The 51,513-nt window shown below is 40.9% G+C and overlaps 1 protein-coding gene across 2 annotated transcripts; it reads right to left on the bottom strand.

The window, feature by feature from the left end:
- Positions 1 to 10,207: 10,207 nt before the first annotated feature.
- RHOH (ras homolog family member H) lies at positions 10,208 to 48,057 on the bottom strand. Of its 2 annotated transcripts, none has more exons than XM_072973868.1 (3): positions 47,823 to 48,057; positions 44,626 to 44,685; positions 10,208 to 14,142 (listed from the first exon to the last, which is right to left on the bottom strand). In XM_072973868.1, the coding sequence occupies exon 3, from the start codon at positions 13,923 to 13,925 to the stop codon at positions 13,350 to 13,352; it is 576 nt and encodes a 191-aa protein (XP_072829969.1). In that variant the 5' UTR covers positions 13,926 to 14,142; positions 44,626 to 44,685; positions 47,823 to 48,057; the 3' UTR covers positions 10,208 to 13,349. The 2 variants fall into 2 exon arrangements, with proteins under 2 accessions (XP_072829969.1, XP_072829968.1); XM_072973867.1 differs by having other exon boundaries at positions 44,626 to 44,707.
- Between the last annotated feature and the right edge of the window lie 3,456 nt (positions 48,058 to 51,513).

The following is a 51,513-nucleotide window of genomic DNA, read 5'->3' on the forward strand; positions in this document are numbered from 1 at the left end:
CATGAGGCTTCCTCTCCAGAGATGGACTGCATCTTATACCCACCAGACATGGTAGCCATAACCAAGGGCAGGTTTATCTCTTCACTAATCTCAGTTTCTTGTCAGTCCTCATCTTCCACAGCGTTTGGGGCCAGTCTTCCCCCAGTCAGGACTGCTGGTCCCCATCGTGCAGGCTGTTCACTGAACAAAACTCTAGGTAGAAGGGACAGTGGAGACTGAAACCGAGCCTGTGCCGGGCTTGCCGAGCTCTGTGGGCTGCAGAGGGGCCATGTGCACCCAGAGCAGGCACATTTTCTAATCCTTACAAAGGTGCCCTGCAGGCTAGTGGCGCTGGACCAGCTGCCTCACCCTCAGCTCCTCCTGCCTCCTCCTCTTCCCTTTACCACAGGGGCCATGGCAGAGAACGGTCGGTGTGTAAGTCTCCACCGTATAATGTGGGCTGGGGACATGGGCCAGACTCCCATCTCCCCTCCTCCCTCTCCCTTGACCGCTCCTCCATTTCTCCCTCACGCCTCTTCCAGAGCCTCTTACACACAGATCTCACTTTTTCAGCAGAAGGAGATGGAGGTTGAAGGAGAAAAATTATTCACTACATAACAAGTGATCATCTACAGAGGGCAGAAAGAAGGACACAGACCCCGCAGAATACTGCAGCCTCGCTGGGCCCCTAGGCCCGAGCCTCGAGCTAAGAGGAAGGCTGTGGAAGAGGACAGCCCAGAAACGAAGCCGGGGTAACAGCGTCAGAACTGCGACCACAGGAGGCCGCTGCCTCCTCCCGCAGCTGTGCGGTGAGTCGACTTGGCCGGCTTCCAGCTCAAACACCTGCTGTGGCCCAAGTCTTTCAGCCAAAGTCAGCCCCAAGCTGATTCTAGCTTAGTTCCCTCCCCTCTACCTTTGGGGGAGTTTTGAAAGTGTGGGAAATGTGAGTGTCACCCCATACACAAGTCTGGCTGACTTACCCACTTCAGGCTGGCCCCGCCTCCCCCGAGGGACTGGGCTTTTGCTGCTCTAGACAGTCGCTTTTCTGAGCCCCATGGTGAGATCTGTTCCTTCTGGTTTCATTCCTATGAGAGCAGGCTAAGACCCAGAGCTTCATCTGGAGCTAAGGAGTAACCTGGTACCACAGGGCTTCTGACTTCAAGGAGACCAGGTGTCCACCGTCATCACCGTAACAAGGTGAACACTTGGTACACTCTCATTACATACCAAGCTTCTTCCATTCAGTGCCTCACCTGATCCTCACAACCTGAGGTATTACTCTCTTCATTTCATAGATGAAAAAACTGAGACTCAGAAATATTATAAAGCTTGCTCCCACCAACTCCACCAACCCATCAAAATTGTCTCCTCCTATCTCTTTAGATATGATCATGTGTCAAACTGTATTTATTGCAGCCCTTCTTCAAGGGAAAGGGTCCCTAGGAATCCATTTCAAAGATTCACACTTGACAGGAATGGCCAGAGAATCAGACTAGACACGGAAAGAAAAGAATGTATAGCTAAAGGTCAAGTAGACTGTTGTCTGATGGTCAACTGGAAATGGGGGAAGGAGGTGCGAGGGTGACTAATTTCCCAGAGCAAGTCTTCATCTCATTACAGTCTGTCAGAAAATTGCGTAGGTGTTTTATTGAAAACACTGATTTTCTTCCCAGAAGGAGGTTTTGAATTACATCATACATGGAAAGGGTCTTAATCTGGGACAATTTTTCTTTTTAATGCTATTACAGTCAACATCACATTATAATGATGTATTACATGACTGTTGCAATTTAAGTATGTAGTAATAACACAAAATCATGTGTCAGAGTAATCCCAAGAAAGCAGGATCAACCTACATACCCCGCCTATAATAGCTGCTTAGTAAATGTTTATTCGGAGAAGAAATGAGTGAATGAACTTTCCCAAACAGAGAAGGAATGAGTGAACTAGATCAAAGCTGCTCAAAGTGTGGTCCAAAAACCAGGCAAGGCAGGTCTGCAAACTATTACTGGACCACAGCAAGAGAAGCACAGAAATCAAGAGTATGTATTTAGAAAACTTTTTAGCAGTTGGGTAATGTCTGTTGAATCTAATATTAAAAAATAGGACTTGTGTATTTTGGCCTTTTTTTACTTCATTTTTTTCCTTTTAATTCTTTGTCTTTTTTCCTTCTAGGAATTTATTGTGCTTTTAAGCACTTTTGGTCTGCAATGATTGGAAATTTTAAAAAAAAGAAAAGGTCTTTTACCGCAGTGGTTTAATCAGATCACAGACCCATCAGAAAGGCCAGATGACTCTGTCACGTGAAAAGTTCCATTCTGAAAACACCCTGGCAGAGAAGAGACCCTGAGTCTGTTCTGCACAAACCTCCAGCCAGTCAGCTCTAACAACAGCCTCACCCAAGATGACTGTCATTTTTTGGAGGGGAGGGAAATAGTGTGTCCATTCAAGAGTCCTCATCGAACAGCTTCTTAGAGCCATGCCATAGCTTAGAGGCTCTGCCACTTTCATGCCCTCCTCCCTTCCCCACCCCCAAACTTCAGAACGAACCAGGGAGAATCAGAGATGTTGGCATCAAAGCAGAGCAAAATCCGAGGCTCTGTGTTGTGGCAGGATGAGGGTTTTCTTCCCCCCTCACCCCTCTTCCTTCCTCCCCAGAGCCCCCTCCCAGCCCTTCCTGGGAGGAAGTCTGGTAAAATGGAGGAAAGTGACTGTGAGAGCCTAACATCGAATAGTTCTGTCTGACACGTGTCAATAGTAATCAAGAGGAGGTGTGTTTGTGTCATAGCTGTTTCGCTCTGAAGGACATAAGCCTCCACCAGGGACCTTCTACATGGAGTCCAAGCCTACAGGAGGGGCAGAGAAGACACAAAAAGATGGGAGGATGGCAGAAGGGAAAAGATGGACAAAGAAGACCAGAGAAAGAAGAGCTAGATGGATGGTCGTCAAACTCTGTAATGAACTCACAGGTGACTTGATAGGAAAGTAAAGACATCTCTGGACTTCACATCTGTCATACTAAGACTTTTCTTTCTGGGACTGGGTGTTCCTACAGGCCCTCCCAGTTATGTAACCAAGGAGCTGGAGTGTGGAACCACTATTGGGAGTGTGGTGTCAGGAGCACAGACTTGAGACAGATTGCCTGGACGGAATCTTGACTCTGACACATGCTAGGTGTCTGACCTTGGGTAAGTTTCCTTATCTGTGAAATCGGGATGAAAATAGTACCTTCCTCTTGGGTGCTCACAAGAAAACAATTTAACATACATAAAGTACATAGTGCCAGATATATCTGTGGTTTTTACTATGGCTTTAAGCAAGGCCACACACACACACACACACACACACACACTTCCAGTACAAAGTTCAATAGATGCCCACAGATGCAATTAACAAGCATGTCATTACAGGTTCCTTGGAAAAATCTGGAATAGTTACCATACTGCCTGTACAGACAACAGCGTAGGAGTATGTATACTCATTAACAAGCTGACATTAAAAGCTGTTCACAAGACAGTAAATGAAAAAAAAAACAGATTGGAAATTAGGTTGTACCATACAATCCTATTTTTGTAAAAATACACGTGTATGCATATAAGAAAAAATTCTGGAGAGGTAAATACAAAAATTGACGGAACAGGGATTATTGGAGTCATTTTAATTGTCTTTTGCTTTCTAATTTTTTCAACAATGAGTATGCAATATTTGTATAATCTGGGAGAGACAGATGTAGAAATATATACCTGTGCAAAGAATCTTTCCTTTATAATTCCTTTAACCTGTTCCAACCAGGCTGGCTTGCAGATTTCCCTTCTGAGCATTTGGGTGGAGGAAGGAAGAACATCCTTCAGGTTCCCCCGGAGCCCATGAAGCCCCAGCCCTGAGTGATTCAAGGCTCATAGATCTGACTGTTGAGCTTAGAGTAACAGACACGGCGGCGCTGCTGGCTGGCTGCCGTGTTCTGGGTCTTTCTGTGCCTCTACTGTTGCTGGTTTCATGGGCTGGTCTTTCCCACTGACATTTTCTTCTTTTTTTTTTAATCACCTGCCATTGCCTCTGACATTTTAAGAGAAGGGTAAACCTTTAGACTTCTATCATTAGAAAAGACCATGAAAAGGAATATATATATATGTATATATACAAATATATATAGCCGATTCATTATGCTGTACACCAGAGATTAACACAACATTGTAAACTGACTATACTTCAATTTAAAAAAACAAAATAAAAATGAGTGATAAAAGGGAAAAAAAAATAAATTTCCATCATTGAAACCTGAAACAAATGGACAAGGAGTCTAGAGCTCAAAGGTAGAGGCTGGGAGACAAAATCTGGGCCTCAAGTCCCAGTTTTTCCTGAAGCCACGTGTATGTCCCTGGGCAGCTAGAGAGTCAGTTTCTTCATCTGCAAAGTGATGAGGTTGAGCTAAATCCTCCCTGAGGTCTCTTTCAATTCCAAAAATGTGAGCTAGTAATAGCATATTAATATAATATAATAATAGTAATAATATACAATATAATATACTATATTATATTATATAAATTAATACTATATAGTATAATAATTGTAATAATATGACAAAATAATAGAGAAGCAGAAGAAAATGTTCCAGCCATATTGACTTAGATCTTAGACCCTGAATGGAAGTATATACACTAACAGAGGGAGAGAAAAAAAACTCAGTGTGCATTTTCATGCAGTATCCAGAGAAGTATTACAAACATGGTTTGGGTACTGGATTAACAGATAACTTCCTTCTTTCATGCTTTTCCATTTGTCAAGCAGAGATACAATCTATGTCTGTTAACTCATCTAATGAGTGCTTAGTAGACAATCACACAGGAGCGGGTTCAATTCTTTTGCTAAATGTGTTCTGATAATAAGGATGATAATAGTGACTGCCAGGGCTTAGACACAGAGACCTCGCTTCTGGTCAGCAGCTGCGTGCATGGCCAGGACATGTCACATCGCCTCCCTGGGTCACATCTCTCTCTCTCCTCCTTCACAGGGTCATCTGGAGCCTCAGAAGAAAGCCTAGCAGAGCAGAAGAAGGGGAGTTCGGAGCCAAGAGTTCCAAGTACGATCCTGATGCTGCCAAGCATGAGTTAGGTGCACAGAGATGAGTCACGTAGCCCTCCTGAGCCTTAGCTTTCTTGCCTATAAAACGGGCCAAATAATAATAACCCACAGCATTGTTGTGAGTTCATCTGAGACACCATATAGGAAGTACTTGATCGTTTATGGAGTGCTAAGCAAATACTGGCTAATTCCATAAGACATGGAAAAGCACTTTGGGCACTTTCAAAGTGCTACATGAATGAATGTGTGAGATGATGGTAATGAGGGTTGATTCACTCAAGAAGTAAGAGTTCTGCATGTACTGTGGGCACAGCACCATTTTCGATGCTGGAGATACCAAAGATGGGTGGCACAGTTACCTGGCTGCAGAGAGAAATGATGAGAAGGAGAAAGGGAGAGGGAGAGATGTACCTGAGAAGTTCATGTACACAGTGGAGGGCTTTCTGAAAATTTTTTAAAAAATATCTTCAATCAAAATACTCAGTATATCTTTAGTTCCCTGAGATTACAGCTTTACAATCCAACAACTGCCCTTTGGTTAATTCCGATGACTCACTTGTCAATTGCACCTCTGCCTTTTCCATCAGTGTGAAAGTTCCACAGACAGAAGACAGATTGGGGCACCTTACCATGTTCTATTTAAACCATAAAGGGAGAGCTCTCCAACTGCATCAGCAGATGGGCTCTAGCTTGCTGTAACATGGCTGCTTCTCAAGCCTGTGCTACCATGTACATGGACAGATTCTTGGAATTGCTCTACAGGGCTCAGCAGGCAAGCTCTTGCTTTACTTTGAGTCCTGTCTAGACCCTGAGTTCTAGCCATTTCTTTCCTTGTTTTCAGAATCCATTGGAAACTTTTCTATGTAAGCCCCCAGCACCACCCTGCTTCTGCAAATCCTGTCACTTTTCTATGCCAGTCTATTTGCTAATTCATCCCTTGGAACAGCCCTAACCCAACAGTCAGATGGGTTGGAATCCCCAGTGAAGTCAGTCACTTCTGGAGGGAACTGGGTATTGAACACTGATTATTGTGAAAAGCATATGTGTCCCTTTTTTGAGGCGAGCAGAGAAAAAGTTAAGCCTGCTTTCTTTTTCAGAGGGATGGTTTATTTTAAAATGATGTAGTTTGTCTACATCATCCAGGCTTCTCAGTTAGAAGAATAAACTATCCAGTGTTCCCTCTCCCTTTTCCTAATTCATTTCTTTATAGCACTGACCACCCATCCACATTTATCTGATTTGTTTGCATAATTATCTGCACATACACAGCTATCCCCACCTAACTAGATCCTAAACTCCATAAAAGCAGCAGCTTTGGCAGTTTGCAGTCTTGGTGCTAAAAATGTCCTGGTCCCATGGGGGAATGGAAACAGAAACACATAGTTATGAAACAACATGGTAAATCAGTGATGGAGAGATGCTCGGATTGTTATCTCATTTAGCAACTGAATCCTCTACTTTGAATCGCCCCCACAGCCAACATAAGGATCCCAGTAAATGCTGAATGAATAAATCGGTGAACAGAGCCTCTGCTGATCCCTTCTATAAAATGCTGAAATGTACCTGCTTCGTGCTAAGAAAAAATCTTGCAAATTATAAAGTACAGGAAACCTGGATTGAAAAGTGAACTTGTGAAAAGTGAACGAGTAAAACAAAACCTCTCTCTTCGTGAAGCTTAGAGAAAAAGCACCCAATGGGTGGTAGGGAGAGTGAGATGGGCTGAGTCTGCCACCAGCTCACAGAGCTTCGGAAAGATTTTAAAGTCTTCATCCACCACAGAGCAGGATCCTCCCAGCTCTGCCGTGTATAATATGACAACTGAATGGTATAGCTGCCATTTATTGCAAACTTTGTATGTGCCAGACATAGTGCAGCCTTTACCTATATTCATTCCTTTAATCCTCACCACCCTATCATATTATTTTCTCCACTTTACGGATGAGGAAACCAATGTGCAGAGGCTAGTTAACTTGCACAAGGCTGCAAAGCTAGGGAGTGTCAGAGCTGGAATTCAAGTTCTGGCAATTTGACTGTAGAATCTGAACTTTTTAAAAACTTTCAAAATTATAAATTATATTAGGCACACACAAGAGTTGTAAAAAAACACATAAGAAGTTTTTGAAGAATAAATAACAGAAAAAATTAAATGATCATTCATGTACCCACTTCCCAAACTTAAGAAATAGAACATTACCAATACCTGTGACACCTCTGGGTGACCCTGCTCAATCGTATTCCCTTCCCTCCCCAGAAGAGGTAACCACTTATTTAAATGCTGTGTTAATCATTTCCATGCTTAAATGTTTTTGACCCTAACTATTATATTAAGTTTTGCTTGAATTTTAACTTCATATAAATGGAATCATACCATATATATATATATATATATATATATTTTGCTACTAGTTTTTTAATCTTTTATTTTTCTTTCTTTTTTTTAAATGGAGGTACTGGGGATTAAACCCAGGACTTCATGCTGCTAAGCATGCAATCTACCACTGAGCTACACCCATCCCCCACTACTTGCTTTATTTTCAACTTTGTCTACATTTATTTATATTGATATGTATAGCTATAGTTCATTTTCATTGTTGCATAGTATTCTATGTGTGAACATACCAACATTTAGACATTCTCTTTGGATGACAGTGGGTTCTTTCTAGTTTTTGCTATCCCCTACAATGCTACTAAGAACATTCTCATACAGGCTTGCCAGGAAATCTATGCAAGTATATCTCCAGGGCATGAAATGTCTAGGTCAAGGGTGTAAAATATTCAACACTACTTAGTAATGCCAAAATGTTATATTAATTTACATCCCCACAAGATGAATATAAGTTTATTGCTTCATATCCTTGCCGATACTTCATAGTCATACTTTTTCTCTGCTAATGTGGTGGCATGACAATGATATCTCATTATGGATTTAGTTTGCATTCCCCTGACTCCTGGTGAGACTGAACACCTTTTCTCTTGTTTATTGGTCATGCATATTTCCCCTTCTGAGAAATGGCCATTTTAAAACTGAGCTGTTTTTATTGTTGATTCATAGTGGTTCTTTATATATTTATAGCAGAGCTTCTTAAATAAAAATATGCCATTAGAAGACCCACAATTCTTGAACCCTGCTATTCCAGAATTACTCTTTTGCTTATTCAGATTAAAATTAATCAACACACTCCGTTCTCTCCCAAGCAAATAGAGATCAAGAGTGGCACTTCCTCGGTTTTGAGGCTCAGGACAGGGCAGTTAGCCAGGCTGTCAAACCCATATCCTTCAGAAGCAAGAAGCCATTACTTACCATGAGGGGCATGGTGAGGAAATGCCATCCTGGGGCCCCGTGGAAGTTGGAGGCATAGAGGAGAAGCTGCTCAGCAGGTGTGAGGGAGTCACAGCTATTGACAGATAAGCATCACCAAAGCCGGAAAAAACACCCAACTGTTCTTTCCTCCCACCCTCTGACTTCTAGCCAGAGTCTCCCAAGAGCTACATCCAAGTGGAAGCCAGCCAGGGAGAGATCCTGGGTGACGCATTCCCAGGGTTAGCTCCCCAGGCACGGGGAGGGCAGCCAAGCATGGAAAATGGAAATGGCGGGGGCGGGGGGGGGGGAACAGCCAGCAGGGACCACCAGGACAGTGGGGTAAGAACCACCTGAGATTTTTTAATAGGGAAAAGGATAAAAGGAAGCTCTCACAGGAAGGCTGCCAAGCCTTAATCATCAACGTGTGACAGGGATCATTCTCAGCATCTTAGCTAAATTAGCACGCACAGTGAACTTTAAATATAATTCACCATATAATAAATAAACTGGTCAAGTTTAATTACACCAAAATTACATGGGAAAACTGAGACATTTTGAAAAGTAACAGCATGAAGGAAATATCTCCATATATCTGCCTGAGCCTCAGTTTCTTATAACAGAAAGAGAATATTATCCACCTTATGAGCATGTTCTGAGGATTTAATGAGAGGAGGACTATAAAGTGCCCAGCACAAACCCAGAACCAGGAGGCATTCAAATGTAGTTTGTCACTATTGCCACCACATGTCATTTTACTCACTGTACCCTGTTGAGCGTTGCTACCAATGGCACCTACATCTGTGTAGGTTTCCCATCTCGTGGCCCACTGCTGACAAGTTCTGGAATATTCTGATCTTATCCAGAATGTTCAGCCTATGTATCTGCATAGGCACATAAAAAAACCATACTGGCACACCAGCATTTGAACAATAGTTCATAGACACAGAGCACTTCCACAATCATTATTGTGCTAATTCTTAGAGTAACCCAGGAGTTAGTATCTGTTTTAAGTTAGGGAAACTGAAGCTGAAAGACACATGACCCAGACTTTGTGACTCCAAAACAGATCACAGCTGTCTAGACTCTTACTGCCTCATCATGTCTGTCCATTAAGTGTTAAGTTCCATGTCAGGATGTATTTTAGAATCGACCACAAAAATTAATGTGGACTTTAGGGTGACTCGAGTGCTCTTTAGGAACTTTACATCACAAGTAATTTCTGTGGTTTATTTTATCTTTTCTGTTGAAAAACTGCTGAAGATCTTGGAGAGTGTGTATGCATCTTTCTTTTATCAGAAGAGATACAGACTGAGGAGAAATAGGGCCCTACCTACCCTCGAGTTGTTCTGATCTGACTCAATCCATAGGAGAGCCTTCTCAGCTTCGGGGATGAACACTCACAGATGCCCAGTCCCCTCTGTGGTATCACAACCCAACAGGCATGGCAAGCGGGACTCCTTCCATCCCATCCCATGATGGGTGAAGTGCCCTTCCCTAGTACCAGATCTTTAAACAGAAAGAACCAGGCTCTCCTCTCCCAGTCACTCCCTCATTCAAAGGAAATACCTGAGACCTGAGGGATGGAAAAGTAGTGAGATAAGAAAAAGAGACTATTTTCCAAGCTTTTCGAAGCATCACAGCATGATGTATTGCATCTCTGCCAATTCATATGTAATCAACCTATGAAATTATACCGAAAAGCCAAGGGTTAGAGCAAACACCTTTGCAAACGATGGTGCTCTGTAACTTAGGTCCCCTTCTCATTGCTAGGAAGAAAAATAAAAGGGGGGAAGGACAAAGAATTGAAATATTTTATTAAAAGCAATTTTTAAAATACAGGCCACTTGACTGGTAGGGTTGGGACCTATAAGGTTACATGAGATCGGATGTGGCAAAACCACATGGTCGGGCTGCTCTGGGAGGAAGTGGGGCACAGTGGTTTTGAGCAGAGCTTTGGAGTCCAACAGACCCGCTCAAGACTCCTGGTGCAGCCACTCACCTACTGTCTGGCCTTGGACTTGCCGGTCAACGTTCAGTTTCCTGTGCAATATGGTACTCACAGTGTGGCTACCTACACACCACGTGGTGAGATCACACACACACTCAAGTGCTTAGCACAGGGCCTGGCACATCCAAGCTCTCAACAAACTATAACCATTGCGATGCTCTCTGCTTTCTTGTCAGCCTAATTTCATCACACTAGCTTGTGCCACTGTATTTAGATAGTCAGTATAAAGTAGAACAGAATAGGATGAATTACTCAACCACTCAACCAACTCCTTAATGTAAACAAGAGCATATTTAATGTTGCTACGCGAGATGGTTAAGAATCAACATACAATAGTCCACAAAAAAGGTACTGCAAGTTTTGAAGTGTAAGAAGCATATGCCTGCATCTAAGCAGGAGAAAGAAATACACAGTCATGTAGAGCATAAACTGCATGGATTCCAAGAAAATGGCCTATTTTCACTTCTTACCCCTGCACAGCTGGTGAGGGTCTGCTTCCTTCCTGTAACCGCTTTGCAGCACATCCGTCCAATTCTTGACTTTCTCTCCAATTCAATTCAACACGACTTTGTTTAGCTACCTTTCTTTCCCTGAGCTGGGCCCTGGGGACACTGAAATGAACAGGAGGTGGCTCTGCCTTCAAGAACTGTAGTCTAATAAGGGAGAGGGATGCTGACTGGCTTCAATTTATGCCAGTTCCTATCACTGGGGAGAGTTTACATGTGGATTCCTATTCTTAGGTGTAAGGGTTCTCAGAGGGGGCCTTTAAGCTTGGCTCCAGCCAACAGGCAGATGGCTCACCTGTGTGTCTGCCCAGGTGAAGGCAAAGTCACCTGGCCTCGCCCTCTCTGGCCTTCCCTGGTAATACCACTTCTGCCATGGAATCACCTCCTCTCCCCTCTCTTAGAATCAGGTAACCAGGCCTTCCCATTTTCAGATCCTGGCCCCCTATCCCCCAACACCCGCCAACCAATCTCCCTTCAACAAGAAAGAAAGAAAAGCTTGGGGAAAGCCAGTTGTAATGATTAGAAATTGATTCCTGCTATTGTGTTAAATACCCTCCACCCTAAAGACTGACCCTGAAGGAAAACCTGCACATGTTCCTTAAGACCGCTGGCGATTGATGGAGAAGAGGAGGAGGGTCAACAGGGACACTGCGGAGATGAACTCCCATCGCCTCACCTTCCTGGCCAGCTTAGAAGCCCTCCAACCCTCTGGCTGCCCGGCATGGAGAGCTGGATATGGTAGCTCGCAAATTAAGGCACACAGGTGATACTGAGGAGAGGATGAGCTGTGGGCCTGGAGAGCTGGAGATGTCAGGGTGAAGGCAGCTATGTCAGCCCCAGGGAACCCGGGCCCCAGAGACGAAGACCCAGGTCCCAGCCCCTTTATTGGATGTCGATGAGCGAAGAGGAGAAAGAGAAGGCAATGTGGAGACAAGCACACGTTTGATTTTGACATTGATTAGCGCTATAAAGAACTGACCACATAACAAAAGTCTAATCATAGTCATTACGCCAACTGCTCACCATTGGTGTGTGATGGCGTGTTACACCCTAACCACCATGAGCTGTAATAAACGTGATTCAGAGTGGTTCTAGGTTTCATTTGATTGGGTGAGTAAACGAAACACCTGGGTTCCAGCTTTTGCCATTTCTGAAGCGACATAGTCCTCTGTTCTCAACTTTAACATGATCAGTGCCATTGCTTTTAAGCTATTAGATAGAATGGGGGTGGGCGGTGTTCCTATTTACTCAGTATCTCTCCTGATAACTTTTATTATCTAAGCAATTGCTGTACAGTTTTCCTGTTCCCTGTGCTTGAAATTTGTGATTTTTTCTGCTCCGGTGTTTCATATTCATGAAATTAGTAAAAGTTACAAATTCCACCTTTATTCCCTGACACAGATACATAGACACCTAGATATCTTCCCAATGATTCTGATTAGATCCTAAAATTAATAAATTATGTTGCCATGCCAGCTCAGGTTAGAGTTCAAACAACAAATTTGCTGAATTGCCATCACAGAAAACCGAGTCTGGTCTTTCACAAGACCTACAACCAGCTAGGAGTCCCAGGGTCAGAAGACGCTGGCGAAGTGCAACGGTCCCCAAAGTGAAAGTGAGACGTCCTCGCGTCTGCTCCAAGCTCTGCTGCTATCACTTAGAGCAGTCTGATCTCTACCTGAAAGATGTTTCCTTCAGTCTGTTTTGGTGAATGAGACGGGACTAGTTAGTGCATAATTGGAGTTCATTAGGTGAAAGGCTATACCATAAATAAATGCTTTTAAAAAAAATAATCACAGAGACATATGACAGCTGTTTAAAGTCAGTAGGCAGTATCAAAGTATCTTACTGCATTGACATGTATTTTATGTACAACTCTGAATAAACAGTGGGTGGGAAATTAGTTGCAAGAATCAGTTGACGGTTGTTTTAAAATTTGATTACCTAGTAAAATCTAGCAGGCAAGTGGTCTCAACAAAATGACTACTTCAGGTGAAAACAGTACCACTGCAGGCATGGCACAGCCCAGTAAGCTCATTTCACTCACACATCAGCTGGTGTTTGTGAGTAGGTAGGAAGACTTTCCAAGTGTAAAAACTAATTATATCCAAGAGCTATTCATTTTGTTATTATTTAAATAAAATGTCTTTAAATACAGAATGCTTTGGAAAACTCACTTCATTGTCCAAAATTATGGAGACCACTTTGGTTTTTTTAGTTGAAGATGGAGTATTCATTACAGTTGCTCAAGGCATCGTCTAGTTGGCAAGGGCAAAGAGTCCATTTGTAGAGTGTATTTTGTAAAAACATCCAGTAGCCAAGTCTCATCAATTGTATCCGAAAGGAAACACTTTTCAGGAAGGAAACGCTGCTGTATCCAGAAAGAGTATCAATCCTTGCTGGCTTGCAGGCTCTCCCTGTCTCAGTTAGTCTTTGGGCAGAGGAAATGAGTGTTGGGTAAAGTCTTCGGGGTTTAGAGGATCTTGCATTCATTAATGGAGAAGAACCTCCTTCTGTTGCGTCTCCTGGCTTGGTTGACAGCAGTTCGGACGGCACACTCAAATACCTGCTGTACCCCCCGATTGCTGAGGGCTGAGCACTCCAGGTAGCCCTTAGCTCTCACATCCTGGGCCAGTCTCTTTCCTTCTATGGCATTGACGCAGGAGGCCCTGTGGGGCCCCACCTCCCGCTGGTCAGTCTGGGTGGCCACCACCAGCACAGGGGTGCAGGGCAGGTTGCTCCTGACTTCACCGATCCACTTGTTTTTCAGGTTCAGGAAGGAGTTATGGTTGGCCACGGAGTAGCACATCAGTACCACGTCCGCCTGCTGGTAGGACAAGGGCCGGATACTCCTGAAGGCATCGTTGCCGGCTGTGTCCCAGAGCCCCAGGCTGATCTGGATGCCGTCCATGAAGACGTCCACGCCTGTATTCTCATACACCGTGGGCCTGTAGGCCTCCGGGAAGGTCTCTGAGGTGAAGCGCACCAACAGAGAGGTTTTCCCCACTGCAGAGTCTCCCACCAACACACACTTGATGGAACTCAGCATCTTTTCAGCCTGGGTTCCTAGTTACAGTTCAGAATCCCGAGGGAAAGAGCCCTCAGTGGGCTGCTGGGGCAAATGCCATTCAACACAGGGAATGAAAGCCAGATGGGCTTGTGTGTTCTCAGGACCTCTGACAGCAGTTTGCAGAATGTCACTTTGCCCGGTCCATCCAAAGGAGATGCACGATCTACTCTGGAAACCTCCAAAGGCTAGTCTTCAACTGGAACAGAAAGAGAAGGGGAGAAATTGAGTCTTTTTTCCCTTTCTTGATGATGGGCAGCTTCATCACTGGAAAACTGATTAAACAGGGGGGCCTCCTCAGTGGAGCCGTCCGACCCCACTTGTCTAACTCACCCTTATCCCGGCAGTGAAAGCTTGGACCTATTATACCCCAGCACTTACACCCACAACCCCACCCAGTCAAGAAGCAGAAGCTGATCTGATCTCTAAAGTCAGCCTAGCGGTAAAAACACCAGCGACTGCTCTGGTGGCAACATGAAAAAGACCTCAACAGCAACCTGCTGTGTGAATGAGACGTGTTCAAACAGCTCTCTGTCAGCTTCTGCACCGAGAAGTGGGGACCGTGGCTGACAGCGGTCTTGGCTGCTTCAGTTTCTAGTGGATCCCAGCCACTTTGGGAACGGCAAGAAAGAGCAGTGTGACAAGCCACACATACTATAAACACTTCCCCTCATTTATCGATTAATCAGCCAGTCCTTGGTTTATGTGCTGAGGTCAGAGAGAAGAAATCACCAGAACTCTAAAAATTTGCTGTGGTTTTTCCCTTGAGGTTTTTTCAAAAAACTGACTACAGGTGTAACAGAAAGAGCAATGTCCTTGGCATTTTCTGCATCTGAAATCAGACTCCATCACCTGTACAACAACACAGCTTTGAGCACATTGCTTGATCTCCAAGCCTCAGTTTACGAATCTGCAAGATTGTTGTAAATTTAGGAGCTACTTCTCAGAGATGTTGTGGGGATAAAATTATTTCTTTTCTGGACAGCTACCTATGTATCAGGAACTCTGCTAAGCTCCTGGTTAAACAAAACAACTTGCTTAAAAGCAACCATATTCAGTGCTTGTCACTTGAACAGAACCACATAAACATGACGAAATCTGAATTTCATGAAAGAGTTAAGTAAATTCTCATTCACTGCAGGTGGAAGAGCTCCAGACTTGATGAGATCAGTCGTGGAGCTGGTGTCCCCGTCTGCCAAGGGATGTCATCACAAGGCCAGCCCAGCTTCAGACAAAGGAAATGTCTTTCAGACCAAATTTCAAAGTAAAGGTTATTAATACAATCTGGGCTTTTAACCTCCCCCACTGGCAATCTTCCTGACATGTCACATGTAAAGTAATGTAAAACAGACCTATATGTCTGCTTCAAAACATAATTTTTAAAAAACACTCCTCTAAATCTGGACATTCCCCTCCAAGACATTTTTATCTTTGTCAACCCACAGTCTGTTTAATTAGACATAATAGCCTTTGCAAATGAGTTAAATAAATAATTCACAGGATTTTCATGTATTCATTTTTTTACCACATATAAGCTGAGTGGCCTTGGTCAAGTTACTTAACCTCTCTGAGCCTTGGTTTCCTCATAAAAATGGAAAAACAAGAAAAGCATCTTCTTGATGAAATTACTATAACAATTCAGTATGTGGAGAGTCTAACAGCACAGAACCTGGGACATGGGATCTATGAGCAGGCACCATATTTTACTATTTATTTAAAATACCAAATATTGAATGTCCAAGCGAAGGGGTTGGGGTGTCAAACATTTGCCTGGAGTCTCTCTGAAGACTCACATCCAGTCTCTCTCATACACAGTGGTCCTGGACACCTCTTTGTCACCAGACCTTTGAACAAGGTCCCCTTGGGAGCTCATTTGGGTCTCAGGCTTCAGCTCCTTTTACATACAGATGACTTAAATGAAGCTTTTGTGACCCTTTGTTACTTAGTCCAGCGCTAAGGCCCATTAAGACATGTTTTAAGTTTGATTTTGACCCTAATGTAGCAGGAAAAACATGCACGTAGTCAGGCTTTCAGTTATGAAAAAAAATTTCTTCTAAGATATTGAGTAAAGCCAAGTTTCCTGAGTAAATATTGACAAAAGGAAGTCACTGGGGCAAAATTGTTAAGAACACAGACTATAAAGTCAGGTAGATCTGGAATTGCATCTGGGCTGACAAATGACTACCTTAGAAGTTTCTTAACCTCCCTAAGCCTCAGTCTCCCTCTCTGTAAAATGTGATATGATAATATCTATAACACAGAGTTGTTGAGAGTATTAAGTGTGCTCAGATGTATAAAATCCTTAACGTAGTACATAAAGTAAACATACTGTAAGTACACAGTCAGCAGGTAGAAAATACACAATAGTCCTCATTACTAATATCACTGTTAAATAGTAATTACTAAATATAATGATAAACATTATTAATTGTAAGTGAGGAATCTGAAGTAGCATTAAAGAGGTTTCTATGGCAAAGAGTGCTCTGTGTGTCTTATACCCAGCCACGACTACAATACGTATAGGCTACGAAAAATATATTCTTGTAGCATAAAAATAAGAATATGATACGGACAAAGAAATTTGTGTCTGCCTTTTGCTGCTCAGAGAGCTACAAAGATTCAGACTGGAGAAAAGGGCTCCACTCAGTCAAGTGACCTTCATTCCCAGCCAGCTGTGGCCCTACGAGGCACATCGTGTCAGTTCTCAAGGCCTCAGGTTCCCAAAGCGTAAAGTGACTGGTCAAGATTAACTCTCTCAATTAGTTTCTATCGAAACTGAGGCCAAAGAAGAAAGCCTTATTGCCTGCCACACGTATACAAGAACGTAAACCTCTGCACTACTCCACAGCAGCAAAGACGGATGATGAAACCTGATGACATGCACAGTCTTCAGCAGATGGCTAAATATGGAGCTAGGAGAAGGGGGTCAGGGGAGGAGCTCCAGTCTGGATTAGAGCAATACCCTATATAGACAGGACAGATCACCTTCAGACGGTGTGTCTCATGTGCCCACAGCGGGGCCGTGATAGGTCACATAATGTGTGTGGAAGGCTGATGGGCTTGATTTCAGTGGAATTTCACCTAAAGAGAGAGATTCTCCCTAAAAGAGCCTCTAGGGGAAAAACAGAAGAGGGTTTTCAGTGGTATTTTGCCATACAGAGGCGTTATAAGAGTGAGTTGAGATAGCATCGTGAGCGATGCACCGAGTGACCCTTTAGGACTTAAATCAGACTGGAATTAATGAACCTTCAATCCCAGAACCTCTCAGGTCTCAATAACTTGATTTCTCTTCTCTCTCTCCCCTTTCCACTGTTTTTACAGAAAGGATGCCTTCCCCAGGCCCTCAGGGTGCACACAGAGAGAGAGAGGGAGGGAAGGGAGACTTCATCTTGTAAAGGCAATGGTGTCATCCACAGCAAAGGCACAGAGGCAGGCAAGAGGGAGGGCTTAGAGATGAGGTGTCCTAGTCCATTCCACCTTCTGGAGAGCTGAGGGCTGTCCCATAGGAAGTCCCCCCATTTCATTTTAGCCTCAATTCTCATCCCATCTCATCCCAACAGATCCCCCACTCTTTATTCTCTCTCTCTCTTCAGACACACTCTGTGCTACTCTATTTATCTGGAAAGACCGGCTCTCACCCACTTCGACCGTCTCCAACCTCCTCCTGAACATCTTTGATGGCCTGACTCACTGCTGGACCAGGTGCCCCCTCTGTGTCGCTGTGATAGCCCTGCCCTCTGCATAGCCATCTTCACTCAGCTGAAATGGCTGGTCCTCCTGGGCTCCTCCCCTGTTTGAGAAACTGAAATGAGAACTGCCCTACCTTCCTCACAGGGAGCTTGTAAGCACCAGATGGAAATGACAACCACCCAGCAGTAAAGTGTGCCTGTACTCCGACAAAACGCTGTACTTTTGGGAACACTCTCTTGATTATCTTATGAGAAAGCCCCTCCAGAATGACAGAGCACAATATAAAACTATGATGAAATTATGACTCTAATTATTATTATTACACATTTTAGGTTATCTGGGCTTTGACTGAGGTAGCTTACTTCAAAATGCTGATAAAACCCTCATTTTTTTTTTTTCAAAAATATGAACCCATGGCAGTCATCAGCCAGGGACGGAGAATACATCTAAATGTCATCCTTCTGGAAGGAGTTTTGGGCAAAGGACCTGTGCTGGCAGCAGCCAATTTAATCATTAAGGAAATTGTTTCTGCTGCGAATCTAACACACTTAGGTGATTAGGAAATCACATTTCTCAGCAATTCATCTCCTGCCCGCGCCTTCTCTCAGCAACCCTTCCACAGCCTAGCAAGGACACCACAGCAAGAGCAGGCCCTGCTCGGATGACTGATTCCACGTCTGGCTTGTGGGGGTGCTGGGGGGGTTGGGTGCTTCATTTCGTTTCTTTCTCTTGCGGGGAAAGAGAATCAATTCAAAACAATCTTAAGCCACTTGATAGAGGAAAAGCATAGCCATCTCTCAACTTTATCACCCCAAATATTATTCACTTTTCATTCTCTAATAAATATACACTTGTGTATATCTTTTAAACTTTTTTTCAATTTAGAAAAATTTTTATTTTCAACATAGTCTACATGCTTGCCAGATTTTAGCTCAATAGCTTGCCATTGTTTCAACAATTCATAATTGCCCAGCCATTCCCCACTGTTTTGAGTCCTTTGAGCAGCCACTGAGTTAGTTCCAGTAATTCACCATAATTAACAAGTGTTATTTTATATATAAAATATATGTGCATATACACATGTATAGAAGTTATTTTTACATGAAACAATTTTCCTGGGGGATATAGTCACAAATGTGGCACTACTTGATCGATGGGTCATTTTGTGACTTTTATTTACATTATTGAGCATCTTCTAAGGACTGTATGTATTATTTATTGATTATTTTATTTATTTAAAAAAAAATCTTGTTTTGGGCTTCCTGCGTGGCAGACACTGTATCAGGTCCTGAGAGCCTAACAGTGAGCAGGACGGCTGCTGTCTTCATGGAGAAGACCATCTCACAACTGCAGAGATGTCGGCCAGTGAAGAATCTTGCCTACAGTCACACAGGGAGACACTGCTGGAGGCAAAGTTAGACCCAAATAGAGTCTGAACCCACAGCTGCACAGCTCCACGTGGCACCCACACCTCATAATTCTCATTGTTCTATCCAACGCATCTCACATAAAACTGTGCTTCCTAAGCAAACCCAGTTTCGAGACACTGTTTCTAGCCATCCCTTCCAGCTGGGTCCCTACTCCCATTCTCCTCTGCAAATAAGGAGTTCTTAATATTTACAAGAAGTGTCCTGTGTCTTAATTCAGAAGTTAGTTCCACAAGTGTGTTCAGTTGGTGAAAATTCATCAATTTGCAGGCCTACAATGTGTTCACTTTTCTGTACGTAAACTTCAGCAAAAAAGTATTTTTAAAAATTAAGGCTACCACCTTCTTAGGGAACATCTTCTCAAAGAGTATTTTATCTTAAGTTTCATCTTGCAAGGGTTCACTTCACTAATTCTCAATCCTACTTCAGTAATACCCCACCCTACTTCAGTAATTCCCCTTAGCTAGTTTCTAATTGCTACAAATAATGATTAAATTCCCCCTGCAAATCACAAAAGGAAATCACTTTTAAATTCAGTTTATTTTTGTACGCAGATCATCTGTATTCCAAATGGATTTTATTCTGAAACTTTGCCTTTAAGATGCTGGTTTGCAACTCTCACCACATGTTCTCCAGAGTCAAGGTTCTAAGCAGTATTTGCATTCCTAAGCTTAAAGCTGATTTAATCCCATTATAGTTGAATGAAGCCAGAATGTCATCAACCCCTGAGGCCTCTTTGAGCCCTGCCCCTCAGACTCCAGGCCAAGTAGGGACCCTGGCACCTTCCCCTCCTGTTCCAGTCCCCCGCCCTGACATGTTCCTTCCAATCCTACGAGCACAGTAATTGGATTGTCACCACAGGTCTAGAGTTCTCAATTTGGTCTAAGTTCAGAGTCAAAAACAAGGCTAGCCAGCCAGGCAAGTGCCCAGAGCACCATTAAAAGACATTAGAATCTCATCTCAAAACTAAGGTGATGGGGAAATGTAGTTACCGCAACCTCTCTCAACGTGTTTGGGCATACATGTTTGGGGTCCAAGCTGAATTGTTCAAGGAAAGAAAAAGCAAAGAGGCAAATATGTGCATATCTAACCATTCTAGGATATAAGGATCCTATGAAGCAAGGCTGGCAAACTATGGCTCACCTGCGATCAAAACCCACCACCTGTTTTTTGCATGGCCCATGAATTAAAAATGGTTTTTAGATTTGTAATGGTTAAAAAAAATCAAAAGAATAATATTTCATGACATGTGAATATTATATAAAATTCAAATGTAAGTGTCCATAAGTAACATCTTATTGGAACACAGCTCTTTCATTTATGGCTGCTTTCTTGCTACAACTCAAAGTTGCAAGAGAGACTTAATGGCCCACAGAGTCTAAAATATTTACTACGCGGCCGTTTACGTAAAAAGTTTGACAACCTTTGCTATGTAAAAAAGAGGCAACTCAGCGTAGGAAGGAGAACACAGACCATGGGGTTAGGCAAGCTTGGGTTTGGCTGCAAAATTTGTTGCTGGAAGCACTGGAGGAGATGTGACAGGAGAGGAGAGTGTGGTATTTCAGACTGGGGTATCTGCTGCCAAGCCAGAGAGATTTCAAGAGAGCCAAGGGGGCTGTGGTCACATTGCAAGGGAAGAGAATGAGTGGGAAACGAAGATGGATGGCAGCAAAGAGAGTTCTTCTCCCATGAACTTTGACATGAAATATTAAGTTACACACATGTTCTTGCCTACACTGCTTACGATGACAAGAAAAAATCATTCAAGAACAAGTGGTTAAACTAATTAGCTTATCCCTATAATTGATACCCTTTAAGATGTCAAGGCACAAGTACATGAACTGACACAGGAAAAGGGTCCCTGAGCTGAACAAGAAAAAAGCAGTTTTCAAAATATGCACGGTATCATCCCAGAGATATGAAGTCTCGATCAATATATACCAACACGTCAAGGTGAATTCGCTATGGTCCTAGGATGGTAGCTGATGCTCATTTTCTTCCCCTTGTTTCTGTGCACATTAAAGTATTTCTAGAAGCATGTGTTATGTGTGCAATTATGAAGTACTTTGTGTTGTTTCTTAAGTGTGGCTTGGAAGGGAAAGAAAAGGTTGATCTGAGGCCCCTTGAGGCAATAGGGAATTTCTATGAGCCCCCATCAGTGTCCAAAGACAAAAATGTTCTACATCTGAACAGCTGAATTTGTTTAAAATTCCTGAAAGCACTATCTCTGGCTTCTGTTTCCTTTTTAAAGCTCTAACTTGGAAAGAAGACAAGCTGAGCTGAGTAACGATGCCTTCTCTAACAAATGTTCTAAGTCCATCTCTCTTTTTCTTGCTCATGAGAGAGTTTTTAAAGTCATATATATATATGTGTGTGTGTGTGTGTGTGTGTGTGTGTGTGTATATTTTAGATACTCAAAGATTGAATACTTTTTTAGATACTCAAAGATTGAATACAACCTGGATGTTTGATAACATTAAGGAACTATTGCTAATTTTGTTAGGCGATCATCATATTGTGGTCATATACACTTTTAAAGTCCTTCTTATTTGACAGGTGAAATGAATATGATGCCTGGGATTTATTTTAGATTATTCCAGAAAAGAAAAAAAACAAGAAGTAAGGATTACAGATGAAATAAAATTGGGGAAATATTGAGAATGTTGAAGGTGAATGATGGTATGTGGCAGGTATATTAGTTTCTTCTCACTACTTTTATGTATGTTTCAACTGTTTCATGATGAAAGTTTTAAAGGGTGGGATCTTTTGTTTTCTATAGCATTTTGTCCAAGCTGTAGTATCATTCTCATCTTTAGTTATAGAGAAAATGCAGAAGAGTATCATTAAAAAATAAAAAGTATACTTTATACTACAGTGACTTGAAGGAATGTTGGTGCAGCAAATAACAAGTGATGTAAAGGTAGGCAGTGAAGAGGCTGAGTCTGTGTCTTAGTGGAAGGGCGATGGAGGAGGAAAAGTCACAGTCCTGGGTGAGGATCCCCAGGCAAGTCATGAAAGAAAGCCTTGAGCTTCAAGTACAAGTTCTAACAGCATCTCAATAAAACATCACCATCTGTCCCTGGGAAGTAAAGGCCACGTCTAGAAAACATTCTACCCGAAAGATACTCTTAAAGTTACTTTGAGATTACCTGAACTTCCTAACGGTATAAACGTTCGTTACCCTCCCTCGGCCCTCCTTGCCCCAATTCTGCAGAATTAGCTCTTCGCAAAAGCGCAAAAAGTAATAATGAAAATAACTTAAAAAGAAGAGAAAAGAAACCCAAGAGTGAAAATGGATTACTCACACAAAGCCAGATCACAAATCAAAGAAACCCTGAGAATGAAGTAGACCTTCTGCCTTGGGATCATTTTTGTCTGAAAAAGTGAGGGGGCAGTGGAGAGTTTCTACTTTCAGATTTTACGTTTCCCCCTTAGACTTAAAGTAGCTCTGTCTGATCTTTTCTGACTGTGAAAATATGAAATCTGCCTGATATCTGGTTGACCTCCACCAAGCCCAAGATACCTCCCAGCTTTAAAGTACCATCCATGATGAAGAAAACCATCCCATCCCAGGGTTTGCCCATCCCCCACACCAGAACCACCACCATCATTCAATACACGTCTTCAAACCATTAGCGGTGAACAGCGTTTCCTTTCCTATTCGCAGATGCAGTCAGACTGAAGATGGCTTCCTCATTCTGGCTAACTTCTCTCATTTTCTCTGGATCATTTCTACAAACTTTTTTTTTCCTGATTATAAAAAGTAGTTCATACAGTTTACGGAACTTCTCAAAAATACCAGACTACCTAAAGGCCCTCAAGAAGAAAACCAACTACCAGCAACAACCAAAAGCTGTGAGATATTAGTGTACCTTTTCCTGTTTCGTTTTTTCAGTGTGTCATTTTTTTTCAAAACTAATGTAATACTTTGTATATAGTTTGCCATCTTGCTTTTTTAATTTAGCATTTACATCCTAAATATTTCTTATATCATTAAATATTTCTTATATCATTGAGTCTTCAAACATAATTTTAATGACTATCATATTTCATTATATGAATGTAACATTATTTATTTAATCAATTGCCTATTATTGGACAGTTAAGTCATTTCTAATTTTTACTATAACACTGAGTGCACATTTAAAAAATAAATTTATGGGGGGAGGTGCCAAGATGGCAGATTAGAAAGACTCACAGCTTGCCCTGTCCCACAAATACACCAAGAATTACATCTACAAACCCACTGAATCACACAGAAAACCTACTGAACTCTGGCAGAGTGTCTCTTGCTTTGAAATACAGGAAGATTCTCACAAAATCCAATAAACAAGTTCATGCTTTATGGCACAGGAAACTATATTCAATATCCTGTAGTAACTTATGGTGAAGAATATGAAAAGAATATATGTATGTTCATGTATGATTGAAGCATTATGCTGTACACCAGAAATTGACACAATGTTGTAAACTGACTATACTTCAATAAAAATATATATACAGAAAAAAAATTTTGAATAAATTTGTACAAATATACAATTATTTCTTTAGTGTAAATAGGTATGAGTGCAATTACTGGAACAAGAAGGGTGAAAAAAATCAGGTGAATTTGTATTCCATATGCAGTGTATGAGAGTGTGTATTTCATCAGACTATTATCATTGGGTATAATATTTGCCAGTTTAATCTGCTTTCATTTGTATTTCATTTACAACTAGTGAAAACTAAAATAATCTGTTATTAACCACTTAAATTTTTTCTTTTCTAAGTCATCTACTTTATCTACTTTTCTAGCAAGGTGGTTATCATTTCTTAATGATTTTTTAAAATCTTTTTAGAGATTAAGGATATTAGTCCTCTCTTGGTAAAATAAATATATAGCAATTTTTCTTTACATATTTTGTATCCATGAGTTCTGGGAATTCCCCCAAATTCCTGCTACTCCCCAACCATTGAGCAACCCCTAAATAAATGTGAAATAGCATGTCCCCTGATTGTGGAAAGAAACTTAGCATGATTAGATACTTGAAAGGTCATCTAGTTCAACCCACTTATTTTCCCCATGAGGAAACCAGAGCCCAGAGAGTGGTGGTTTCTTCTACTGGGGGCCCTGAAACTGGATCACTGAGTCAACACTCTTTCCATCTACACAGGATTTTTTCAAATATATATAATTTCTAATTTTATATCCCATACTTAATTTCCTTAATTTTTAAATGCAAACTTATATAGATAACTTAGATAGATATTCCATATTGATGGATTTTTACTCAAAAGATAACTCCCAGATTTAATATAAAACTCTTTTTCAAGCAGATCTTCTCTTTCTCATTAACTTCCTTCGAGAGATCGATCATCTCTCTTTAGGGGCAATCATTAAGCCTTCCAATATTCTCTAGAATTAGGGTCAACCATTAATTTACAAATTACTCAAACTATAAAAGAAGTCAAAGTATTTTGTTCTGAATATTTAGCCCAGAGCACTGCAGAGAGTGAAGTGATTTAGTTTCAGGTTCAAAGTATAACATTACTCGGGGGAGGGATATAGCTCATGGTAGAGCACATGCTTAGTGTGCACGAGGTCCTGGGTACAATCCCTGTACCTTTACAAAAAAATCTAAAAATGAAAAAGATAGAGAGAAAAAGGTATAAAATTGCTGATACTCCATCGTTTGCACAGACCCCAGATCATGAAGTCAGGGTCTTGGTTAGCGTCTCATCGCCATGGCTGATTAGCAGCCTAAGCTTGGGCAAGTCACATAACCAGAACTGCAAAATGTGCATAATGATGCATAGATCATAGAATTTTTAAGGCAATTGAAAAGATTCTATCTGCCATGCCTAACAGAGAGCCTGACCCTAAGTAGGGAAGAGTAACAATTAACACTCACATAGTATTTACCATTGGTCAGATTCCATTTGAAGTGCTTTGTGAAAATTAGTCCATTAATCATTACAACAACACCACGTGCTCAGTACCACCGTTGTCTCATTCTACAGCTAGGGAAAGTGAGACACAGAAAAGTAAAGTAACTTGCCCAAGAGGACAAGCAAGCCCACTTATAGTGCTGTCTCTTACCTCCACTCCCACTGTCTCTCCTTTGGGAGGAACCTACCTACTGCGCAGCCTTGGTGAAACTAAGCAATCTGCTACGATCTGATGTTTGTGTGCCCCTAAAATTCATATGTTGAAACCTAACCCCAAGGTGACAGTATTAGGAGGTGGGGGCCTTTGGGAGGTCAGTAGGTTAGGAGGGCAGAGCCCTCATGAATGAAATTAGTGCCCTTATGAAAGAGCCCCAGAGAGCCCCGCTGTTTTGCCCTGCCCCTTCCACCGTATGAGGACACAGTGAGAAGGCACGCTCCCAGAATCAGGGAGCAAGCCCTCACTAGACACTGAATCTGCACGAGCCATCGTCTTGGACTCCCCAACCTCCAGGTCTGTGAGAAATAAATTTCTATTGTTTATAAGCTACCTTGTCTGTGGCATTTTGTTACAGCAGCTCAAATAGACTAAGACACAATCCTAAAATAAAGGCAGGAAATGAGGAGGGAGAGCTGGAAAGACATTTTTCAGCTGGTGGGTGATTTCTTTCTTACTACAGGCCTGGTTTCTAACAACATTTGAAAGATTTCTCCCTTAAGCAGACACTCTCACGCACCATGGAAAAATGTACAGAAGTGTGCAATCTTTGTAGAAGGCAGTTTAACAGAACCCAGCGGCACATTTAGTGTTTTTGACACCTGGAGCTGATCATTTTTCAACCTCCTTCATCTATATGGCAAAATTAGTTTCAGTAACAATGTGTAAGAGTCAGGAACAATCATTATTTCCTTGGCTCATTCTTTAGCTTTAAAATAAACAAGGAACAATTTACAAGAAAAATAAATTTCAATTTTAAAAGTATTATTCCAGTACTATTCCAGTGCAGTAAAATACTTCAGGTATGAACTAAAACTTGCAATTATCAGTCAAAAATATTACACCTTGCAATCTGAGCTCTGCTTTACTGTTTTAAATTTGAACATAAAACACCAAAAACTCACATAGGATAACAGAACTGAAGTAAATCAAGTTCTGTTTCATTATCTCTATAATCATTATGCTAACATTCTCTAATTCTAATCTACTGCTTAGGAATCATAAGCAGGAATCAGGAATATGTTGTGTCATAGGGGTGGGAATCAAAATCTGCCCCTAAGTCAGCTCTAATGGAATCCACACACGCCACTAAGCACTCGCACTAACTTTATCACTGCCAGCACATGGGGAAAATAAAAAGCAGACCCATATTGGTTTGATTATTGTCTTTAAATTCTCAGCAGATGATGCACCCCTTATTGCCTGTACCTGGGGTGGACCCCTCTACCATCCTGTCCTTGGTATGTCCCTGCTAGTAGCAATCAAAAATTTAAATGTATTACCTTTTAACCCAGAAATTCCAATTCTTCAAACATATTGTCTTGTACCTACACAAGTAGTCAAGACCTATGTGCAAGAATTTTCATTGTGGCATTATTCACAACAGCAAAAATAGAACTGAGAGTAACTGAAAGGTCCATCAACTACAATCAATATCTTACAGTAACCTATAATGAAGAAATATGAAAATGAATATATATATGTATATGTATGACTGAAACATTATGCAGTACACTAGAAATCGACACATTGTAAACTGACTATACTTCAATTTTTAAAATGTAAAAAAAAAAGAGGCAGTGGTTAAATTAATTCTGCCATATCCATACAGTGGAATCTGATACATCATTAAACTGAATTAGGTTGGAAGTGGGATGAAATAAGTGAAGGGGATTAAGAGATGCAAACCTCTAGGTATGAAATAAATAGGTCACAGGAATGTAATATAAAGCATAAGGACTATGGGCAACAATATTGTAATAACTTTGTATAGGGACAGACGGTTATCAGACATCACACAGTGAATATTTCACAGTGTATGCAAATGTTAAATCATTACGTAGTATACCTGAAACTAACATAATATTGTACGTCAACTCTATTTCAATTTTTTTAAAAAGGATTAAATCAGCCCTGTATGTATCACACAGGAAGAGTATCTGTGACATATTAGTAACTGAAAAAGAAAGCAATTGAACAATTCATAATCTCATTTATTTAGAAAAATAAGTGTACAAGCCTGGTCTGATGCCCTTGAACACCCAGAATAGCCAGAATGGCCTGAGTCCAGGCGGAGGAAAGGTATCTATCTGTTCAGTGATGGACAAAACCAGGCTTGCCGTGAATTTCCAGCACAACGTATACATGCCCCTCTACAGATAAAACTGTACGAAGGCACGACAGTTACTCCCTAAGATTTCTAAGAGAGAAAAGGAACAAAGTGCAATAACCTAAGAACCCAAGTTTGTACAGACTTTCTTAAGTGTTTAAAATTTTCTTTTGGAATACTGATGTATATGCTTTCTATATCGATTATATTGCAGATGTAACACATGGTAGTTGGATTAACTCTCTCCGCAGATGCTCAACCTCTGATCAAGGACTTAACAGAAACTGGGAGAAACAAGTTCATAATGACCCTGAAACTATCAGGATACTCCAGAGCAAAATTCTTTTTTAAACTGTTTAATTCACTGCTTATGCATACATAATATTCTGTTAACATTAAGTTCCAAATCCACAGAAGTCTGGAAAACATGACAAGATATCTGCCTTTAATTGGCTTTAAACTAGGCCTACTTTTAAAGAGCCTAATGGGGACAGAAGACAATAAGGACAATTTAATATAGTTTAGACTAGACCTAGAGGTTTTTTAAATAAAATTTTTTCTACTTAATTAATAATGCCTATGAGCCTCACTTTTTTGTTGTCATTCTTGATAGAAGAAATGACTGCATGAGGAGAGATAATGCGATGGCCGTGCAAAGGCCGAACAGGATGGCTATACTTCATAATAAGGCCCCACATATCTTAGAGAATAAAATCCTAAATTAGAAAGAAAAGAAGCAACCGTCTGCATACAAATGACCTCACATTGAGCTTCAACCCAGAAAAAAATAAAATTTAAATGGGTAAGTGCTATAATAAAGGTAAATGCAAAATGCCAAGAGAACTCTAAGGGCAGAGTGCTTAAATCTTCAAGGAGGGTAGGGTAGGAGGGGCAGAAAGGAGTGATATTTGAAATATGTCTTGGAACGGGAAAGAAAATGGGATTGGTGGACGGCATTCAGAGGAAGTGGGTGGTGCCCAGGTGTGCATGTGGGGCAAGTAATTGGAGGTAGAGAGCTGGCTTTGAGGGCTGGAGCATCGGTGGAAGATGACATTGGAAAGGGATACTGGGACCAAATAAGTATAAAATAACCTCCTTCCAGCCGTCTCTCTCATTACTTTTCTCCTCTTCCTTGTCTGCAATTCACCTAGCCATTGCTGAAATCTCTTGGGACTATGTAACATCCACCAAACTCTCCCTGCCTTTCCAGCCTCAGCAATCTTAAGTGTGCTGTTCTCATCTCCTGAAATGTGATCTTCCCTGCTCTGATGCTTCCTGGTAAATTCTACCTGTCCCAGAGCCCAGCTCAAATGCCACCTCCTCCACGAGGACTTCCAGAAACTCCTAGTAAGCATTCTTTTTCTCCTTTATTTGAATAGTTAATACATGCCTACAGTAAAATTCAAAAAGTACAAAAGTGAAAAATATGTCTCCTTCCCATGCCTGCCCTCCAGGGCCCCAGGCTATTTTCCCCAAGACAACCACTGTATTAAGTTTCTCATGCATTTTCCCAAAGCAATCACATTATGACAAGTATTCACAAATGTATATGCACAAACGCATATGTGTAATCATCATAACACACACAATCACTCTTTTTTTGTATATAGACTATAGCATACTGTACCACACTCCATGATGCTTTTCTCATTTAATTTTTCCTTTATCAGTAGACTTTTCAGGCAAACCTCCAAGATAGTGAGGGTTCAGGGTCCAGACCACCACAGCAGAGTGAATATTGCAATAAAGTGAGTCACATGATTTTTTTGGTTTCCCAGTGGATATAAAAGTTATGTTACCATACTGTAGTCTATTAAGTGTGTCACAGCATTATGTCTAAAAATACTGTACATTTAAATACTGTACAGTTAAAAAATATTTTATTGCTAAAAGATATTAACCATCATCTAAGCCCTCATTGAGTCATAAACTTTTTGCTGGTGGAGCCTCAATGTCGATGGCTGTTGACTGAGTAGGGTGGTGGTTCCTGAAGGCTGGGGTGGTGGCAGTTTTTTAAAATAAGACAAAGAGGAAGTTAGCCACATCTATTGACTCTTCCTTTCCTGAACGATTTCTCTGTAACATGCAATGCTGTTTGATAGCATGTTACCCACAGTAGAACTTCTTTCAAAATTGGAGTCAGTGCTCTCAAACCCTGCCACTTCTTTATCAAAAAAGTTTATGTGATATTCTAAATCCTAAATCCTTTGTTGTCATTTCAACAGTCAAGTTCACTGTCTTATGTGGGCACAGTTCATGGTGCCCCAAAACAATTACAATCATAGCGCCAAAGATCACTGACCCCAGATCACCGTAACAAATATAATAGTAATTTAGACGTTTTAAATATTGTGAGAATTACCAAAATGTGACACAGAGACAAGAAGTGAGCAGTTGCTGTTGGAAAAATAGCTCCAATAGACTTGCTCGATGAAGTTGCCACAAAACTTCCATTTGTAAAGTCAATCAGTCAAGAGAACTGTAGTCAAGAGGAGCATAATAAAACAAGGTCTGCCGGTTTGAGCTGCCTGATTTTAAATCTCTTTGGTAGAGGACTAAGTAATCCCTCCTCAGCTGTAGATAAATCTGAAAATATAATACTAAAAATAAATGAAGAGTCAGGGTGGCGGTTTAGCCTTTTTCTCATTGTATTATATTGTGCTGTACTGTACTGTACTGTCCTGTATTTCTCACTGTTTACACAGAGGCAGTTTGCAGTGGCCAGCACCCTGCACTGCGAGTCAGGCTCGAATCCTGGCTCTGCCACTAACTGTGACTTGCTCATGCCATTAGCCTCTCCGGACTTCAATTTCCTCATCTGTAAAATTAGGCATTGAACTCAGTGGGCTCTTAGGGCCCCTCCAGTACTGACATTCCATGTTTCCATGAAAGCACCAATGTCACAAGCTGATTTGAGAGATTTTAATAGGGAAGAGCACGAAGGGGCAGATGGTGCAATGTTCCTGCCAAGGATGACCTTTCCCCACTCCCAGGCTTCTCCTTGTACCTTGCCTTGCTTGTCCTTCCTTCTCCACCCACCACCTTGACCCAGAGGCATGCACACTTAAAAAAAAAAACCCTCAGTCTGGGTGCATCAGCCAAATGAAGCACAAGGGATCCCAGCAGGTGTCTGATGTCAAGGCTGTGTTCAGTCGCAACCATCTTAGATATACACAAGATAGAAACAGAATCTGCACCTCTTTTCCTGGGGACATGTTCCAGTCCTATTTAGAGTCCATGGGCCTGATTTGTGACAGACAGAACTTGCAAATACTTTGTGCCTTAGGCAGTTTTCAGAGACTGATTGGAGGAAACACCCAGCCCATTTACACACCTTGGCAGCAGGACAACTAGGTGGCCAAGGTGGCAGAGAGGCCCAATGGGTAGTGTCATTTAGATCCCAGAAAGTCCCTCAGTTCTCTAAGGCATCCTCTTGGCTTTCCTGGACAAAAAATAACAGCCATTGACCACATCACTCATTTGCCTCCCAAAGGTCCATACTGAGGAGAGAGGCTCTCAGGCCTTGTAAAAGCATCCCCACAACATTAAAAGGACCAGAAACCACTGACCAGATGTCCGTGTTGGAGCAACTTGCACAGGTCTTGGCAGGGAAACAGGCACTGGACAACCATCTGGTCTGGGCCGGGTAACTTGTGGCTCCCTCTAGGTGAGCCACAGCCCCTCCCTGGAATTTGATGTTCATCCTTTATGTCAACTCTCATACCTCCATGTGGCTATTCTCAACATGTTTGAAACCAGGAGGCCTAAACCTAAATCTGTTTCCAGCAGCAGGGACTTTCAGAAAACACACACTCTGCGGAATTGACTTGCCATTGCTATTCATTTTTCTCTCATTTGTCTTAACTTTTTTAATACAAGGCAACTTGCCACAAAGGAAAATTTTTCAAAGGAGAAACATTCACATACACCCCTTTTTTCATTGAATTCCTTATTATTTCAAAAAAAATATTAAAAATGTAAAAAATGTATATAAAAAAAGCAAGTTCAAAACAGTATTTGCCTTATGATCCTGATTTTTCAATAAAAATAGAGAGCAGAGTAAGAAACTAATCTGTAGATTCCTCAAAAGACTAGGAATAGACTTACCATATGACCCAGGAATCCTGCTCCTGGGCATATATCCAGAAGGAACCCTACTTCAAAAAGTCATCTGCACCCCAATGTTCATAGCAGCACTATTTACAATAGCCAAGACATGGAAACAGCCTAAATGTCCATCAACAGATGACTGATAAAGAAGTTGTGGTATATTTATACAATGGAATGCTATTCAGCCATAAAAACCAACAACATAATGCCATTTGCAGCAACGTGGATGTTCCTGGAGAATGTCTAAGTGAAGTAAACGAGAAAGAGAAGGAAAAATACCATATGAGATCGCTTATATGTGGAATCTAAAAAAAAAGAACATAAATACAAAACAGAAACAGACTCATAGACAGAATACAAACTTGTGGTTACCAAGGGGGTAGGGGGTGGGAAGGGACAGACTGGGATTTCAAAATTTGTAGATACTGACAGGCATATGTAGAATAGATAAACAAGATTATACTGTATAGCACAGGGAAATGTATATAAGATCTTGTGGTAGCTCACAGTGAAAAAAATGTGACAATGAATATATGTATGTTCATGTATAACTGAAAAATTGTGCTCTACAGTGGAATTTAACACAACACTGTAAAATGTCTATAACTCATTAAATAATGTTTTAAAAAATTATCAAAAATAAATTTAAAAAAAAAGAAACTAACCCAAGATGTTAGCAATGCTCTGGTACAACTGTAGATTTTCATGTGTGTGCTTATCTATGGTTTACAAATTTCCTTCATGAACATACACTGCTTCTGTAACAACAACAAAAAAGAGCTGTAAAAGTATTTCATGATTCTTTGTGAAAGAAAATATAAACACATTCTGTAGCCTCCTCCTGGAAAGAAACAGCATTTGTTAGTATCACCAGATACTGTAGTCACTTTCAAGAAAGTATCACATGGGAGACCTAGCTGGGGTCAGGATGGGCCCCTGACTGCTGAAATGACCCTGAACCTGTCCAGTACCCCACCACCACCACCACCGTCACCTCATCTGTGGGAAGAGCAGGTCTCACTGGGTCTTTAAGTCCCTTCCTTACTTAGTCTGGAACTCCTCACAGCTCTTTCAGATACCATCCCAGTTAAAAAAAACAAACAAAGGAACAAAACCTTGGAATATTTCAGTGATGTGGATTGTGCCCAGACCACCCTGCTCAGTATGCTACAAAATTCCTGGGGGAACTAAGATCCAAGAAAAAGAGGTTTCTTGTGTAATAGAGATGGTGGGCCACTGTTAGGATTTATGGGAGCATCTTTCCTTTTGTCATTGACTACAGAAAGGTCAAGGACATGCTTTAGCCTAAGGCTCACTTCCTCTATATGGTCCTGTGAATGGGATCAAAATACAGGAAGTCTATTAGCCAAGATTCTCTGTTCATCGACAATGCATGGATGGGCACTGCCAAGGTACCATTCTCAGACTTGCTTGTTTTCTGTTTCCATGGATCACCAACCCTCTTTTTTTCTGATCAGTACCTCTTCATATAAATCCATCTTCTCAGGAGATGACTCTCTAGGCATCTTCATGTACTAGCCTCCCCTAGTCTTGGCTTAGTGGTACAAGCCCACCTGAAATTACTTTCAAGAAATAGTAGTAAGTCTCCAAAAAAAAAAAACCCAGGACACCAGCATTAGCCAGCTTCTTAAGTCCATAATCCCAAAGTGAACTGGAATGCACCAGAAGACAATCCCCTCACCTCATTCTGCCCTCCTCTAACCACGTTTTCACTTGTCCATTATGTCCCTAGCTTGCAGCACTCACATATCCCGTGTAGACATCTGTCAGAATGCTTCCTTTGGGTTTTTCATCCCAAAAGTGCTTACCTAGTAAGATTAAATTTGAAAACTTCCCTGTGAACTCTTCAGTGTTCTATCTCCCAGGAAGCTTTACTAGACTGGCCCAAGGAGTGCGTGTGCGCTATTTTTCTAAAATAAGATCCCAGGAAACTTTACTATCATAGAGTCAACTATCAGTAGGTAAACTATGCCCCCTCCTTTTTGCATTGTGGGGCACAGAATGAGATAAAGGGCTTCCTTTCTCTATCACATACCAAGTCTGTTACAACGTCTTCTCCTTTTAATGATACTCTCCTGGCTGAATTCCAGTATCTTCTCAACTATGACTCATCTCTGCTACTTGTGCACAGAACTGAGTGTTCTGGGTTCCTCATTTTGAAGACAGACAGTAGTTCCGAAGTATCTGATAAGACCCCTACAGCACAATTCTTGATCTGGAATCATGAAGAGGCCAAGCTCAGGGGAACCCTCCCCACAGGGAGATGGCAGAGGAAGTAGCGCCCCAATCTCTCAGCAGCAGCTGCCATCCCTGCTCAGGATGCCCTGCAACAAAGTCTGACATGCAGGCTTTCCAACCAGCTGGTGCAGCAGGCACAGCAGGTCCCCTTCAAGGGCAGCTCTATGAAGGTACCCGCCCACACAGGGGACATCAGGGTGATGGGAAGTCCCCTCCCTGCTGAGCATCCCCTCCACCATTGGAACAGACCTTTCTCTAGAGGCTCAGAGCTCTGTCGAAACCTGAATATCCTTGGAAGGTAAAGCCCTTTTTACCATTTCCACATTTATATGAATGTGCTTCCAATCTCATTCTTTCCTCCTAGCCAGTTGTGATTGGAGGAGAAAGTTTCACAAAAAAACAAAAACTATATACAAAGAGGGGTAAGACATTGGAAGATACCTTTTATTGGGCATTAATCCCATTCTCTGGGCCATTCCCATCTAAGTCTGGGCCTCTCCTAAATTGGAATAGCACTGGTGGCCAGTCTCCTATGTGGTCTGTGGATCAATCATCTGAAGTTCCATTGATCTGAATTCTCAGTAATAATGTGCTCATTCTTCCAATATTACTGCACTCTGACTATGTGCTGGGCACTATGCTAGACTTTGCACAGGGGATAGAAAGCTGAGGAATTCTAATCTATCTCAAAGTCAAGTGCCCAATATATGGATGAGGATCACCTGGGTTCACAATACCACTCATGACTAAGATATTAAGGAAGCACTTGGTGTTTATTTACTGGATTGCTACTCACCCCACAGTGCTGTGATGTACCATTAGCCCTAGAAAATATCATTATTCTCAATTTACAGAGAAATTGATGGAGGTCCAGGGGGTAATGTCAGTGATCCCCAAACTTGATCATCATCAAAATTACCCTGGGAGGTTGTTTAAAATGTTCTCCTCAGTCCCTTATGGGGACATTCTCATTCAGTCGTTCTGGGAAGAACCAGAGAAATTATTTTTAAAGCACTAGGATGACTCAGAAGCACAGTCAAATTGAAGAAATACTGTTACAAGCTAAGCACAGCGTTCTCAGACAGCTTTTCATTCAACCTTCACAATCTGGGAAATAAGAATTATTATATTATTATCTCCATTTTACATGTGAAGCAGCTTCTGCACAAAAATCAATTGGCTCCAAAAACAAAACAAAACAAAATCTCTCTTTCTTCATTTTCCTTTTTATCTGTTATAAACAAAGCAATGGAACTACCATAATTGATTATCTCATAAACAACCAATTATGACATCGCTATTTGCAAAATCTCTTTTGGTCTTTGTACCATCTACATAGAAGCAAACAGCATGCTATGAATCTAAATAAAAGTACCCCAAGACATCAGCTAATGTCTTTTTTCATTTTGCCATCAACATTAAAGATACTTAAGAGATACAACAATGTAATGGATGGAATTTGTGTAAATACCGAATGAAATAAGCCAATTATAAAAAGGCATGTTTGAGACAATCAGGTAATTATGATTATGAATTGGGTATTAGGCAGTTCCAAAGCATTACTGTAATTTTGTTAGGTGGGATACTGGCCGCATGATTGTGTAAGAAAATATTCTTGATTTTAGATATGCATAGCGTCTATGGGTAAAGTGACATGATGTCTGGAATTTACTTAAGTACTTCAGCCAAGAGGGAAAAAAGACAAAACAAATATGACAATATCTTAACAATTGCTGGATTTAGGGGATGAGAATATGAGGACTTTTAGATATGTTCAAAATTTTTACAATAAAACATTTTTTTAATCAACACCTTCACTTCTCCAAAGTGCCATTTTCCCCTTGTAAAGGCAAGTTCTCAATGTCTATTAAAGCAGCTTGCCAATAAGCATGATTATGTATCAGATATTTCCCACATGTCTGTTTTTTCTAATTCATTCTTCAAAAAGGGTTGTTTTTACCAAAGGCCATGAAACATACTTAGGCTAAAAAAATCTATTTATCTGAAATTCAAAATCTAACTAGTATCTTATTTTTTTATTTGCTGGGTCTGGCAACTCTAGGCAAGGAATGCATGCTTTGGTAGGGAGATATGTTCAAATTAGCGTTTGGGGGTCATTGGTCCAGCTGCAAAACATATATTAGGTAAAACATGACTTGTTCCATTCAACTTACAAAATACATATACTGAGGGCCTAGTGTACTAATATGCAAAGATGAACAGAAGATAGTTCCTACTCTTAAGAAATTCACATTGTAATGAGAGAAGGCCACCAATTACAAGATAATGTAAGTTGTTCTTTAATTTAACTTATGACATTATCTGTGGCAGGCACTATTAGTTTTCTACTCAATATCTGTGCTTCTCCTTATCATTAATAATAGAATCCAATTTTATTTGCAATGCAATGTGCAAACCCTCAGGCAATGGATCATGCTTGGTCTAGGTCACTATTTCTCAAACTATTTTTCATTATTACCTGCCTCAGAGCACTTTCATACACTTTTTTCCTAGATTACCCCACGTATGAAATTTTAATACCATATATATATCACGTCTGTTTATGTATTGTATGTATATCTGTGCTTTCATCCATAAAAAGAGTAAGAATTTTTTCTGCCTTACCTCCCCACCAATAAACAACATTCTCCCCCTTAGGGAGGAGAACAGCACCACCCCATCCACCCTCACCCCATCCTCCACACCACCCCTCTACTCTGACCACAGTCCTCACCCTCCCTCCCCGGGGAGAGGATGCCTGGTCTAAGGCGATTTTAACAATTCTACTTCCTGTTCCCTCACCTTCCTTGCAGCTGGGCTGGCCATATAGCCCAGTCGTAGAAATGACAAGAAAGTTGATACCTGTTTGGGAGCTCTCTGGGAAAACTCTTGTTTTCCTAGAAAAAGCAACAGCCACTGCCAGGTCAGCCTCCTTTCCCCCTCCACCCAACTCCACATCTTCGACGGAGGACAAGGCTGGAATCTGCATGTTGCAACCATGATGAAAGAAAGACCTGAGAACTGTGGGGGCAGAATCATTGAGCCACTGAACCAGTGGCAGAAACACAGACTTCCAGACTTCTTGTTACGTGGGAGAAATGAATCCGGATTTTTGTCAGTTACTGTTAGTCGGGGATTGTATAACTTGGAGCTGAAAGTATTGCTAACTGATGTGGTGTCTTGTCTCATGAGCAGCAGCTTGTCTGACATGACCGTGGATTATTGTTAAACCGAAGCCAGAGAGAAGCACAAACAAAAACAGACATAAAGTATGATCAAGAGTATTACACAAGCAAACAGGAGATTTCACTCTTGTTTAAAAGGAAAATGCTCCCCGTCACTAATCAACCTTTCAAATTTTAAAATATTCCAACTAATATTTGGCATTTGAATTGAACAAACTTTGAGATATTTGATTTTACTGTGTAGCAAAATGGCCATGAAAGGCTTCAAGATAATTTTCCTACTTTATACCAAAATGAATATATAATGATTTGCCTAGTAGGTATGTCTTTCAAAATATTTGAAAGTCAATTATTTCTAAATTAAATATTTAAGATGCATAAGGAATGTGCTTCTTAAAGGACCCCTTTGGGAATCTTTTCACATGTTAAAAATTCTAAATAATCATCTATATTCATCATTTGAATATTTTATATTTTACTTAAATTCTGACACTAGCTAAAGCTAATTCTCTCTTATTTTAAAAGCATACACCCCACACACTCCAACATCTCTCATTAAAAGTGATTTTTCTATGGCTTATCAAGGTTCAAGATAAAAGAGACTCAAGAGCCCTCTAAATCTAAAGATCCTCAAAATCTTAAAAGATAAAATTTAATTATAGCTTTAGGGCTTTCAAGCATTAGGTTTTTAAAAATGTCAAAATAATTCTTATATCAAAATCATTTTATTAGTTTCACTATTAACCTCACACCATAAATTGGCTTTCTTTTAATAAAGATTTTTGAACTTTTTATTATAAAAATAATACATGCAAATCACAGAAAATACAGGAAAAATAAAAATCAGTTTAAAATTATATGTAATCTCATACACTAGGGGATAACTTTTGACATGTTGGTTCATCTACCCCCATATTGTTAATTCATGTACAAAAACTACATAGATCTTTTAAAACAAATATATATAATTTTGTGCTCTGAGTTTTTCACTTATTAAACATTCTTCAAAAAATATATTAATGAATATTTAATAGGCTTAAGTATAATGTATTTAATCATATCTTTCTGTTGGACATTTTAGATGATTTTTAGGTTTTTCTATTATTTAAAAAATCATGTTGAAAATCTTTGCTTTTATAATAAAACACTTATTTTTTTCTTAGGAATAATTCTTAGAAGTAGCCACAGGACATGAACATTTTAAAGCTACTCATTCATCCTGCCTAGTTACTTGCAGTTTTTCTGAAAAGAAGCCTTTCTAGAGCCATCTAAAATAATTCAAAATAATAATTTAGACCAGAGCATATTAAGTGGTGAAAAGAAAGAATCACTGAATTTTTTTCCCTTGACTGGTGATATTGTTTATAGATTGTACTTTCACCAATATTTTATAAGAAAAGGAAAAACTTGATAAAGAATCTGAAAGTTCTTGATCAGACTATAAAAGAATGTGAAGGCAAGTAACTTTGTCTTACTGTTTATCCTGCATCTTACTCTAGTCATTAACTTGTTAAAGATCTAGTACTTAGGAATTTTTAAGCACTCTCAAAATTGGCAAAAGAAGTGAAAAGTAATTATAATTGGTAGATAAAATAATGAGCTACATACCTGTTGAGAAATAAGGCCAATCATGACCAAATATATAAAGGAAGGATATATCACCTCCACATAGTGTGAATGAATGTAGGAAAAATTTTAAAGTACAATCATTTCAGCCCTCTAAAGAAAGGACCAGTAAATAAAAGGAAGCTTTAAGATAATATAACTTGATACGTTTGACTGGTCGCAGGTCGAAAAAAAAAATTGAACACGAGCTTAAGCTGAAGAGCTGTTAACTTTTTTTCATGAGAACAATTGCACAATCTAGTTTCTAAACTGAAAACCACAAGAGTCTAGCCCCTGTTGGAAGAGAAACTTTTGTTTTTCCTTCCATATCTGTGTGTGTTGGGCCTTTCCTGGGTGACATGTCAACTGAGTAGCCCTTGGGGAAATCCAAAACTGTTGGTTTGGGTTTTGAACTTTTGGTCCAAGTTTTACATAGAACTCTCTGGCTGCCATGCCAAAACTGTCTCTGTATCTTCATGGCTGTAAAATTTAATAGAAACATTCTCACAGTCTACATTTTGAAATCGCTTCTCCTGAGATGTAGAGGATGAAAAGAAAGAATAATTAGTTACAGGACTCAGAAAAGATACCATAGTTGCTTGCCATTCATTAATTCAAGTGATCCATTTGAACATCAGCTGTATTTCTATTATATTAAGAAGCAATGTTTACTTTAAGCTTCTTTCTATAGATTCTGCACATTTTGGATGGAAAGCACTAGCATGATGGTGTTTTTAAAATGAAAAAATTTGAGTACTCAGTAATAAAATGTATACATGTATATTTAGGTTAAAGGCATATGCCACATTTGCTACAATGAAGAGTGTATTACTATTATATTTTTAAAGTCAACATTATTACAGATATTTCTCTGATATTATAGGATATTCTGTGTATAGGAATATAGTGACAATATCATCTTAGTAAATGTAGGAAATTGTGGTACCATCAACATGTAAGGTGTTTCTGCCTTTTAGTCTCCTATTTCCTGTATATACGTCCAACACCCTCTTCTACTGCTTATCTCAGGAAAAGGAAGAGAGAAAGAAAGACTATCAACATAAATTACAGCAAATTACTGCCCAAAGACATTGGGGTTTGAGGAAAATCAGGTTTTACCACCAAAAAAGTATACCAACTGGGATTTCTAGACCTCAAGTGTTTTTGTAGCTGATGACAGTGGTTTTACATCATTTAAATCATTTAAATTAAATTTAAATTTAAATCCAAATATATGGCTTTCCTTTTCCGTATTATAAGGAATCATCACAGGCGTTCTTACACTTCTCAATTATAGCTGAGATCATTTTCAGCTCACGATTGGAACAAAAGCAGGCAGAATTTTCTGTGGCAATTGAGAAATAGGGTCAGGATAAGATATGTGTATTTAGAAGTACTCAAGAAGGCAACAGCTGGAACAGCACTAGGGGAAAGCAAAGGCAAAGGAGAGATCCTGCCCAAAAGAAAGGATCCTCTGAAAGAAGGGAAAAGCATCAAGGCAGAGATAAACGCCAGTTGGTTCCTCATATAAGCAACTAGGTTGCTAGGCTCAATGCCACGCAGGGGATGCAGTCTCCAGGAGACAAGAGGGGTGGAGAGTTTGCCACTGGCCTGTGATGTACGTGGAATATTTCTGTTTCATGGGCTATAACTGAGGATTCTTTGATGCAGTATTACTATTAAATGCATTAAATGTATTCAATTAAAATACACTGAATACTTTGAAAAATAGATTGAGTACACTGAATTGAAATTGGGAGAAGAACTAGTCATGGTGTACAATACTTTAAATGGTTGCAGAAGGTCAGGTCACTAATTACTGGAATGTATTTGTTACGGATTTTCCTTTTCTACGTTACACCATGCCAGACTAAGAGAAGCCTGACTCATTTTTTTTGCCAGTTGCACATACTTTTTCTCTGGAGGGCTGAAGACAAGGTGAATTTCCCCTCCCCATCCTCTATCTCCCTCACTCTATTAACATGACATGATGATATGGTTTTATCACTTTTAACAGAGTTGGCTAATTTAAACAGACGGATTTGGGGTAAATTTCGACACCCTGCCTAAGCCCTTATCACCGTTCAGGTGGACAAGAGATTAACAAAGCCAAGAGTTTTTGCTGAAAACAGCCAGTTCCCTGAATTGCAAATCAAGTACCCACTAACAGAAGATGGCCAACTGGGCTTCTGTGGTCTAAAGACTACACAGGAAAAGGACTATCTCCAGAGTCATCAGGGCCCAAACAGATGTTTAGCTTCAGATAGAAAAACCAACATTTTACCCTCAGAAGCAAGTACATTACACACTTGCTAATGCCTTCACCTCTAAAAGCAGCCTGGCTGGGTACCCAGTAGTCCCTGAGTACCATTCACCACGCTCTGGAGTTGGCCAGATCGATTTTTACAACCTGCCTGCATTTCTTGTGCCATCCAAGGTACAATATGACAGTAAAGAAGGCGTTAAAGTAGAATTAGAGACTGTTTTCTCAAATGGGAACTGATCCTGGCTTCACATAAGAGAATTCAGAATTAGGACTTAGAACATTCATCTTATGTACTCTGAGAAGAACCAGCTCTAGCCCTGCATGTTTACCCAACGTAAGCATGCAGTGCTGTAAAATGACACACTATCCGCCATCTTGTCGTCATGTTCGCCATCAACCGGAGAGTCAGTATTTGTCTTTAGCAACTAAATTTGACATCAGCAATAACCAGAACTTTCTCAACCCCTGCAAGTCTCCCTCTGCTGTACTGATAGCCTTGAGGCAAGATTTCTTAATGTGATTTTGGACTACAGAAAGTTGGCAGGTACAATTTACAGGATCCCTAAATCTCTTAAAAGTGTATGGTAAACGTGCATGTCCCTGGACATGTGCTGTTTCTCAGGGAGAAGGTCTTTGGTGCTCATCAGATTCTCAAAGGAATCTGCGGCCAAAAAAGTGATTAGGAAACACTGCTCTGAAGTGTGAGCCAATTAGTCCATGCAAAGCCCTGTTAAGTGGGGAACAGGACAGTCAGCAGATGCTGGTAGAAAGAGGTCTGACTTCGGGTGCTGGGCCCTTGCACATCCAACAGACATTCAGTTATGCCTTCCAAGCTCAGGAATACTGTTGATTTGTCCTTGATTTATCAGGTCATGTCCCAAGAGATTAGCGACCCCGATGATAGAGAATATGAAACCTTTTTTGAAGTTAATGAACCTTCAGTGTAAAGGTGTAAGAATCCAAGATGTTAAAGGTGATTTGAGAGCTTACCACTATCACTAAAGTTCTAAAGCCAGGGGGAGTACGTAGTCTCGGGACCATGGCTTCTGCTACTGCAATATTTACTTCCAACATGTTTGTTCTGTGGTACATAAGTTGTTGCCACAGCATGTGTCTAATTGTTATTACTACTTTGAGTGCTATAGTTCTATACATAAAGTACTACATTTCATCAAAAATTAGACTCCTATCCCTCTTTAACATGATATTATCATACACCAAGGCCCAAATGTGTTCTGAGTGTAGCACCGCATATCTCAGGTTCATTCTTGATTACCACCTCCCAGTGATTTGATATAAAGTATTCATGGGTCCTTGACTCTCCCTATGACCGTTTATCTCTGTGCTTCCCCTGTGTAGTTTCCCTGTTTACAGCTACTTCCAAATACTTGACAGCAGTTACTTAACAGTAGAGGAGAATTTTGTGGCGCAAACTGTATTCCCCTTTAAGGAAGTATTACAAGTACAGCCTCCTGTTTTTAGTTTTTTTTCTACAGATTCAACACAATAACTTGTCTGGTCTTGGTTTTCTCTGTCGTCACATCTCTTTTACATCGTAAGCCCTTCGATCCTAAGCCTCATGGTAACAGGCTCACCCCTCAACACACAAACACACACACACACACACACATAGATACACGTTCCCTGGGCCAACCCAAATTATTAACTTTAATCCAGAAGTATTCCTCAGAGGATGATCTGCAGACCGTCTATATCAGAATCTTTATGAGATGGGAGTATTTGTTAAGTATGCATATTCCTGCTGGCCTCCAGACCAACTGGATCAGAATCCATGGAGATGGAAGCCACTTTTGTTACCATGGACCCCATCCATCCAGGTGACTCTTAAACACACTAAAATGTGAGAACTTGTGATTTAGAAGAACTATTTTCTCATACACAGTCAATCTCTTCTTCCTGAGTGGCCCTAATGAAACCTCCTTAGCATCCACCACTCCAGCCTGCCAGGATCCTAACTCCCTTTACTGTACCCTCCCCAGGGACTCATTGTCCACATCTACATGGCAAAAGCAAGCCTCATCTGGTCCACAAAACTCCTCAAAGCCTTCCCTTTAAATATTAAAACTACTTAAGATCACTTATCTACAGGCTTTCTCCACATTTTTTAATGCACACACACCACACCTACCATGCATGAAGTAAGAACAAAATTCTACTATTTCACCGTTCTAACACACCAAAAGCTTTCATTTTTTTACACACATGTTTAATCCTCATTCAAAATGAAACCAGAATGTAAGTGCAAATTTTAGTCCTGATTTTCTAACTCAACATCACATCAAATATATCTTCATAACTATCCTAACTATAACCATGACCTGTAATGACCACAAAATATTCCATGAAGTTAGTGCTGCCAGAATCACTTTTGCTTAATATTTTCAGATTTTTCTGGTATAATAACAATGCAGTGAATGTGTTTGTCATGTTATTATTTCCTTCTTTAAATTATTTATTTAGGATAAATTTCCAGAGGTAGAATTAATGGATTAAAGTATATGAGCATTTTAATGGCTCTTGACACATATTGCCAAGTTGCCATGATTGTATTTTACACATTTCCTCAGTGATATGCTGCTAAATGTTTACTTAATAGCCTTGCCTTAAAAAAAAAAGTGTGGAGAGCCTAATTTACAGTGTTAGCCAATTTTTGTGGTGTAAATAGTCCTACCATGGCCAGTTTCAGGTTACAAATGTGACACCACAATGCAGAGTTGGAAAGAGATGCTTAATAGCATGCCATTGTATAATATTTCTTTCACACAGATAATCTGGAGTAGCTAACTTCAAGAGCATAGATAATAGTCAAATGTGGTAAATAATTGGGAAGTAATGAGTTTTGGGTATTACCTTTATTTTTAATATAATTAATGTAATTGTGATTTATAGAATTTTTTTTAAATTTTCAATAGTGATTGTGTTTAACCACTGGCTTGTGAAATTTCTGGAAATATTACCATCAGCTCTTGCAAGCAAATACAGGTAGGCTCCTGCACACCGCTGGATATATCTTACTTGGTATTTTGCAAAAGCATATCTTTTTTTTTTTTTTTACATTGAAGTCATTGAAAATTCATCTTATTCCATCTGTGTCACAAGCAATAACCATGCTTTTCAGTTAGCAGATTATGATAACACATAATGAATAAAACATAATACAAAAAAAGATAGAGCAGGAGGTCTACCTGGATCAATTAATTCTGCCCATCCTCCCCCAATTCGGACAATACTCGCTTCATGTGTTCATTTTACTAGTGTGTTTCCATGGATCACCTATAACAACTACTCACCCATTGATTTACTCAAACAATGAATGGATGACTGTATATAGTTCTCATGGCAAATGTGATGAGAACCATGTTAACCACTCTCTTCCTTGGTTTTCTTTTCTACGAAATGGGGAAGAGGTCACTGCTGACTTCAACTTTACAAGAAACAAGTGTAGTGATAAGAAGACTCTAACTTATGCTCTAATAAGCAATCGAGCATTCTGTAATGCTTGGAATTTTTCTTCTAAAAGTAATTTATTAGTTTTCTGTTTTACTGAAAAAGAGACATAGAGTGGTTTGGCATTTCTTCCCAGGAAAGCAAATTCTTTTATTTGGGCTTTCTCTGAGTACTACTGAATAGCCTCTACATGTATAGAACACTTTAGAATTTTTAAGTGGCACCCCACATTTGCTTGTTAAAATGTAAGTACAGTTGACAAAGACTCTAAACATGCTCACATCCTTGACTGAATCATCCCACTCCCAGGAATTCTCCTAAGAGATAAATTCTAAACAAAAGAAAATGTTTTTGTGTGACGTTGTTATTCATAATAGAAGGAAGATCATTTTACCTCATTTCAACACTTACTCAACTTACCATCTCAGTGCCTGGTGCCCTGGTAGAAGAGTTCTGGATTAATGGCTCCCAGATGCTCACCTGTAGAACAACAACAAGTCACCTGGAAGAAAAACATTTGCATTTTTATGATACAGATTCCTGGACCCCACTCCAGGGCTGGGTGTGATACATGAGAATTGGTATTTTTGAAAAGCTTTCCAAGGGGTTTTGATGTCCAGCCAGCTAAAGGAACTACGATTCTAGGCCAGAACCAGACAAATCAAACCATCTCTGAACTGTGGTCCACATCCAGGGAACAACAGTATGACAATGTCTTATTTAAGGCATCGAGAAGTTACTCAGGACAGTCAAGCAACTGCTGGAGTCAAATGACTGAAGAGCCACAGAGGGGCAGCCTTAATTCTGGCACCTTGCCCTCTCTCTGTTCACCCTTTCCATCTCTGCCACCCGCACCCCCTTGCTCTCACTGCCCAACCCAGACTCAATACTGCCCTGCTGCCTGCCAGCAGACTCCACTTTGCCGCCCCATCCTGACTTGTGTCCACCCCCTTCCATACAAAGAACCCCCAGATCTCCTCCCTCATGACATTAGTGGGGCTCTAGAAAGAAAAACAGTATTATGATTTGACCAAAGTAATCTACATGTATAATTGAGAGTCCTCTGAATAATGAGCATATAAATCATATTTGCATTTTTAAAGGCCACTTACTAATCCTAAAGAATCTATGATCTGAAAACAGAGTGGAACAGGAAAGCAGGGTGCTTTTTAATCTTGGCTTTCACCCACACCCAAGCATCCAGAACCCAAATAAGCACTTTGGTTATTTATTGTCAAAACGGTCCCAACTCCTGAATAGAAGTGTTTTTTTTTTTTTAGCTGTTCCTTGTTAACACTAAAATTAAAATATATAACATAAAATAAATAATTTAACTTAAACTGGCCAAGGAAGAAGCGTCACCCTCTTGCCTCTAACTCCAAGTACTCTATAATTCCACTCAGAGCATTCAGAGAGCATTATCCACAGATGTCCACAAATAACACAGCAGTCACTCAGAGAGTTGTCCTCTAAGTGAGAATTTGCTATGGAAAGGCTTAAAAAATCAATTTCTAATCTTGTTTTCCTTTTTTCATATGCATTTTTTGCTATAAAACATCCAGCCCTGTGCCTAATCCATGCTTGGTGCTCCAAAAATATTAATCCCCAGCCTCTACCTTCACCCCCACTTTACTGGAATTACAAAAGTCACTTTACAGATATCTTGTTCCCAAGCCGGTGACCATATATTATCTTCATTCTAATGTTCCCAGCCTTGGTAAGACTCATAATAGCTATATTTACTGAGAGTTTATTTTATGCCAGGCACTAGGCTAAATGCTTTACATATTTTTATCTCATTTTATCCCTACAACAACCCTCTGGAGTAGATATTTCTGGTTATTGTTAGAGCTACTTTACAGATTTTTGATTTTTAATATCTGAGGATTGAAGAAGTTAAGTAACATGTCTGAGGTTCTCATAGATCAGAAGCAAGAGCACCAGGATTCAACACAAGGCAATCTGGCTCCAAAGTCTAGGTTCTTATTCACCACGCTGTATCTTTGTTATTACGTGAACACAGATATTTCTTGGCTCAGGAAAAAAAAAAAAAGTGCTCCGAATCATTAGGAAAGGAGCGGAAGCAAATCCACAACCTCTCATTCAGACACGCAAAGGAAACCATACATAGTTCATGGAATTCTTGTTCTGGTGTTTGAAGAGTAGAGACTTGCCTGTAATTGGACAGCCAACTTGTCCTTCCAAGAGGAAAGCCATTTTAATTACCGGATGATTGAAAGGCCTCCTTAAAATGTAGTACCCAGAAATGGAGGTCTTATAGGTACCCCAAGCCACACAAGGCTTTCTCGGCATGGGTGGTATACTCAGGGAGAGAGTGGGGAGAGGGAGGTGAAGGGTCACAGACACGGAGATGCACAATGCAGCCCCAAGCATGAGGAGGGAGGACCCCCAGGCAACCCCCAACATGGAATTCTGCTGGAGCTGCGAAAGTGGAGGAAGAAGAGCCTGATGGCCCAAAGAGACCAGAAAACCACTGAATAGAGCCTCTTCTCCTCAGCAGCCTCTCAAGGCCCTCCATAATCTGTCTACATCTTAATTTTCCAAGCTTATTTTCTGCCCATGTGTAAAACTAACTTTCTTCTTTTCTCAGGCCAATCTCCTCAACTAGACTGGTTGTCTCCCAGTACATCTCGCCTTTGTGCCTTTGACCACACAGTCCTCCTTCTCAATCGACTCAATTCTCTTATCTTTTCAAGGCCCATGTCTTCCAGACAACTCCAGCCTACCCTCAAATCTTATTCTCCGAACTCCTATAACTCTTACAGCCTACAGCCACCCAACGTGACCCTTAATTCCCATCTTGTAGTACCTCCTGAATTTTAGTTCTTACCCCAACTACTAGATTAGAAGGTCCTTCAAAATAGAGAATTCTTTGCATTTCTCATATCCTCCACAGCACTAGCTTAGAATGAATATGTGATTATCGACTACTTGTTGTTTAGTTGAGTATTTCAATGGCAGCTTTAATTTAGTGGGGAAAAAAACCCAAACCCAGTGATTTCCCAAACTTTATTTAGTTAGACCCAGGCTACTGACTGGTACCTCACAGCATGTCTCCAAATCAAACCACCTCAAAAACCAAATTTAATAGAATTTAAAAATATATACTTATACATCATATACCACCTTTAGAAATTTTACACTGGGAATAGGTGAAATGAACAAGTTAGAAATTCCAGATCTGAAACTGTATCATGTGGATTTTGGTTCTGTTTCTTTTCTGAATTAGAAATTTTTAAAACTCATATTTGTACAACTTAGAGAATCTTTAGATTTACTTCATCAAACAGGGAGATATTTAAACTACCCAAATATTTGAGCTAAGTCATAGCAGTCACAAGCATATGAATTCTCTTGGAGAATATCTGGAAAACCAAAGAGCCAACTACTATAACTTTTAATGTTTCAAAAACTATGCATCTTGTTAGGACTTGCGGAAGGTGGTAGTTGGGTATCAGAGCAAACCCCCCTTCCCCATACTTTACAAAAGGCAGAACAGGGTAATTGCTATGTTTAGCCTATAATAAAAGCTAAATAAATTCGGAAAGATTTCTTTTGACTCTGAAGAAATATTTTTAAAGAAGTAAAAGTCTTACCTGTTATAGAGTGCCAAAGAAATTTCTTGACACTAAAATGACTGACTCCGGAAGTCCAATTTGTTCGGAGCAGGTAAGTAAAAGCAAAAGCAGCGCAAGGCCTTCCACAGCTTTAATTTCCTTCTAGGATTGACAGTTCCTTCCTCCTCATGAATATAGCCAACTCACGTTGGAAGATGTTAAATCGTGAGAGTTGGGCCAGTGGAGACTCCAACCCACAGTGGTTGGGTTTAGTGTGAGCGGCGACTGAGGCAGCAGGAACAATCCGAATGTGACAAAAAGGATTAGCAAGTTCCTGTGCAGAAGTCAATTTCCTGTAGCTGGCTTCGCCGAAAAAGAAGGTTTCGTTTGTGTGGGTTTAGTGATGTGTGTGTGCGTGTGTGTGTGTATGTGTGTGTGTATGTGTGTGTGCACGTGCGTATCTCGCCATGACAATATGAAAACTCTCCCAGAAAAGAGGTAGAAAAAGGCCTTTGCTGCATGGTTGGGTTTGTGTTGAATTTATCCTCTCCCTTGGAACCATTTCCCTCTCCCCTGTCCCCCATTTCCCACCAGCAAATCACCTATGTAAAACTGAAGAAAGGAAGATTGAAAAACTAAGATGATTCCTTAAGGAAGTGAAATGAATCAGGGAGAAAAACAAAAAAAAGGCTGTAAGGCCACACTACAGACTGGTCTTGATTAATTTAAGCTTAGTTAAAAAGCACTTTAGAAATGACATGTCAGCTTGGTGAACACACTGACTATGGAGGGAAATGGTAGGTAGGCGGTTTGCTTTGCTTTATTAATAACTACTAAGTAATGACTTGCAAAGGACAGACAGCCCCAGTGAGGACTCGGGCAGCCCCGTCCCGCGTTTGCCCTTTGATAGACCAGCATGTGTGTTTGCGGTACGCGACTGTGAGTTGTTTTCAGACTCCTCGGAGTTTCGTTATTTGCCTCCAAACACAAATGTACTTGTTCTGTCCTTCGGTGCAATGCAGGTGTAGAGACCATCTGCACCTGTTTAGATTATGGATGAGTTGCCTACACAAACAAATTTAACTTTCATGATGTGGTCACACTCCCCTATGCCTCGAATCTCTGAATAACTGTAAATGCTCCCTCCCAGGGTGAAATCTTGGTCAAATGCCTACATGCCATAAAGATAAAAATCAACTCCATCAAGTCCACAGGCATTTATAGAGCCCCTGCTATGAGCAAGACCCAGTGCTGGGTGCTGGGGCTGGGGAGGGCACACAAGGGTGAACGAGACGGAATCTCTCACTTGTCATGGCCTAAATCAAGCAGGGGCGAAAGATGTGGGCATAAAGGAGATACCATGAGTCAGGACCTAATTACAGATCTCACTCAAAAAATCCTGAGACCCCAGAGTCAGGTGAAAGGAACAGCATGTGTCCAATCTTTGGCTGGTTAAAATAACCATTAGATGTTGACATAGATTCTCTCAAAATATTCCAGGGAGCCTTGGCTGGCTTCCAGGAGGCCCTGCAGACCCACATGTATCATCTCAGGGCCAGCCTCATCATTGCAGACTCAGAATCCTGTCATGTGCCTGATCCTGTGAACTGAAGAGAAGCACACAGACCAAGACAGACATACAGACATACAGACAGACATACTCCCTGTGCTTGCAGCACCTACATCCTAGTGGGGGAAGACCAAAAACGTTCATACAAATGCAATCATTACAAATTACAATAGCTGTTGCAAAGGAGTCAGAGAAGAAGCTGAGCTAGAGAGCAAGACAGTGTCTATGTCCCAGGGGTGGTCAAGGAGGGCCTCTTTGTGCAGCTGACATTTAAGATGAGACTTGAAGCTGTGAACCTCAGCCCTGGCTGAGAAGTTTTTAAGAAATAACCAGTACCTAGGCCCCACCCCCAGAGATTCTAGTTTGATTTGTATGGGTTGGGGCCTGGGCATCAGTGTTAACTCCCCGGTCATTCTAACGTGACTCTACTGCTCTAATGATGAAAAAGAGGAGCCTAAGGAGAGTAGAATGAAGGAAAGTCCAAACAAAGGCAATCGCATGTGCAAAGGCCCTGAGGTGGGAAGAGCTTGGCATGTTCAAGGGAGTGAAAGAGTACTGACATTGTCTGCTGGGCAGTGATAGCAGGGATAAACAGCGCAAGTGAGCCACAGAGATGGCTACGCAGCTGCTAGGTCCACAAGAGACTCTTGTGTAAACCCAGGCATCAGTTTGTTAATGTGCAGTAAGAACTCAATCTGGCAGGTGAGATCCTGAGCCCTCTGATGAGCTCCTTCTAGAAAATTCTCCAAGGAAAGCCAAATCACCATCATGGTGTTATTAGGTAAGCAGAACATATATCTGCTGGATATTTTATTTATTTACCTCTCGTTTGGGTTGACTGAGGGCAGCTTATAAAAATACATACATCTTAGCATGATAAGACAAATTTAAAAAAAGAAATGGAATGATGAGGCCAAAAGAAATGAAGGCAAAGATTAAGCTAAAACCAGGGACGAGGGTGATAGAGAAAATGAAAATGCCGCGGAGTTCTAAACATTTAAGCCACCGGCGTGAAGCAGCAAACGCTACCACACAGAAAGCTGCAGGCCTACTGAACAAACACGAGTGCGCCGCTCAGGATGCTCAGGATGGTGAGGGCGTCCTGGCTTCCTGGTGCTGAGACTGAAGAGAAACTCATTGCCTAGATTCTTACAGGAGAACATCCGACTCCAGTGGAAAGCCATCCTTCGGCTGAACGCAGCCAGCCACAAGTCCTGCGAGGCGGTTCCTTACTTGTTTCCTCCGTGGCGGCTGATTTCATCTCATGAAAATGTCGACTGAAAGCCACCCCAGGACGCACGTAGGGGATGGTGTGCCAGGGCATTAGTACAGCGTGTGCGGCCCCAGGACGCTGCTCCGTTAGGACAGTTTAATGCAGAGGTGAAGATCAGCTTCAGGTGTGACTCAGAAAATTCAGAACAGAGTTTCCTCATCCGAGAGTCTAAAAGATTAGGGGCAGCAAAGAGTTCAAAGATGGTTGTACTTCCAGCAAGGGATCCAGTGGTTTCCAAGGGTCCCTGTGCCCCTTGAGAAGCAGAGGAGTTGGGCAAGGACAGCTGTGTACAGGGGCAGCCCCCTCCACCTCCAGGAGAAGGGGGGACTCTGCCCTTTGGGAAACAAAGCAAGAGACACCACAGGTGTGCTTTGTAAGTTCAGGGCCTCAGGCCTTGTGCACTTTCTCCACAAAAGAGCATACATATGCACGGTGAGGGCAGACGGGGTGTGCCTGCAGCCCAAGCTCTCCCACCCTGTCCTGGATGGTGCTGGAAAGGGTATTGCCCACAGAAACCCCTTCTCCCCTTGGCTCCCAGGCTGCCCCTCCGCCTCTTCTGAGGGACTTGCTCTCAGTGTGTTTGTAGGTGTAGTTTGTCATGTTCTCATAGAGTCAGGCTTCGCGCTGCCTCCTGTTCCTGACAGTGAGAAGTGGTTTTTCCTATTGCCTCTTACACACCTCACATCTGCACATAAAATTTAATCTCAGAGGGGATTTTCTTGATGGGGTTGGAGGAGGAGGTGTTGAGGGACAGCCATCTAACTTTCTTCCTTTCCTGGAAATCTCTCTTTGGTTTTTTTCTCTCTTTCTCTCTCTCTCTCACACAAACACACATTTTTTAACAGATGAGGTAGTAGTGAGGGAAGGAAGCAAATAACCTAAAATCA

The sequence above is a fragment of the Vicugna pacos genome, chromosome 2 (assembly GCF_048564905.1).
Source record: "Vicugna pacos chromosome 2, VicPac4, whole genome shotgun sequence".
NCBI classification, from domain to species: domain Eukaryota; kingdom Metazoa; phylum Chordata; class Mammalia; order Artiodactyla; family Camelidae; genus Vicugna; species Vicugna pacos.

What these genes read in the sequence shown, in the direction of transcription:
- RHOH (XM_072973868.1), bottom strand. Translation starts at nt 13,925, where the DNA reads ATGCTGAGTTCCATCAAGTGTGTGTTGGTGGGAGACTCTGCAGTGGGG.